The sequence below is a fragment of the Passer montanus genome, unplaced genomic scaffold (genome assembly GCF_014805655.1).
Source record: "Passer montanus isolate IOZ18808 unplaced genomic scaffold, ASM1480565v1 scaffold22, whole genome shotgun sequence".
NCBI classification, from domain to species: Eukaryota; Metazoa; Chordata; class Aves; order Passeriformes; family Passeridae; genus Passer; species Passer montanus.
In genome coordinates, this window is record NW_024366815.1 from 3,922,920 (window position 1) to 3,981,444 (window position 58,525).

The 58,525-nt window shown below is 41.9% G+C and overlaps 1 protein-coding gene across 2 annotated transcripts; it reads right to left on the minus strand.

Annotated features, from left to right (window-relative positions):
- Positions 1-7,655: 7,655 nt before the first annotated feature.
- C6 (complement C6) lies at positions 7,656-32,541 on the minus strand. 2 transcript variants are annotated; one of them, XM_039709882.1, is made up of 20 exons: positions 32,372-32,541; positions 32,079-32,168; positions 30,957-31,001; positions 30,715-30,872; positions 29,748-29,904; positions 27,346-27,490; positions 26,593-26,734; positions 25,598-25,736; positions 23,458-23,658; positions 21,251-21,491; positions 20,439-20,561; positions 19,261-19,427; positions 16,883-17,108; positions 15,549-15,720; positions 14,521-14,632; positions 13,931-14,063; positions 12,751-12,942; positions 12,131-12,221; positions 10,433-10,674; positions 7,656-8,516 (listed from the first exon to the last, which is right to left on the minus strand). In XM_039709882.1, the coding sequence occupies exons 4-20, from the start codon at positions 30,870-30,872 to the stop codon at positions 8,335-8,337; spliced, it is 2,823 nt and encodes a 940-aa protein (XP_039565816.1). In that variant the 5' UTR covers positions 30,957-31,001; positions 32,079-32,168; positions 32,372-32,541; the 3' UTR covers positions 7,656-8,334. The 2 variants fall into 2 exon arrangements, with proteins under 2 accessions (XP_039565816.1, XP_039565815.1); XM_039709881.1 differs by lacking the exon at positions 30,957-31,001.
- Positions 32,542-58,525: the final 25,984 nt, after the last annotated feature.

Below are 58,525 nucleotides of genomic sequence, written 5' to 3' on the forward strand. Positions count from 1 at the left end.
AACAAAACCAAGGATATGAGGTGATTATAATGTAATGCCATCAGGTATTGTAGCATGCAGATTTTACTTAAAAGAGCTTGAAGACACATAGGGAATATTACTTGAGGATTTGGTCAGTACTGAGAAGACATCTTGGTTTTAGATGTCTCAGATGACTGAAACACTATGTCATGTTTCATTTTTACTCCAAAAACTGGAACATTTCTCTGGCCCTGAGCTCTGACCTTTTGGACTGTTGTTTGTCCCTAATGGACTGTTGTCCATCCTTAATGCATGCTAGGGAGTTTCATAACAGATATGGGCATGTGGATAAAGTAAATCAAGTCTAGGAATTCCTGGGAAAGAGCAAATAACAGTGATTGTAACAGTAAATAAATCTGGACAGGCCTCATTTTGCAGTCCCAGAGGCAAAGGGATGTAGGTCAGTTCACATCCAGCCAGCAAACCCCACAAAAACAGTTGTCTTGCTGGAAACAGTCCTGGCCCATGTGAGTGGTTTAGTAGGCCTCAAGTGCTCTTTTGGGAAAGAACCAGCTAGTACAGACCAAAATCATATTAAATAATTCAACAGGAAGGATAATCACGTGCACTTTATGGACCCCATGCCCTGGTCCTCTTTCACTTTAGCAGCACAGATACTACCAGGCTGCTTGACAGAGGAGAGAAATGGCTGCAATGTTATGGTGACCCTTCTCTGTGGCTTCTGGGAACACATCACAAAAACCACTTCTCTTTAAAAGTATCCTGAACTTAAACAAGCAATAAAGTCTTAAATGCTACTGCTCTATAAAGTAACTGTTTTGAAATACTTCCAGGAAATTAGGCCATTGCTGAAGTCCAGCTCTGAAGTGCTATTTATTTTCTAAATACTTTTTTTTAGCTCGCAAAATGATTTCATGAGAGGTTCTTATTTGTCAGGCTCATTTCTACCTTTCAAACCTTTGCAAATGAAATCAGCAGGTCGTTACATGCAGTACAAAGTTTTGTAACTAGAAATCATAGAACTTTTGTTAATCCAAGGACTGGCCATCAAATTTAGCATTGAAAATGTGGACCTAAATCAAGGCATTTGATAGTTACACAGAATCTATTTCCCAGTGGTAGGCGGTCTCAGTCCAATCCTCACTAAGACTTTCTCTTTTCAATAGTCTATTCACGCCAATGTCACAATTACAGGGACCAAGATGGAGAAAGAGAGATTGTGGGTCATTGAGACATTTTCAATCAAGTACTGGGCACGTGGCTTCATTATCTTCTATTCTACAGCTCTGACAAGGACACAAGTGTCTCTAGAGCTCTGTACCCCCACAAACCTGAGAGAAGACCAGTTTACTTTCACCTTCTAAAATCTGAAGAATGCCTGTTGAATACAGCAACCTGGCTGGTGTGTGTCATGGTTCTTTGTCCCTGTAGTCCTTGGACAAGATGTGTTTTTCTAATATATATTTTTCCTGGTAAACCAAGATCACCACCTTTCTGTAATCTTATCTAGCTGTGCTGGGGGAAACATTGATGGGCTTCAATGAGGTCAGAGCCTTCCTCAGTCCTGCACCCCCCAGGGTGGCTGATGGTGTGTTCAGTGACTCATTTCTGGAAAGAGGCTTTGACAGTGACACATATGCCACCTCCTTAATATAACCTGGATCTTCCTGATTTGATGTGCCTCATAAACAGCAACTGTGGAAATTGAGAAAAACAAAAAATTAAGTGCTTTCAACTAGTCATGGTTGATTCTGCTATAAGTTTCAATTGCCTCTAGCTGAGCTGATTTCCAGGAACAGATCTCATTTCTGCTTTACTGTTTATTGCAGCTCTCTCTTGGGACTGGTAATATGAAGCTACAGATCGGCTGCTTTACAGTACTGTGTCAGAAAGCCTTGCTGAGATACACATAAACAGCCAGTGAACTGAAGAAACTGCAGATAATCAGCTTTATTTTCTCCCTGAGTGGGTTTTAACACACGGGTCACATTGACTTTAACACATGGGTCTGAAATTCACACTTGGTGCCCAGTTACACACAATCACTTGTGTGATGATTTTTTGTAGTTGATGTGCCTGAGAAGTAAGGTATCACGTAAAAGCTAAGGCTCTTCTATCAGCTGCACAATTACACTATACTTACAGAAGAATCTAATAAAAGAGGAAGATTGATTCTATTATTTAGCAAGGTCTCAGCAGTAGAGAACATGAGAGGGAGAAAGTCCCTGGTTACCAGGTTATGTGCCCAGTAAAGAAAATATCATTGTAAGTTTGCACTTGCTGACATGTTTTTGATGTACAGATAAATGTGCACTTCTTCATCTTGCTGCGTGCCATAGGGGCCGTGTCTCCCTAGGGACCCCCAGGGCAGCAAGCAATATCTGGTAGCTCAAACCAATCATGAAATCATAAAATGCTCGTGGTTGAAAGGCCCTTTAAAGATCTTTTAATCCAATCCCCATTCCATAGGCAAGGATATCTTTCATTAGACCAGGCTGCTCAAAGTCCTATCCAGCCTGAGGCATCCACAATTTCTCCAGGCAACCTGTTCCATTGCCCCACCACATTCACAGTAAAGAATGTCTTCCTAACATCTAATCTAAATCTGCCCTCTTTCAACCTGAAGTCATTTCCCCTTGTCCTATCACTATATGCTCTTGTAAAAAGTCCCTCTCCAGTTCTCCTGTGGGCCCCATTTAGATACTGGAAGGTGCTATAAAGTCTCCCAGGAGTCTTCTCCTTGCTGAACAGCCCCAACTCTGTCAGTGTTTCCTCACAGGAAAGATGTTCCAGGACCTGATCATCTTTGTGGACTCCTCTGGGTTCCTTCCAACAGGTCCAGTCCCCACCCCACACCCAGACTGCCAGGCAGCCCCAGCCCTGGGCACCTTCCTGAGGATAGGGACAAGCCAAGACCAGCCTGGTTTATTGGTCCATGGGCAGGGATCCCAACCAGTAAAGTCAATGACCAGGAGGAGCAGGGCCTGATGGCCTTGAGAGGTTGAAACAGTTTCCTGGGCCATGGATAGATGGGGAATTCCCATGAGAAGCTGGTCTGGACCATAAGTGTGCCTGCACCCCTCATGCCCTAATGCTTCAGATACCATATGTGCTCTGGGTAAATTATTTCCCCAGATAAGGATGAAAGGGTCTGCTACCCCACACATTATGGAAGTAACAGCTCCAAAGATAAAATGGGAATTTTAGCAACAAGGCTTAACTAAAAAAATGAACAGAGGTTGAGTTGATACCAAGTTCTGTCTGCTCTGGGTTTGGTTATTGCAGGTTCAGGAACAACTGGGCTCTGCATAATGAACTGGGCAGGATGCACAGCAGCCACTCGTCCCCCATCCCTGTTCTGCTCATGGCTGGCTGTGTCTCATACCGACACCTTCATCTCTTCTACCCATGTGCAAATAACTCTGGCTGGTTTCTGGCTGACAGAACATGCAATGGGAAAGGATGCATAGGCACCTCGTTTGGTGCTCAGCAAACGAGCCTTAAGGTATCACAGTGCTGAACCCCACAACAGCTTTGGTCTTTTGTGGATGGAGTCAGTTATTCCTGAAAAGAAGTGATAATACAAATAGTGCTGATCTGGAAGACAAATAATTTGGTGCTGGAAATTAAGTATAAATTAAATATCTTAAACGTATTCTCTTTCAGAAACAGAAGTAGGAAAGTTTTATCCAGTTTTGGAAATCTATAGTATAAATATTTGTATTTGTCCTAGTCAACCCCTATCTTCCTTCAAAGTCAGCACAGGAAGACAGGCACCTTTAGGACATGACTCACCCAGCCTGAGATGTCTAAGACAGAAATTCTGTCTTCTAAGAGTCTGTTTCCCTCCTCTACTGACTATAAGGACAGCCAAAGATGATTAACTTGGGTGCAGCTATACACCTTTGGGGGCATCTCATTTGTGACAATCAAGGAATGAAGATCAGCTTGTTCAGTCCTATCTGTGTTGGAAATCTTCACATCAACCCACATATGAACACACAGCTGTTCGAAGACCCCTCCTTGTAGTAAGATTGACATCTATGAGCGCAAGTTTCATTAATTTAGTCAAGTTTTGCTTTTAAAAAACATGTTATTTGTCACATCTTTATTCCATAACCCTTCAACAATGAAAATGAATTTTTACTGTTACAGATACAGTTGAAGCTTTACTGAAAAAAATAGTCAAAGCCCACTGCTCAAGGACATCGGGGTGAGGAGAAATGTGATAGGCTTTTGCTCCCCCTGAATATACAACTGAAAATGTTGAGCTGGAGCTATCATGAATGCCACAATTTATATTGCTGCTGGAGTTGCATCCCTACCCTTTCTGGAGTACAGACTTGAGAGTGCAGTGGACAGTAATGGGCTCTGCCAGAACTTACTGGCAAAACACTGGCTGACATGGTCTCTGTTTTATCATTCACTGGGAAAGTGTTACTAGCAAAACCACCTATTTTCTACTGTGTTTACACCGTCTAGCAATTTTGCATTCAATTGTCTTATTTTGCACCAAAATCTTAAGAAATAATTACCACTCTCACAGCATCTGAAATATAAAGACACCAGGATTCAAACATTTAATAACAGATGTTTTCATATTTGCAACAAGCAACAATAGTTGCTATAACTAAGCTGTGGCTTCTCAGCAAAAGTTTGGCAGTTGATATTTAAACCTATACATTTGATTTACCTTCAAACCTTTGAAGAAAACTCCAACCCTTTCTGAGGTTGCATAAGGACAAACATTATAACAGGTACTATTCAGTTCTCTTCTATATTTTCTCAAATTTTGCATTCTACATTACAGTAAGTAATTATACAGAAGCCGTGGTGAGACAAACAGCAGTGCTAATTGTCCAGCCATTGAATCATGCCTCAGCTGTCTCAGTCCGTGGTAAGTGTATTCTATATACATTACACATATTCTTGTGCTAGTGAAAAATTAGATATGTTGGAATTTGTACAGAAATTTGTGTGGAAAGGCTCATTGCATTTATTTTGGATCATGCTTCCTCTCTAATATTAAGACCAAATAGATGGGGTTTTTTTCTGTGCAGTAGAGAAGCTGCATTACCAAGAAAGATGTTCTTTGAGAATCGGTAAGGTCTCTGTGACCTAGGTTACCCTGACAGATTAACTTCAGGTTTGCTGTATCTTCTCCAATTATAAGTTATGGCCCAAGGCAATGATCCATCAAGCCAGGTATGTTACTTGGGGCTTACAACGGCAAAGGAGGGATGGCATTTCCTGCCCACAGTGAACAAGAAAACTGTCATTACCTAATATCAGTCATGACATCTAAGAAAAAGACAGATGTTGCAGGAAATATTAAAGAACTTCAGTCCTTGGTCTAAGGGTTGGGGACCGCTGTGACAGAGCACAGGAGCAAACCCAAAGTCCTTGTGAAGTGCAATCTGGACCCTACTGGAGCCAACAGTAAAAATCCCACTTATTTCAGCTTGCTGAGTCCTCTGAATTCAGTGTATGGCACAATCATCCCCTTATTAATGAGTGGCAGGTGATGTCTCCATTCTGTGCTGTGATGCTCAACTGCAAAACAGAGGAATTATCCCCATCAGCAAGAGAGAACAAAGCAAGTCTTACTGTGAGCGCTTGCGCAGCACACAACCACTCTGAGACCAGAGGTGATGGAGAAGTGGGGGCAGTCAGAGAGCACCTGGCTGCCTTCTGTTTACCAGGAAATGACTTCATCTGACAGTTTATCATGGTGAAAAGTATCAGGGATTAAAAATTCCCTTTATCAGAAACTTTGCTAGACTGGAATTGGAGGCCTGTAATGAAAAGCTAGTATTAAAGTTAGATGATCAGGAGCAAGAAATCTTCATTGTTTGTTGGTGGTGCAGAGAGCATACACAACAACTCTGAGTGATTCTTTCTCCACAGAATGCAACCAGCAGGAAGAAACAAGGGCACTAAAATCCAATCTAAACATAATCGAATTTGCAACTCACTCCTAGGTCACCACTAGCGTATTACTATAGATTTTCAGCTGGAGGAAAGCACTGTAGAACTACAAAGAAAAGCCTATCTCAGGCTTTTATAATTCTTACTCTAAATTTTAAACAAGAAAGCATACATTTATTGTATTTAGCAGCAGGATTAATTTATTATTTTTCTTGTGCTCCATCAAGTTGAGACTAGCTGCTGCTAGGAGCAGCTCTAAGGAGCTTGACATCATCCCAGATATGTTTCTTTGTAGGGAAAGATAATCACTTCCCATCCAGCCCACTCCCAGATCCCAGGTGACTTTGCCCAGCCTCTGGCAAGGTGTGACACTTACACATAGGGCAGGTTGTTCAGAAATGGATACTTCTCAGGCATCATGTAGTGGGTGAGCAACTGGCTGATGTGTCAGATGTAAAGGATTGTAGTGAATAGAGTCACATCAGAGCGGCAACTGGTCACATATGGAGTTCTTCAGGGCTCCATCATGGGCCCTGTGCATCTTCAAAAGCAACTTTGGATGCAGGACTGGAAGGGATATGAATTTGGGAAGAGAAATCCTTGATGCAAGGGCTGGTCAATCACCAACTTTATGAAGTTCAACGAGAAAAAATGTTTGATTCTGAACCTGAGACAGGTCACTCTTGGATGTATGGACAGACTGGGAAATGAGAAGCTGGAAAGCAGTGCCATAGAAAGAGACCTGGGGGTCCTGGTTGATGGCAATATGAAGGGGAGCCAGCAGTGCCCTGGCAGCCAGGAGCGCCAACCCTGTCCAGAGGACATCAGGCACAGCATCAACAGCCAAGCAAGGGAGGGGATTGTCCCACTCTGCTCTGCACTGGGGTGGCCTCAGCTCCAGTGCTGGGGGCAGTTTTGGGTGCCACAATGTAAGAAAGACATTTAACTATTAGAGGGTCTCCAAAGCAGGACACGAGGATGGTGAAGGGCCTGGAGGGGAGGCTGTACATGGAGTAGCTGAGGGCACTTGGTCTGTTCAGCCTGGAGGAGGCTGAGAGGAGACCTCACTGCAGCTACAACTCCCTCACGAGAGGAAGAGGAGGGGCAGGCACTGATCTCTTCTCTGTGCTGACCAGTGACAGGACCAGAGGGAAGGGCCTGGAGTTGTGTCAGGAGTGTTTAGGTTGCTATTAGAAGAAGGTTCTTCACCCAGAGGGTGGTTGGTCACTGGAAGAGCCTCCCCAGGGCAGTGGTCACAGGATCTGTCTGAGTCCAAGAAGCATTTTGACAATGCTCTCAGGCGTATGGTGTGATCCTTGGGTGTCCTGTGCAGGGCCAGCTGGACTTTGATGATCCATATGAGTCCTTTCCAGCTCAGCAAATTCAATGATTCTTTTCTATGAATCTGTGGGGCTTTTTTCCTGATTGTCATTGTTCTGATGTTTGTTGGTAAAGGAAGAAGTGGAGTTCTGTTTTACCCTTCTTAGAAGGCAGATTTATACTCAGATTTGTGAAATTCTGAGTGCTGAAGAGAAAATTATAGTTGCAACTGCTCAGAACTAATGATTTGTGACCAAGGAATGCTGGGGGCTTGGACCATGGCTGGGCTGAGGTGCCCCATACAACTGCTCTCAGGTTTGATGCTGATGCAGTATATGCAAGGAATCTGATTGTGATGTATTTCTGCAGACTCCAAATACAAACACTCCAAGTCGAATCACATATTAAAGTAGGACTCTGCCCAGTGCATTGTTCATTAATGTTTATTTTATATTTGAAGTACAAACATTCTTAATTCACGTTGAGAGGTACCATAGAAATTCTGCTAGCCTTATGCTTCAGGCTTTCTGCCTGAATCTGAAACCCAGTGAACAAACACAGAAAGCAAACACTTTTTCCCTTCAGCTACTCCAATTAAAATCACATCATTTTGGTATTGCTCCTTCCATTTGTTCTGCAGGAAGCTTCTTGCTACCCCTTCCCCATTTGATGTCAGAAGTGGTACTGAAGTGCTTGTTCTGTTTGCCTGTGTGATACAGCAGGTACTCAGCCAGTGAGACAAGAGTGAACAGCAGTCACAAGCACAAGGACAAAGCAACAAATGGCTGAGGAAAGGAAAAGTCTCATCCAGATCTAGGGGAGACCAAAGGCAATATTTTTTTTTCCATTTGTTCCCCTCCCTTCCTCTGCACATCCCCAGAGGTGTCAGCAATGACAAGTTGCCCTTTATACCCCCGAGCCCAGGTAATTTTCAGACAGAAAAAAGTCACTGCCACTCGTCTCCCAGAAAGCTGTTTAACAAGCTGGATTTTTTTTCTCATCCTTTTGTTTTGATACATTTATCATTTCATAACCAAGCTTTTCCGTGGGTGGCTCAGTTTGCATTTGATGCAGTGATCATGGTGTGTGCAGAGAGCAAACGGGTTATGGTAGGCAGCTCCCCTGCTCCAGCACCTGCAGTTTGATGCCAGCACACTTCATGGCTGCCAGCATGCAATGACTGACTGTCCTCCTCCTCCCCGTCGTCTCCATTTGGATGCAGTGAGGGCGGATCTCTCCTTTGGGGCACTGGTAAGGCATCAGGCAGGAGCACTGGGTCTGCGACTCTGGGAATGAATGTGTGGAAATATAGCAGCAAATGTGATGACTAAAACGAGATTTTATACTCTGATGACATTTCAAAGTCCAACAGGGAAAAACACTAGAGGATGTTTGTGATATATTAGTTACAAAAAGCCTGTAGTGCATTCGCTAGATGGCTGGATATTAGGAATAGAGGCATAATCAGCTTTAAATAAGAGGTTTTTTCAGCAATGGCCCATACAAAAGCAGAATTGATCTAACTACTTTTATCCACTGGCTTTCCCTGACTTTTCTTCTAAACAAAGATACATTAAGTTGACTTTCTTTTCCCAATTATCCTTGAACACAATCTTGCTATGAAATGGAGTCTTAAGGTCCATATTGTGTCAGCTCCTATTTCATTAAAGCTCTCTTTATGAATACTAAGCTACCTACTGCTGGCCTGTGGTAAAGCTCAGTCCTGCTGGTTATTTCATTACCCATTTCTGATCTAATCAGGTTCTGACTCTTTATATTCTTTCCCAGAAATTCCCTAGGCAGAGTTTCTGCCTTCAGTTTTTTAAAACATGAAAAATGCATGTTTTCCTGCATTTAGCTTCTTTCATGGTACTGCAGTATCTTCTCTGCAGTATGTTCTGTCCCTGTGTTGACATCAACTACTCACTTTCAGGAAAAACAAAACATTAATTTCCTAAATGTTTGTGCACACTCAGGAAAAGTGGACTTCTGTGGAGATGGTAAAGAGTCCAGCTCTAATATCTTGAGAACCACACTGACAACTAATCTTATTTAATATATTTTTCTCCCCTTTCTCTTATTTTTCTGAACAGAGCTCCTCTGTAGGCTTTTGAGAGAAAAACACTGAAGTGCTGGCACAAGATCCAGCTTGAAGACACTTGCACAGTAGAAGCAGAACTAGGCTTCTTAGAGGCTCTGGAATAAGCAATTAAAAAAAATTACCACCTTTCCTCAGGAGCACATGGTACCTAGAGGTTCCACCAGAGCATGTCCATTGATGGACACACCTGGTCATGCCCTCTGCTTGAGCCCACAAGGGACAACAGGTCATGCAATGATTTTACAGCCATATTTACTTCAAATTCTCTGCTGCAGAAATCTTGCATCTTCAAAACAGAGGCTTAGGATTGCTGCACACTGCTGTTGCTTTATTTATCATTAAGTAGACCAGATGTGATAAGAATCATATTTGTCTCTGCCAGCAAGGAACAGAGTGAGTGTGTCTGTCACTCAGCCTTTACCTGGCAAACACTTGATATGAGCAGAGCAGTCCGCACCTCAGACATTTACAGAAAAACCTACTGCTCTTATCACCTGGTTACACAGTAAATAGCCAAGCTGCACAATATTGTTTAGAAAATAATCCTCTTAGGGTTTTTTACCAGCTTAGCGAGTTCATTAAAACTCTTGATAGACACAATTTTCACATATGTGTATTTGCAAATTTTACCATTAACATCCCATTAAGGCTGATGGCCCCAGTCTTGCTTTTGAAGTAGTATCATGATTTAATTTCACAATTTAATTATATGTTATGGAGGGTGTGGCCCAAATTAATTCCTGAAGTACAAACTACGAGCTAGTAGCCTTACAAGGAATGGGTGAAAATATTACCAACTACATTTTTGTGATTAAAGATTCAAATGTTATCTCTCCTGAAAAAGTTCTCTCAATTTCAAAGTTCCTCTTGTGCCTTTCTAATGGCAAGTAACCACACTACACTAGTTGTGAGTAAAGGGAAAAGGCACATAACTAAGTGTAACCCTAGGTAGCAGGGACACATGGCTGACAACGCTTTCACACTCTGTGTGCCCAGAGGGACCACGATGTCTGTAAATCCTGTTCTTGGAGCAGTGAAAGTCAGTGCATTTTACTTTTAGATCCAAAGGAATGGCTGAATCTCACCATTCAGAAGTCATACCTTGGCAATCCTCCCAGTCGTAGCAGGTGTCATAGCCACAGGGCACTTTCTTCAAGCTATTTGTAGAGAGCTTTGCCCTCTCAATAGCCCAGTCCAGGTTGGAATTACCATGGCAAGGACCAGCATGCAAGAAATGAAATGACTGCACTCCAAGGCACATTTCAGCTGAGTACTGACAGCTGGGCTTGGTCACATTCTGTTCAGAAACAGCATGTAGCACACAGATGTCTTCTGAGTAGTGGCTGCCCAAAGAAAGAAAAGAAAAATTATTTTAGCAGGCTATGGAACAAGTCCATACTTTTAAACAGTACATCAGCATCAAATGAAACACAGCAAAGCCATGGCCAGCTGGAGATTCACCTAAAGACCTAAGGCTGCCCTAGCTATTGCAGTACCTGGACCTGATAAAACAAGTGCTGTGAGATGGGGAAGCTTTGGTCCTGTCCAATCATTGGGAGGTGAAGGACATGTGTCTGTACAGGAAAAAGGAGAGGCTGTTACCTCCACAAGGATGTGAAATTTCCACTGGGCCTGGGTGGCTTTTCTGAGTTAATGCATCCCTGCAGCTGTGTGTGCAACTCTATCTCTGACACACAGGTGTCTTGGGACCAGGCAAAAACAGTCATGTGGCTTGTAGTTTCCTTTTTTCTGTATTGCTCTCGGTTACTGAGTGAATTCATTCCTAGAAGGTGCATGCATTTCCAAGCAGTACCATTTTGTGGAGCTTAGTCATCTTCCAAAAAGAGGGTCATAAAATCATAGAATGGCTTGGATTGGAAGGAACCTTAGAGATCACAGGTCTTGCATACTCCTTGTGCACGGTGATGACATTGGAGAAATAAAGAGAAGAAAAGATTTTCCAGGAGTCTCTGCTTCCAGACTTTCCAGGGGTCTCCAGGAGCAGAGAGCAGTGTAGATTAAAAGGATGTGCTGTGGTGTCTCTTTACAGTAATGTAATTGGGTTCATTAGAGAAAGATTATGGGAGGTGACCCTGCATATCAATTCAGCCATGTGAGGGACATGTGGAGAGCTGTGTCCGGTTCTGGGCTCCTCAGCACAACAGAGGCATGGAACACCTGGAGTGGATCTAGTGGAGGGTTACAAAGATGATCAAGGGACTGGAGTATATCTATTATGAGAAAAAAAACTGTGGAAGCTGTCCCTGTTCAGCCTTGAGAAGAGACAGCTGAGGGGGACTTCATCAGTGTCTCAGTGTCTGCAGGGAGTGGTCAGAGCAGGGACAGGGCTCTGCTCAGTGCTGCTGAGCAATGGGACAAGAGGCAATGGGCAGTGAGAGGTGCACAGGAAATTCCACCAGAACAGGAGGAAGAAGTGGATTGTTGTGGATGGAACTGTTTGGACAGAGAGGTCATGGAGTCTCCCTCAGTGGAAACACCCAAGAACCACCTGGACACAATCTTGTGCTATGTGGTCTGGGATGGCTCCGCTTGACCAGGGAGGTTGAGCCAGGAGATCACTGAGGATCCCTCCAACCTAACCCATTCTGTTATTCTGTAATTTTTTATTTATAGGCTACAAACAGGACTGTAATTTGAATACAGAGGAAGAGCTAGCTAATATCTGAAGAGAGAGTAGTCTTGATTTGCAGTTGTCTTTTCCTGCTCTTCCTGTTCAATGTCACAATGGCCTCTTGGTCTATCATTAGAGAAACTTTGATTTCTAATTACAGCACTTACCCACAATCTTCTTCTGGAGACATACAAACACACTGAGATCCAACCTGTTTTTGTCCTGGACTGCAAATACCTCTAATTTTGGTTAACACATCTGAAACAACAAGTGAGAACTACCGTAACTAGTAAGGAGAGAACAGAAATATCTTATACTCCCACCATAAAAGCTAAAATGGATTTATTTCCCTTTGTCCTAAGTTTTTCAAAAGCTCCCTCGTTGGCATGCCAGAAGTATTTTCATCAGTCTTTGTAAAAATCACTGGAAAATAACAGGAGCAGCTAAAGTTTCAATAGAATGCATTTTCCTACATTGCTTTCACAAAGCCTCGTTAATGCAGTTGGGGTTTAGTTTGATTTGGTTTTGATTTTAAGCAAACAGTTGCAGTGTCTCAATTTCATTATTAAAGTTTACAGTACATTTCATCCAAAAATTCTGAACTTAATGCAGAAGTTTAGAGTTGAAATTCTGTCACCATGGGAGAGACAAAGAAAAACTAAAATTAATGAACAGCTGCTATATGTCTTAAACCCAGTCATCGGCCTTCTAGTTCTAGCTAGCTGAAATAGACAGTACTGTTAATACCAGCAATATGGAAACAGTAACTATCTGCAGGCATACTAACCTTTTTCACATGTAATAGACCTCAAAATAGGAGGTATCCAGGACAGGTCTTTCCCACAGGTATACTTTGTGTGACCAGTGATTATAAACCCAGCTTGGCAGCTCAGCTTCATTGTTTCACCAATGTTGTACTGTTGCTTAAATGGGGAAATTGTGACACTGTCAGATATTGGTGGCCTGAGGCATACTGAGGCTGTAACAAACAATAAAAAAAAGCATAATTCTTGTTGGTTTAATGCTCTGTGGATATTTACAGAAAGTGATAATGCTTTATCTGAAGAACCATATAAAGACACTCAGTAATACTGAACATTTGTCTGACATTCAAAACCAATAAAAAATTAACATAATTAAGTCTAGAAATTTTCAGTGTACTGTCATAGTCTTTAAAATATTTTTCAAGTAATAACTAAATAATGACAAAATGTTTCAAATGTATGCCAATATAAGTAATTTAATTTTGCTATTTAAAAATAGTAAGAATGGCATTTAACAGCATTTTTTTAATTTTGCCTTTTGTAAGTGGAAGAAAGTCAATGGCAATAGAAAGCTTATAAATATATTCAGATTCTTCTTTTTGTTAAAATGAAGACTAAGTCAATTAAAATACACCAAGTTTTAGAAAACTATTGAAATCTCTCTTGTTAGCAAACACAGACTGATTCTATTCCTTAATTCTTAACTGACCTATAAATCCTTCAAGGCACTGATTTATAGCAGAGATTTTCAAGGCAGCCCGGGAGGTCATGGTTAGAAACACATCATCCATTTAATATAAAAGATAGTAGACAAATTTCTGTAGGAATGATTTTTTCTTCATAACTGTATCAACCTAAAGATACCTATGTAAGTCTGAAAACAAAAGGTGAGTCCTTTTGTTAAAGCTATTTAAAACTAGAAAAGAGACGGGTCTCACAGCATCCATCTGAGGATTTTCTAATGCACTGCATATTACAATTTCCTTACAAAGCACATAATAGCAACACTTCTGAATTGAAAGGGGAGTGATGTAGTGACTCACGATGTTTTTGCCATGTCTACATGAAATACCTTCTTAAAATGCTATCTTTTCAGATATGTTAGAGATTCATTTCTAAAAGAACTTTATTAGAATCTTTTTGGTATGTTTTCTTCCCCTTCTATTTTGTTGCTGTGCATTTTGTTCATTTTGTCTTTCTTACGTTGGCACTCAATATGTTGCTGTGTCCAGGTTTGATCTGGCAGACACCGAAGGTATTGATAGCCAATGAGGCTATGCCCACTCACACAAGCAATTTCAACTTCCTCCCCAACAGCATACTGGTTCTTTTCATTCTTAAACAAAAAAAAAAAGTAAAAAATTAATTATAATTTCTAAAAAATTAAGAAATCCACATCAAAAAGCTCTGCAAGGATCTATGGTAACGAGACTGGGCATTGTCAAAGGAAACAATAGCGAAATCTTGATAAGATGTAATGAATGCATGCATTTCCTACTCTGAAATATGAGTCATCCACTCACCAATGTAATGATAACTTTTTCCAGTTGCAGTAACTGGTGTCATGGTTACCAAACAAGGATTCAAGGACCACTTGAAATGAATTTTACCTTGACTTTGCTTCAGCTGCTGGTGTAGTGTGGTGGGCTAGAGCCCTGCAGCATTCTTTGAACACAGCACTTCCACTAGCACGGTAGCTAGATTGGATATCAGGCACATACAGCAGAGAAGCTGCAAAATTTCCAACCTCTGCCACTACTACACTTTGCTTCTGTATAATTTTTCATGCTCACCCTGATAAAGCCGTGTTCTGGTGGTTCTGGCCTAGAACATCCAGACTCAGGTTCACCAATCAAGACATTCTCTTCTCTTGTGGCTTCATCATCATTTATACAAGGAGCACCTCTGAAAAGTGATAATTTGCTGTAAGGCTGTATCTTAAGCATTCATGTCACCAAGTAACAATGGCAGAATGTCAGGAGAGTTGCAAGTGTGTCCTGTCATCCTCCCCCTATAATTTTATTCTGTTAAATAAAAGATGGTGGACAAAACTGCAGGTTGATAGGAGGGAGAGCATGAGAGCAGTAAAAAGCACTAAATGCATCTATCAACATAATTAATTAAATATTTTTGTACAGCAAGTAAAAGAGTCATCAAAGAACAACCTATTAGGAAGTCTCTAAATCATCCATGTAATTCTGTTGCCTCCAGGCAGTGGTTAAAGGTGGCTGGTCTCTCATGGTGTCTAACTGAGTAACAAAGAACTGTGGAGTCCACTGCTTGTAATCCTCTCCTATTCATTCTGGCAAGGAAAAAAACCTGAAGCCTTGGGCTTGAAGATATAAAAAAATGGAGCCAGTTTGAGGTTAGGATTTGAAGTTGAAACCATGCTAAAAAGGTACATCAGGCGTACTTGAAGTGGAAATATGAGAAACTTGGTAGCTTCATCCAAACTCTCTCTGTGACTGAGTTCAGATCTACATCTCTAAGAAAAGAGAGGATAGGGAAAAAAATAGAAAACTTCCAATAAAGAGGAGGAAAAGATTTTTCCTTGGCTTTGGAAAAGAAGCCACGCAAGGCAGCATACAAGATCTACAGGCATACTTTAGTATTCAACTAATCAGAAATTTTCTAGGAATAAAACATTAATAAATGCAAATGCGAAGCAAATTGCAGAGATTTTCAGAGTTTGCCTTTTCTATGCTCCACCAACGAAATTCAAAGGGCAAAGCTGTCTGCTATTTCTCCTTGGTAGTCACAGAGCCACTCTGGAGCGCTCCTTAACCATCCCATGACTAAGGAGATCTTTTGATCTTCTTACCTGTCTGTGAACATGGAGACATAACAGTCCTCCTCTTCTTCCCGCTCCCCTTCACATGGCTTCCCACCATTCATTGGGGAGGGGTTATTGCATTCCCGGGTCCTTCTTTTTTTGAAGGAAGCATCACATGGACTCCATTCAGACCAGCAACCCCATTGGCCATCAACAGCGACTGCAAGGAATAAAAGAGACACCATATTTTATTGGCAGACCAATACAATATATTTCTTTTAAGGCCAAACATGAGAGGGATGATGGTAAATTCATAATAGCCATTTTCAGAAAAATTAATGCTGTTAAGATTAAGGGAATAGATTGCATCTAGAGAGTCAAGTTTTCCAAATGCTGTCCAGTTAAATTCCAGCTGCTTCATAAAACCAAAAAATACATTTACCTTCCTATTTTTGGCTGCAAGTAACATTAAAATTCAGAAGCAGCATATTTTACACTTTTACTGCACTCACAGATTTTCATGGTACTGACAAGTTTCTTAGATAGGTCATTATTTAATGAGTTTTCAACTAAATCTGAGTTCTAACACCATGTCTAAACCCCAAATCTACATCTTATGCCAGTTACATTAAAACTATTACTGTTTTCTCTTAACCTCTGGCATCTATTACCTGTATCACCATGAAACATGCATAATTTTTTTCCTTACACACCCTTTCTTTTCTGCATGCAATAGACTTTCTGTATCCATCTCTGTCTTCAGTTGTTTTTTCCTTCCAAAATATTGCTCCATCAGGGTCAGATAATGAGAACTGAGTGACTTTAACTTATGTTCCCTTTTGACTGGGGAATATAAACATATATCATGTCTCCTTTGTTTCCCTTAGGTATGGCACTAGTTCAAATTTATTCAAAAATGTTTTTGCATCAAATCGCTCTTTAAATCTTCCAGAATGATGATTATGTTCTCTCTCCTTATGACAGCTGAGTTTTCCTTCTAAACTGTAATCCACAATTTTTCTGTTCATTAGCCATTTAGTCTTAAGCATAATGGGCTATAGGGAAAGCTAAGCAATGGGTTTCTCAATTTTTCACATCAGTTATCTTTGATCTCAGCTTCACCCTTATTGCTGAATAGCTCGTTTCAAATTACCGTAATTATGTAGGTGAGGAATATTTTACCACGTCTTACACTCTCCTTGGAATCATGGCTCTTCAGTTTGATTTTTTTTATTTGCAATCTCTACATTTATCCTTATGTGTTTTGGGCATCACTATAAGAATGTGACAGAAAGTGTAAGAAGCGCTGCGGCTTTAGCAAGGGCAAGTTAAGGCAGATGAACCCGGGCAAAGCGACAGCGGAAAGCCGCGGCCGGACGTACCTGCAGCGGGTCCCGGGGCCCGCGCGGCGCAGTCGGGGCCGGAGGCGCCGGGCGGGCACAGGCAGAGGCAGCGGGTGCCCGAGAGCACGGCGCGGCCGCCGCCGGGGCACGGCGCGCAGCGGCACGCCGCCCGCCCGCCCGCCTGCTCCCGCAGCGCCCGCCGCAGGTGGCGGCGCTTGGTCACCGCGCACGGCACGTTCCGCACCAGATCCACGATGGGGGACACCTGGCAGAGAGCTGGCTTTCAGCAGCGTGAAAAGTGCACATTATATGGCTCTACGCAGATGATTACTATACGCATTAATTTACTATACACATGCTATATACACTTGTACTGAGTAGTAGTGTATTAACATTTTGATACTATGGTAAATGTGGTTTCATAGCAAAAAGGTAGCTTTTGTAGTTAAAATAGGACCTATGTATGTGGAATGTTCTCTTTTAGAAAGGAATGAGGGACCCTCACCGGTTGGATGTAATGAGGACATTTAGGATGTCCTCACAGGACACCTAAATCTTTCAGAAAAAGGAAATCTATTGCTCCCTTATCAGCAGAAAACTAACTTCTTCCCACCTCACTCAGACAGGAAGATGGCATGAGGATTAAGAGGAAGAAGTTGACAGTGACCAGACAGAATACTGTGGTTGAATGGAATTTATGCATCATGGATGAGATGTATGAATATGCAACAGGCGATTGTTTTTACGGGTTAATCCTCTGTTAATGGGGGTCCTTTTTCGGGCTTGTGTTGCCCAGAAAAAGGTACCCGGGCGTCCGATCTCTTTGTCTTTATTGTCTCATATTGTCTTAATCTCAAATGTTCAAATTTTATTATTCTAATTATATTACTATTTTTCTAACCATTTTACTACTATTAAATTTTAAAATTTCAAAAAACAAGTGATTGGCGTTTTTCACAGCAGGAACCGCAACGCAGCAGGGCCCTCACTGGGGCAGCCAGAGCTTCCTAAAGGAGCTAGAGGCTACATACTGTAGCTGTATCACACAGGAATTAGGGATGTTTTAGAGGAGCACAGCAGTGCTGTACATTTATGTTATCCTGATTTCAGTGCTGTATCAGAGCCAGACAATGAAACGCTGGCTGCTCTGACAGTGCATCTGTAGTTCAACAAAGCTGAGAGGTCACCTGGGGCAGCTGAGGGAAGTGGTATCTCTCAGGGTAAGTAACAGGACAGGGGCCCTGTCCTTTTGTCTCCCCACTTTAGGACTCTATGAGCCAGGGAAGAATCAACCAAGTGGGATACTAGATCCTAAAATTCAGGACACTCTCTACCACACATCGCATCACTGTGTGATGTAGTATGGTTGTGTTTGAGGGCCCCAGGATGAGGGAAGAGATGAGAATCTTGACTCCATGTTTCAGAAGGCTGATATATTATATTATATTATATTATATTATATTATATTATATTATATTATATTATATTATATTATACTATATTATATTATATTATATTAATGCTGTACTAAAACTATGCTAAAAAGAATAGAGAGAAAGGATCTATCAGAAGAAAGGAAAGGAAAGGAAAGGAAAGGGAAAAGGAAAAGGAAAGGAATCTTGTGATTGCTCACAGTCCTGACACAGGTGGCTGCATTGGTCAAGTAAAAACAATTTCACATGCTAGGTAAACAGTTCTTCAAATCCCCTTCCAAAGCATCAAATCATCATGAAGCTGAAACTTCCCAGCTTCTCAGGAGAAAAGATCCTGGTAAAAGGATTTTTCATAAAATATGTCTGTGACAAGGTAGGGTTTGCTTGCACCCAGTCCCTGTCATGTCAGACATCCATCCCTATGCTTCCTTCAGGAGTTCAGCAGCTGCAGCAGGACAGACCTCCGTGGATGCTGCATGCAGGCAGGTTTTGCTGTTTGCCTCAAGTGCTGCTGAGCAGCTGCTGCACCAGCTGAGGAGGGAGACAGCTCGGTGCACTCACAGCAGCACTGGCACGCTGCACTGAAGGAGCACGACAGAGATAGAGGATCTTGCTGTTTTATTTCAGTTTAGCTATGTGACACACTTTGCAGCATAGGCCTGACAAGGGAATGATACCATGCACTGTTTTTCTGCACAGCAACTAACCCCTGCCTATGCCTGAGCTCCTGCTGGTGCCAGCGCAAGTAATTCATATCCCTCACTCTTAGTCCCACTCTCCATGGACAATGCAAAACAAGTGTGCCTTATAAACCAACTTGCATAAGAAGTTGTCCTAATAAAAGTTCTGTATGTTTATGTTATGCCCGTGTTTATCTACACTGATATCACACACATCGTCATTCCTGTTTACAGGGAAAAAATATCTGCACAGGCCTATGAAGAACAGTTAGTCTTTGTTATCTCAGTGTTCTTCTTCTCTTACCTCAAAGTCAATCACCACAGGATTGTCCTTTGTTGATTCCAGCCAGTCTCTGAAGACTGTGTGTCCTGGAAAAGCCCCCTTTTTCTCCCAGGCCAGAGCTGCTGCATACTCTGACCTGCCACCTTTCACCAGGGAAATTGATCGTTCAGCTGACTCCAAAATGGAACCTGAAAGATGATTTCATCACAGTATTTTCAGACAAAGGCTTCCAAAAACAGCATATGTGACAACACAACTATAAGAAAAAATATAAGAGGATATTAAAGAATATACTAAGATTAGTTTTTTGAAACTATCCTTGGAAAAATGAACTCAAAGCTCAGAAGAACAATCCCTGCCTGCTATGACAGAAGCCTGTGATAAGATTTCAAATGGAAGTGTTTGAGACCTGAGCCATGGGGATATCCAGAGTGTAAGACAGTAGTGGAAAATGCAGAGGATGCAGTAGCATCCTCTAGAGCACACAGCATGGTAGGAGAATACCTTTAGAACGCACAGCATGGCAGGTTTAGTCCTGGCTGTAAACATCCAAGTAATATTAATATTACTCATATTAATCAACTACCGGGGACAAAAACATGGTAGAAGTAATCCTTAGTGATTTCCATGGTGGAAATTCCGACCCTTAGTGGTGCAGAATAGGACTCCTGCCATTCTCATGGAAAATGCACCAGCTTACTGCAGTTTCTGAGACACACTTCTGGCACCCTGGTACCTAAATATCTGCTTGGCATGAGGAAGGGGGGAAGGGAGAGTCAGGGAGTGTGTTATTGCAGCCCAACTCCCTCAATGAGCTCTGAGCAACCCTTAAAGAAGATCAGGGACTGAGTCATAGACAAAATTTCTAGCTTTGCTCATTTTTCAGTTCAGCATTCCTGGCCATGCACCCAGGGTGAGGGGTAATGTTTGGCAGATCTGTGACCAACCAGAGAGCTAGTGACACCAGATCCCCAGTGATGGCACTCCAGAGCAGAGAAATAGCGCACCTACATCATAATTTCTTTTGCAAATGAGAGTCAGATTTCAATGCTTGTATCAGAGCCAGACAATGAAACGCTGGCTGCTCTGACAGTGCATCTGTAGTTCAACAAAGCTGAGAGGTCACCTGGGGCAGCTGAGGGAAGTGGTATCTCTCAGGGTAAGTAACAGGACATGGGCCCATTCCTCATCATGCTCACCTTCATGTTTCACAGTCATCCTGTTTGTGGTGCATCTGGTACTGACTTTCTTTTTCTTCCTGAAGAACACACGCTTGGTTGTTTCTGTTCGGACACACTCTGTTGCTTCCTCAATAGACAGGCCTAGAAATACCACAGAGCAGCATCTTTATCAGCACAACCATGATACATGGTGGGCACCATGCCCTAGGCTCCCACACTGAGGTGAGCCAGCAGCTTCCCATGCTCCTCACCAGCCACTGGAGATGTCACTACAGCAGGAACCTGCTGCCCCACACACAGTGTTGGACAGAGGCATGATTCAGCTACCCTCCCATGCCATGCAAGTTACAGCAGTGGCATTGAAGTCACAGCTTTTAACTTTAGACTTTCATTTTTGTGGTGTTGTATTTTCATTTTCAGAGTCTAGCCGTCATGGGAAAATTTTAAAGTAATTTCTAATCCAAACCATGAACTTTATTGTCTGCATTCCAAAAGTACCCCTTATACCTCTCAGACCTCAGTCCCATGCTATAGAAACAACTGGAACAACTTTTCCTGGTGGCACCTGGTCTTGGTCTGAAGTTCTTAAGTGGTTTCACTGAACACAGTGACATTTACCAAACAAGAAATCTCCTGAACTTTTCAAATACAGTGTAGAGCAAAAATTTCTTCCTTCTCTATATGAAAGCAATGTGAGTAATTAATGAGTCTGTGAAAGTCTAAAGGATTTTTTGCTGTTGGAGAACTTACTCTGTCGTGTAAGACCTAAAAACAGGGATAAGAAAAGCTGTTAAACAAATAATGATATTTTCTTATTAAAGATTACATACCTGAGTTCCGCAGTTCCTCAGAGCTATATTGGTAAAGAAGATCATAGGAGCCACCCATCTTCCCAGAGGTGTAGTAATGAGTGCCAAATTCATCAAATATTCTGCTGTATAAAGCATAGTTGTACTCCAGGGGCAGCTGGTTAAGTGCTTTTAGAAAGACGTCTGATAGCTGCAGATCTGACTCTTTCATTGTGAAGTTTGCAACAGAAATTACTTTATGGACTCTAATAAAGTTGGAATTCTAGAAATAAGAACAGGGGAGTCTTAGCACCTTCAGAGGGAAGTAAGTGCAGAAACTAGAGGAGCCAAGAATATTAATATCTTATTTATACATATTTTAACATATAGGTCTGAATGAGACATCCCAAAGTGCAGGAAAGTTCCTCTCTCCTTTTAAGTGATCAATATAGTCTTCTTTTTTCACTATATAAGGAAGTGTTGCAAATTTACTTGTAGGTCTCTCAAACATTCACAAGTACACATCTGCCTACAAACACTAATACAATATAAGGAGACAGAGATAAAAAGAGAGGCTTCCTGTCTGATACAGTAGATAACACAAGGAAGACCCAAGGTAATAGTCCTGCTGTTCATTGAGAAAGGATTTTAAACTGTGTCATCTTTAGCCAACACCAGACTAAGTTTTTGGTGGGTATCTGTGATTTCACAGAGTCATGTAATTGTTTGGGTTGGAAGGGACCTTAAAGACCGTCTAGGTTTAACACCACTGCTGTGGGCAGAAACAACTTCCACTGGACCAGATTGCTCAAAATCCCATCAATCCCAGCCTTGAACTCTCCCCGGGATGGGGCATCCACAGCTTATCTGGGCAACCTGTTCCTGTGCCTCACCACCTTCCATGACAACAATGCTGAAAACCAACGTATACGCAAAATAAATTTTCTGTTGGAAGTTTAACCAAAATTAAAATTTTCATAATTAGCTCTGGTCTAGGCTTAAAACAATAAGAAGCCACTGTTCCCCCAAAATAAACTTGGCAATTGTACAAGAGAGCTGCCTGCTCTGTGTGCATGGGTATAAAAGTGAGCAGGTTTCCAGCAGCTGGAACTTCAGGATACTCCCCGGGATGGGGTATCCACAGCTTATCTGGGCAACCTGTTCCTGTGCCTCGCCACCTTCCATGACAACAATGCTGAAAACCAACGTATACGCAAAATAAATTTTCTGTTGGAAGTTTAACCAAAATTAAAATTTTCATAATTAGCTCTGGTCTAGGCTTAAAACAATAAGAAGCCACTGTTCCCCCAAAATAAACTTGGCAATTGTACAAGAGAGCTGCCTGCTCTGTGTGCATGGGTATAAAAGTGAGCAGGTTTCCAGCAGCTGGAACTTCAGGATAGTTGCATTCAAACTAGAAGCAATGAACTGTTCAAGCAATCAAGTTGCTCAATCACCATTAGGACAAGTGAGCAAGGCCTGCAGCAAATTTCCACCGTAGAAAATCTTAATGTTAAGACTAATATTTTTGCCAAGCTTCACTGCAATTGCACTGTAATTTGAACTCCTGGGTTTCAACAGGCCTTAGCTTCATGCATTCCTATGGCTTTTCCTATGCAGAAGTGCAAACAATAGCCCATCATTTACTGCCATTAAGGTATAAAAATACATAATCTTTTACCCTACCAGTATTAATTTGCTTTAAAGGCACAGAATCTTATGGGAAAAAATTTATCTCTTTTGTTAAACTTTTCTGTGGGTGTGTTATTTCTGAGATTATCTTTATGCATCTTGGTGTTTGAGACTCCAACATGAGACTCCAATATGCAAGTTAGTTACCAAATAAAAAAAAAATGTAGATTAATACCCAGTGCATGCATATGTATAACATTCTTGAGTGCACTTCCTTTATTTTTTTGAGTTGTTTGCTTCTGTTAGGTATTATGCCCTCTTAATCTATAATTAGGATAGGGTAAGAAAGTGGCTTACTGAATATGTCATATGCCAAATCGATGCTTTTTAAAAGCAGAATAAGCCTATGTTTTCTGTACTAAACTCAGAAAACCATGATGCATTACAAAGTTATGTTACAACCAGGAGCATGGTGTAGTATCAGAAGAGGGTTTTTTCAATGCCTAACTCTAGTAGGCCAATGTCTTGATAAGGAAAGTAGCCTTTGTCGGCTCAGTTCTGGAATAAGCAGACACAAATCAACTGAAAGAAAGAAACTGAAGGCAACATTCAATTACCTTTTCATAGGAGGCTTCAATAGCTTTCTTGAAGGATGAAGTCGATGTAACCTGGACCCGTGTCTTTCTTGAGAATAAAAATGGGATACCAGAAGAATGTTTACCACTATGAGTGGATGAACTACTGCTAGAAACACTTTCACTCAGGGGAGTTAAATCTTCGTAGAAATCTGATGTGACATCATCCTCTTCATCTGTTACCTGGCAATTCAGTAAAGCAAAATGCATTTGCATAATTGATAATATGAAACAGAAAACTATTAAGCAAAGAATTCTTGATTTTTTAATGTTTTTAAATGGAAAAAGTATGCCTGATTATTTGAGATGTGAAAGTAAGCTACGAAAAGATGAGACTGAGAAAGGCTAAGAGGCAAAATGAATACAAACTAAGAACCAGACTTACTAATACTTGTTTATACAACAACAGAAAAAAAAAGCATGCAGCACTTTCTTCTAAATCTTCTCACCGCTGGGCCCTAAACCTTAGGAATATTTTTCAACAAATTCCAGCATACTTTTAAAAGAATTCCAGACATACATGTTGTGTCCACATCATGGCTACTTCCCAACCCCATGGCTTCTATATCGTACAAGACAGAGTTTGGTGCTTCCTGACCTTTCTTCTCAATTTCCAGCTAGAATAATGAACAGAATTCCACAAGAGTGTCTTAGAGTATGCTTGGACTGTTAGCACCTATATTGCATGATGGATTAAAGGCACATGAAGAGGAATTGTGAGCAAACCTGCTGATCAAGTTGGTAAACCTCCAGTGGTGGTGTTGAGCAGAGCACCAAGACAACCTCAGCATCAGATCAGAAATTACTTATTTCCCAAAATCTGGGAAAATCCATGTGTGTTTTTGAATAATGAGATTTTTTTCCCTCCTCTAGAACTGTTTGCTTAATAGGGCTGGTAAGGATTTTGGGAAATGAGGTGGCCCATTCTTCCCCTTCTGCCTCCCTTCCATTTTTCAAGAAGATTTACGCTTTTGCAGAAAAACAGATGGAGTTCCAAGAAGCCTAATCCTGTGACCCTTCTATATGGGAAGCTGCTCTAAATATTAAAAGATAAAGATTCACTCCTAAAGGTGAGTTTCACAAGCCCTTAACAGTTCTGCAAATGGACATGAGTAACTTAATGAGCTTTACTGGCTATAAAGAGACCTGGGCAAACCAGAGGTTGGTTTTTGCCTCTGAATATTTCTGCAGACAATAATTTTTCACCATTGTTGACAAATCCTGCATGACATGGCCAATTCAATTGCAGTTTCTGTGGAATGTAGCAGGTTGTCATTTTTTCAGTTGCCTCTGTTAAAGTAATCCAAAAATCACAACACCTGTGGCAAAAATCATCAGTTTTCATCCATTAGTTGAGCTTTTTTCACATCCTCCATTCTTTTTTTCCCAATGCAGCATGTACTGGCTTCTAACGGGTCCTGCTCGTAGGTACACAGCCAGATGTTGTACCCCAACCACAGCATTCAAAGCATTTTCTGAATGCTAGTGCCCATAAAAGAGGTATTAGTGGTTCCTAGATTTTTTATAAGATACACTCCAGGTTAATTTTGGTCATTCCCCAGCCTGTCCTGTAAGCCTCCTCTCCAGGCTGTGTGTATTTTGTCCTCTTGCTTTCCAGGCTTAGTGCCTGCCTCCTTTCCTTGCTGCACTGTGGAGGGACTGGGCTGGGAACAGGCAGGACTGAGGGGTTGCAATGGCTCAGGGAGGTGACAGGAGGGAAGCTGGAGTCAGTAGCTACAGCCATTGGTTCTTCAAGTGCACAGAAGTGATGCTGGAATAACGTTTGGAGTTGAACAAACCTCTGCCTAGATGAGTCTGGCTAAGAGAAGGCCCTTGGTACCAAGTTGGAAGAAAATAAGGCTGCAACCACTGGAAGCAGGAAAAGTTCAAACCGATTATATTGACTCTGATATATGGAGCATTGAGTTCACGCAGATCTGAAAAGCATGAGTGGAGCATGAACTCTTAGCCCCTTTCCACACATCAACTGAAGCATGTTCAAGCATCACCAGGTTGAGAAATTTTGTTCTAAAACATACAGTACTACCTAATGCTTAAGCACATATTTTGGATGGTGATTACAGTGAGGGTTTTATGACTAGGAGCTGCTGCCAGAAAGTACCTGAAAGCTGACAGCCTCCAGATTTGCAGGGACACGATACAATTTCCTTGTCTCATTGTGCTTCACTGTTGTGCACCGTCCTCCGTTGAATGAGTTGCCAAGAACTTCCCCTCGGCTCTCGCCTGACAGAATGTGAAATCTAACAAAAGATTTTATTTCCAGAGATTAAACAACTCCAGAATGATGTATGGACTTGAAACATTTCTTGGTATACAGCTGCACCGAGGTATTGTAGATTGGATTGAGAGCATTTGTAGATTGGATTGAGAGCATCTGGTTACTGCTTTGAAAGGAATTACAAGAATTTCTCATTCACACTGAATTCACCTGAAAAATGTAGTAGCATCAATCCAGTTTCTTATTTTCCATCAGTGCCTAACCTTACTGATAACCCCAAATCAGCATAAGGCAGTCAGTCTTAAGTGGAGAACCTAGAAATGTTCTAGGAAAATGAACTACTTGTTCTCTATTTCTACCATAAGTGATGTTACTGGACCACAATTAGTTAAAAATTCAGTTTAAAAATGCAAGTCTGCTAGGGATAAGCATCCCATCTTTAGGCTTTATATTGCTTTAATTAATAGTGTGGAAGTAGTTGGTATCTTGTGAAATATCACACAGACAAACAACATCTGTAGAGAAGCATCCTCAAATTTTTGAAGCACTTGGCATGATGTACAGGTAGGTAATTCCATGAGCTGGAAGTTGCCCATACATGCTCTGGTTGCTGTGGAACAGAACAAGTGACTTGGAGCCAGTGTTCCTCAACACCTCTTCAGCTGGTCTACCAGCAGTGCAGAGCAGGACTGGAAGATGCAGCAGGCCAGTTCTAGTCTAATTTTTTTGTTGTATTTTTATCATTTCTTGCCAGTTTTAATTTGAGAGATTATATGCTTTAATGAATCCTCACACATGCTTACTGGGAATTATTTTGCTTATGTAAATTAGCGAGGTAACAACGAAAGCTTACAAAAAGATTAGCAGAATTGGCTTACCCACTGCCTATTAATTGCACACCTGGGATGCTCTCATACTTTCGGTTACACACAGTCTTTTTCCTTCTGCAGTTTCTTTCATCAGAGTTGTCCCCACAGTCATTTTCTCCATTACATTCCAGTGTTTTTGAAATACAGCGACCTGCACCAGAGAAACAGCAGCACCAAAGGTTCATCATGTCTAAATGCAGAAAAGGGCAGTCTTGTCTTTTTCCCTTGAGCTTGCCATAGATATTAACACAGAATTAGTATAAAGCCAAGATTATCCCAATTAAGAAATTATTATTTCAGTCCTGTGAGTTTTACCTCATTTCAAAGCTGCAAAGGCTTAATTTTAAGTTTGGCAAAAGGATATGTGGATAAAATTATTTTGTTTAATCAGATATATTTAATTGAAGCAAACAAAAAATAGCCACAAGCCTAATAAAAATAGTGAGACTTCATGTTCAGACAAACTCTACAGTTATGTTTGTATATGAAAAATTTGTGCAAAGAAATATAATTGGAACAGTTCTACTGTCCAGCTATCATGATCATAGTGATGCCTCTGGCTACAGACTGCATTTTAATTACTTATAGAAGAAACTTAAAAGATAAGCTCTTACTAACACATACAAAATCCTCACATAACTTTACTCCCTGGTCCATTTTCCGTGGAATTTATGCATGGAATGTATGGATGTCTTTTGCCTTAGTATCTAAAATTTTACTAAATGATAATGCTGCAGTTACAACAATGGGGATTATCATTACCACTCTCACACCGAAATTTATTCTTGCAGTCAACTTCCACTATGTTGCACAGCTTAGCTGGGAAACATGGACGGGAATCCACCAGTGGCTCGGTGCAGGCCTGGCCCCCAAACTGGGATGGTCGCAGGAGTGGCCGGGTACGGAACTGAAAGGCAGAAGAAACAAACCCAGGGTTGTTTTTGGGAGCTGTTTGTAGCTAAGTCCCACCCCAGGCAGAGCCACACACATCAGTGCTGCTGAAGCTTTATCAGAACCACAGCCCTGAAGGAAATAATCAGTGATTCTTGTCCTTCCATTCTACCATGCCATCATCCCAGGTGAGGCAGGCAGGGAACCAAGAGCCTCATTAGTCCTGATGGAGCATAAATGATTAAACTGCAGACTGCCTGGTCTACATCACCAAGGGAATCAGAAATTCTATCCCTGTATCTTCAGTATATGCAGTAGAAAACTATGTGAGAACAGGCTTACAGAGATTTTTCCTGTTCTTTACCATCTCTGTTGAATTAGAAATACCCTGACAGTGACAACCCAGCTGGCTTGACTCCCACATGTGGGACCACTTGTCTGAGGAGAACTGGATTACTTGAGAGGACAGAAAAGCTTTTCCTGAAAGTTTTTGGGAGCTCATTGAGTTTTCTTTCCCTGAGACAGCACCCTCCACACAGAACAGTATAGTTGAATGGTAATAGATAAACACTTCAGATATATTTTCCACTCCACTTCACAGAACTTCTGGTGAGACCTGTCTGCATGTGCCTGAAGAGATTCTCCTCTAAGAATTTTTCCCACTGGAAAAGTATGGTTCCTTGCAGACTTCCCTCCCTAGACAGACCCAGACTTCCCTCCCTAGACAGACCCTAGAGACAAACAGGGCAGGAAGATTCTAGTGAAAATCAGTAACCAAGTGACTCTGAAGGGAGAGTGCAAACAGCAACACCAGAAACTTTTCTACCTCATGAGACCCATTCTTTACACTCCATTTCAGTTTCATAACACTCACTATATTATTTGTCAGAGCTTCCACTTCTTTATCCCTTCCCATCAATGGGAACTTGCTTACACTAGTCTTCATTCTTACACTGTAAGCCAGTTCCTCCATTCTGTTGTTTATTCCTATTTATAAATGACACAAGCAATGGTCTTTACAGTTTGTAGGAGAAAATGGACCACAGTCCACAAAAGCACCTTTTTGTTTTAAGCATATATGTCGTATCAAGACTTAAAATTAGTAAAAATTAATACACTTATATAGTAATATAAGGTAAGAAACTCAGACTTTTAAGAGGATATTGAAATCAGTCCAGTTGAGAGGAACACTCCCTTTCACTTCTTGAAGCTTTCTGTCTCCCAGTCTCTCACTGATTCTCCTCATTCTGCTCTCATATTGCCCATCCCAATTGCAACCCCACAGGCTGGTTCACCTCTCACACGTAGGACAGCTGTTGTATCAGAATGTTACCTATATATATGTAAAGATATACTTATGATGACAGGTTTTTCAGGGTTGCTTTTTGCTTTCAGGCATGGATTTCTGAAACCAAGGGGTACATGCAGAGGGACATGGGCTGTGTCTGTACAGAACCTCAGAGTTGCTCTCATGGCCAGCTTCAAAGCTCATACCCACCAGCCATGCAATTACCCCACACAATCTGCTGTCACTTCCCTCTATCCTCTACAACCTCACATTTGACAGGCTTTGGTTTGTTTTAGTCAAATTCACTTTAACCTGATTTTTCATTTCTTTCCTCTCTACTGTCTCACCTCTAAGTGTACCATTGTCAACAGATAAAAGCCCAAGGGGAAAAAACACCATCCTGGATGTTTGTCCTATAGATATTAGCACATCTACTAGTGGAGGTGGGGGGATTTGTGCATGCTATGAAGGTTCAGGGAATGGTGCTCTGTATTTCTTAAGAGCAATCTGAAACTGATCCTGACTATCAGGTAAGATACAGCCTGAGAATTTCTAGCCAACAGCAATTAGGATTTGTTGACTCTTTTCAAGAGATGATTTGATCATATTTTTCTTGTCTTTAGAACATACAGAATGTTGTGGATAAGCAAAGATTCTGTGACTTTCTCCTGCTTAAGCCAACATTAACACTTTACAGTTTAGTTGATTCTTTTTGCAAAAAATTCACCTTTAACTATGGCAGTGGAAACTTTGAAGCAAGTTTATGATAAGCATCACAAGCAGTCTGATAAATGGATTTACTCTATTAAAACCCCTTTCTGGTTTGATCTGCTTATTGTAACTTGTTCTCTACAGCTCCTACTGTATAATTCATAACCAATTTCCCTTGTTAACTTAAACTGTCATTTTCCAGATTAATTGCTGTAAAGAGATCTCCTTAGGATAATTTCTTGCATTTAGCCCATATAATGTGTTTTCTACCTACTTGTTTTTTAACACATGGGTCACATTCTGACCAAGGGCCAAAGTCTCCAAGCTGACAGTTGATAGGACATGTTTGCTGGTTACATGGACGAGATTCTTGCTTTGTGCACAGCTGGTCACAGAAGTTTTGGCTGTAATATTCATCCATTCTTATTTGCCTAAAATAAAGTTTAAAAAATTATGCTAGGAAAGAATAGACAGACCGTAGGTGTTCTCTACTTGTGGGTGAAGGCTGACAAAATTATTTGAACTAAGAAACCCTGAGAGATAATACACATTTGGCAGAACGTTGATTACAAGAAAAATCCAAATATGCCTTAAGTTTAAAAAGCAATTCTTTTTGATTCATGTCACTTCAGATGTCCCAGAGGATAGCTACAGACAGAGCTAGGAGGAAAAGAGGGGATTTCTCATAAGTTTAGATTATACCACAGTGCTGCATCAAATTTGATGCTGCTGAATCTTTATTTGACATCATCTGTTCTCACAAAACTAGTGGTGCAGGGAGGAAATTTGGAGCTCGCTCTTCCTGTGGCATTGTGCCAGTGCAGGGCCCCCAGAGCCTCATGTGTGCACAGGGGCTGAACACCCAAAGCACGCCGACAGCAAGGCCACTGCAGGACCTGGCTGTCCTCCCCTCATTACATCTATCAGCAGATACTGGTTTGTTTGGAGGCACTGGCTCCTAGGATTAGAATGGTCTGAGTTGGAAGGGATCTCAAGGATCATTTAATTCCAGCCCTTCCCTTCCCTCCCTGCCTCACAGGCAGTAATGTTCTAGATACTAAATTTTGTAATTTTAAAGCATTGCAATTAAAAGATGATCTGTTTATCTGATAAACACTTAATAATGAAAATTTTTCTCAATATATTGTGGAATGTGGAGCTTTGGACATGGGTGCCACTCTTCAGAAGTGTTAATTTTCACAGAAAAGGAACACGGAAGCAGTGAGATGGCTTGGCCCTACCTGTGCCTGGTCTGTGTGCCGAAATTGCAGGTCTGGGAGCAGGCAGACCACGACCCCCATGGGTAATGTTCACAGTAGCACCCCTGGCTGCTCCCAATCACCAGGCTCAGCAGGACCAGGAGCACTGGCACAGTCATGCCCGTGGCAAAGGTGTCCATCTACAGAGATGAGCAACAAAAGCTCAAGAAACCATCAGTTAGTTATGCCAGGGTTCTTACAGAGATGTCTCTTTTGAAACTCACAGTCTATAAATCTGCTTCAAAATACAGAGGTGCCAAGCAGAGCATCTAGAAAGGGAGAATCATGCATGACAGACATATAATAATAGACATAATACAGTAATTCAGTCAATACTTTAGGGACTGGAAGTCACAATGGGTTTTTTGGTCACTTATTTATCAGGAGTACTAACACAATTGTGCATTATTTTTGTTTCAGATGTTGCTTATAAATTATTTTGAATGTGACAAATAAAGATCTGTTATTGTTCTTCATTGCTCAGAAGTATCCTCAAAAATATTTTCTAGAAATAGGAATAAAAATATGAGAGTTCTTCCTATACAGTATGTAAAACAACAAACAAGACCTTAAGACTAGGCAGCCCCATCTATTAGCCTGTTACCAATTAATTTTACATGCCTATAAAAACTCTTTGCATAAGCATTTTATTGCAGTGAATTCTCCCTTCTCAAAGTTTTGACTAGCTTGTTGAAACTGCAAACCATCACTATTCAAAGCTAATCTGAATTTTCCACCAGCAGTAGAATGAGAGCATCTAGCCTGTTTCCCATGCTAGTGGTCAATCATACTTTATTTGCTAAGACAGAAGGTTATTGGCAGCATTTAAGAAGTAATAATACTTGGTAAACAAAAAAACAAACAAACAACAAAAAAATCCAGAAAAAATGTATTCATTAAAAAATGCAAACTTCATCATGAGGTTGAATCAACACTAAATCTGATAGGCTGTTACTGTAGAGCATTATAAATTTGGTTTACCTCAAAAATTCCCCCCCAAATTCAGTAGGACATTTAAAAACCAAAGTATTTTTTTCAAAACAATACTCCAAAATACTTTGTTTCAAAAAAGTTTGAAATTAATTGTGCAGTTGTTTTTTTTATTTAAGGCTTTTAGCCACATATGCTATTATGATTTTTATACTTTCAAATCCAGTCATTGCTCCCTCCCTTAGCAAAGAAAGGCAGTAGGTCTTCACACTGTTGGGCAATGAGAACTTGCAGCACTTTTTACATGGAAAGCTTATGAATGAGCAAGCCTTTCAGAGAGATTTAAGTATAATCAAATAAAAAATATTACAAGACAGTGCCAGTGAGAAGGGAACAGATATTTTCTTTTTCCTTACCTGACTTGCTGGCTTCTTGCACCAACAATGCCGGCTTGGAAAAGAGATGAAGTCCTACGCAACAATTACTTGCTTTATTCCATCACTGTGCTGTAGGTAGAGAAACACTCTTTATTCTCATCAGTGAGCAAAACACCAACCCAATATAAATATTAGCCCATGAGACAGTAATTCAACATTTTAAAGAAACAGAACAAATTCTACAGAACACCTTTCCATAGGTCTGGTAACTTGTGCACATGAGGCAACCAAAAATAAAAGTCCTCCTTTCTAACTTACTGTAAGTTTGTTACCTGAAAAGTCAGTGTGTGTTGCAGACTCATGCTGCCCTGTGTGGTTCACTGCAGCCTTTGAAATGAAAGGCCAGAGGCTTTGTTTGATTTGGTTATGTTTTAATGAAGGCAAATTGATCTGGTGGCAGGAGTGCTCACGAAATGGCCTCTGCACCTGCAGCCCCAGGGAGATGTGTTCTACAGAAGTGTGGAGATCACCTCTTTGTACAAATGCAGCTGTCCAGGATGAGCCAAGAGGAATCAAAGTACACTTGCATTAGGCCACGATGGCTCAATGCACTGCAGGTCTCCTTGTGCTGACCCAGAGAGCTGCACACCCTCTCTGACTTCAGTCTGACAGCAAGACAGAATTTGGTAAGAAGGCTCATGCTTGTAACTCATTACTGCTTTCACAAGGAAACAGGAGACAGGCTCAGACAAAATACCTGTCTGCTGCTACACCATCTCCACCAAAGGGGATGCAGAGAAAGCAGAAGTCCAAATACATTTGATGTTATTTACAGCTGTTTGCCTTTTGCCCTCGATGGCAAGATGTGTTCTCTGACCCTGGGCAAGTACAACCAGCAGACAAGGACCATGAGCCTCTGTCCTGCAGCATGGGCACCTCCTCATGACTGAGGTGCCAAGGCAGGCAATGAAATGGTAAAAGAGAGAATACAGAATACACATGCAGAACAGAAACAGCAAGGGCAAGTACAAAACAAGGAAGCAGTTTGCCCTAAAAAAAAAAATTACAGTTTTAAATAGAATCCCTCACCTCCCAAATACACATCAAGGATTCAATGCAGAGGGCAATCTTGCATTGGGTGCCCTTGACGCCATTGGACTGGCAGAAATATGCCAAGATGTCAGAGTTCTTAAAACATGTTTCCCAGTTTGTTGGGATCCCAGTTCATCTATATCCTTGGAAAAAACTCAGAGCTGCCTGCATAGCTTCATTTTCCAGTTGCCTTTGCAGATTTTTTTTTTAAATTCTGAGCTTGCCAAGAATTGTTGTTACACAACTTGAGCACAAAATTAGCAAAGTGATGTTCTGCCAGATCCTTATTACATTGTGTAAACTTGTCATAGGAAATCAAAATAGTCATCACTGGCTCTATCGTTGCTGCTGGGTGGGATTTTTAAAGTTATGTGAAAAATATTATGTTCTACCCACCAGAGAGCATCTAATAAACCTCAGCACTCACAGCTCACTGAGGGCAGCCCCTACAGCCCCAGGAGAGGCCTGGTTTCTTCCAGACTTGCAGAAACAAACCACAGCTGCGAGCTTCAAGTCAGTGTTCACAGTACATAATGCAGATGGCTAAAATCTTCTAGTTGAGAAACTTTTTTTTTTTTCACTTCTTTGTATCAGGATAAAAAGGAGTTACTAAAGATTTGTTAAATTTTAAAATATTTCAAAGGAAAGATACTTATAGTGTAAAGCCAGTCTTTTATAAAAGCAGTCTTATAAAAAAAAAGCCATTTGCAATTAGAGAACAAGCTCACAGACAAGCACCACGCTTAGCATTAACAGAAATGTTAGGTGGAGATGGGCACAGGTAGACCTCACTCCAAAGCCAGGGCTTGAGAACAGCACAACTGCGTCTATATTGAATATTAGATGGGATGTCATGTAAATCAGTTGCTTGAAACTTAGAGGCCACGGCAGCAGAGTGCTGCATGGGCTAACTCACTTCTTGACAAAGCTGGGTACAGCTGCTGGTGTGCCCCAGCAGGCTGTCAGCTCTTCTGCAAGCTGGCAAGGTGACGACCAGTGAAGGATCTGGACCAGAACAACAAAGTAGGCACTCATGTTGTCACCAAGGTGACCAAAGAAAGGAGTTTTTCATAAGTGTGGCAGCTCACTGCCTGTCACTGAAGGACTACTCTCCATTTTATACCTGTTTCTCAAAGGTTTTGTCTACAGGATATCCTCAAAACTATCTCACTCTCTGCCCTGGATGGAGGTTAGCACTTGCATATGTGCATCTTTCCCTTAAACTATAGGATGTTCAAGGGCATCTTTAACAGTGGACAGTGTTTGTGTTCATCTTCTCTCCTGACAGTCAGCTAGAGATAGAAGCACTTAGAAATTCAGTCAGCAATATGGCAAGTGATGGCTTGTACAAACCTGGTTACCTTCTAGAACTGATTTTCACAGAGAAAAGCATCAACATGGAAAGATATTCCCATATCTGCTGTGCCTTACTGAGTCTCTGGTCTCAAGTTCTGGTGCAGTATTCCCTAAAGAATAGCACCAATACTGGAATGAAACTGGGAGCAGCCCAAAGAGGGGAGGGTGGAGGTGCTATTTTATTGCCCCCAGACTTTGGAAATGTCTATGTACATATCCATATCCTCAGTTTCATTATTTCTACAAGAAGTATTTATCCAGGAAAACAAACAGAACATCTCTTCTTATCTGCTGCAATGAATAAAAGATCATTTTTCAAAGAATGTGGAAATATTACCTCAAAGAAATTCAGTGAGTATTCTGCCTGACACTGTAGCATTTCTAGCAGGGTTTCACAAGGTCAGGTCTCATCTATTTCATCCTGTATCTAATTTCTCGTAGTCAGAAAACTGTGTTATTCTCCCAAGTCAGCCTCTAACTCTCCTCTTAGAGAAGCCCATGTTCTCACTGAAAGCCTCTGCTGAAGGGAGAAAGTCTAGAACTGCAAAGGGGAAAGAACAGAAGGGAACAGAAGGGAAGGGGGCAAACACCACAAAATTTTTTGAGAGGTAAGCAAAACAAATCAAACAGGTCTTCAACTTAAGTGACATCCCCTGGTGTTTTCCATACTCTCTAGTACAGAGATGGGAAAAGCTGCTCATCCTGTCCCGTAAAATTTGTATCTGTAGACTGTTACCACCAACCTTCTGTTCTTCAGATAATGAATAGAAAGAGGTTAGTGCACTACATCTCACACTGATCTTACAGACATAGATTCAGCTGTCTGTTTTTCCCCTCAAAATCTTCCTGAAAACAAAGCACAAGAGAAATCTTTCACCCCTACATAGCAAATGAAAATTTACTATCAGGATAGAGTGGGAGGAAAATACACCTTGCACTAAATTTAATCATTCAGAGAGTTGTTTTTCCTCCATATATGCTCCCCTTGAGAAGGGATATTAAAAAAAAAATTAAAAAAAATAATGAGACACCTTTAAGAACAAAAGTTATCTGAATGGCTTCAATGCTGAACTGTTCTGACACATCCTGTGGCAATAAGAAAAGTGAACCATAGAATATCCTATACAGTCTGTCCCTCACTGGGCTGTCTGAGGAGAGGGGTGGCAGTGCCACTGGCAAGGCACAGTGGTGGCAGGCAGCCCTGCATGCAGCCAGGCATCTGTCACTTGTGCTCTGCCTCACCAGGGATTCCATGCCTCTGCCTCCTCCCTGGGTGCCACTGCAGAGCTAGGAGGTGTGAGATTGAAGAGCAGAGTCAAGACTTGGAGAAGAGGGATTGAATCAGCATGGAGGATTCCATGGAACATTCCCTGGGTGCCACTGCAGAGTTAAAGGAGGTGTGGGATTGAAGAGCAGAGTCGAGACTTGGAGAAGAGGGATTGAATCAGCATGGAGGATTCCATGGAACAGCAGCACCTGTTAAATAAAACTATTTATGTCCAGGGATTGGACGAGCAGATTCAGGTTTTATGAGGCAGTTTGGAATCAGCTTCCCTCTTCAGCTGCTTTGTTGAATGAACAAAGTCAGGCATTCTTTCTGTTATGCAGAATTTTCTGCTTCCTTGAGTTTAATTAATAATCCAGAAGTATTTGTAGCATCTTCAGTAGGACTAAGGACCTCATCATGTTGGGATTGTGGGTGTGGGTGTGAGTCTGATCAAGGCAATTTCAGGACAGTAGGAAGCAGAACTAGCTGCCACTTCTGAAAATATGTTCAGGATGTTTTGCTCTGGATTAGGCCCATTTCAGGGCACTCAGCTCTGAAAAGCACATTCCCTGCTTGCACCACCAGGAGGTGATGCAAGCACAAACACTTTTTGCTGAGTTTCTGCCCTCTTGTTTGTACCGAATAATAATGATTGGCCTGGAGCTAAGGATGGAAACCCCAGCTCAGTACTTTCCTTTTTTTCCAGAACATTGTCTCATCACTTCTTTAGCCCACAGGATACCTGGAAATTAACTTAAAGCTTCTCACTTTTAGAAGCCACAATGGATTTTATTCCTATTGAATGCCCAGCAATGGCTCAGGCAGACTACAGGCCCACCCCAGCACAATTACAGCATAAACACATTCCCCTGAACCAAAAAACCACCCCTTCTTCCAGACCTGAAATGCCTTAAAAGTGGTTTCAATCTATCACACAGTGAAGGACCAAAATTATGGAGAAACTAAATCCCAGGTTCCATGCTTGTAAGACACCTTAGCAGCAGAAGAAGGGACTGGAACCAACAGAAATGCTGCAGACAGGCATTCATCACTCAGTACTGGGCCCCCTCCCTTGATCAGGAAAGGTGGGTGGAAAGGCAGCCACCCTTTGCATAGTACCCTGCTCTCCAAACCAGCTTCCAAGGGAGAAGGCGGCACCAGCTGAATAAGAGTCTGAGTCTGTCCCAGGAGAGTCACTCATAATACTGGCTGTAATAGAGAGCACCTCCTGCACCATAGTGAGGAACCTGCAGCAGCCACCACTGCAAGGCCACAGAGGGATGAAAGCAGGGGAGGGATGGCAGCATTCTGGCCACATGTGCTTGTTCTGCTTCATCAACCTGGCCCACAGTTCATGGCTGGACCATGAGCATCACTGCACATGAGCTGGCACCACCACTTTATCCTAAAGTGTCTGTCACATTGCAAGGGGAGACCACAGTCTTCCATTTGCTGCCTAAATTACTTCTGTCACTGTTGAAGTCATTCAGCAAATTACCTCTCTTTTGGTACACATAGGCACTGGAGCACTGGAGTGAGAGAGGGATGCTGAAGTCTGAGGCAGTGAACAAGACCAGATTTAGAATCCCCAAAACATCACCCAGCAAGACGTTGGATACTGCATTTATGCTTAGTTTTTCTGTGAGAAATGACATTTCTGGAGTGCTGTCAAACAGGAGGGACAACAGAGCTGTGAGGCATTTGTCCCCCATAGCATAACAGATATTCTATATAAAACACAGGATAAAATACCTGTCATTTTACATGACTAACTCAGCTGGATTCAGATGGTTGTATCATGAGTATCTGCCAGAATAACTAGAGTGCAGGAGGCAGCAGGCTGTGCCATAGCTGATTTCCCCAATGTTATCTGTCAGCAGCAAGGAAGCTGCATACTGCCTGCCTACAGGCTTTGGATGCTCCCTGGGAACCACCTTTCAGAAGCTGACCCAAGCCGTAGAAAGTGGGGAAAGGCTCTGTTCCAGGCCACTGGAAATACACCTTGCAACTGCAGGGGTCACCTGCTGTGCTGGGCTTCCTTGCATGGGGACAGAAGGTCTACTAAGGTGTGCAACTACTAGAAACTGAAATTTTCCTTTAGAGGTTCCACAGACTTATTTCAATTTACTTCCAGACAGTTTGCTGGTAGATCTCAGCTTCCTGAAAGAGGTAATGTTGCTGAAAACATGGAAGATTAGAAGATAAGATCCTGCCTGACAGAAAAACAAAGGGACAGAAAAACTTCAAAAAGAACAGTGCAAAGCAATAAGGATCCCTGATAAACAATGATAACTACCATCAAACAACTCTGATAATTATCAATCAAAGTAAGTTACTTTGATTAAAACAGCATCTGACAGCCACCTCACTAGGGAAAGCTGAAGGGAACTGGGTGCACCCCTAACCTGGACTCCTTCCCTAGTGTACCCACTCCTAGCTCAGACTCTGTGCTGAAAGTCGTGATTCTCTGGCTCTGCTGTTTTCTCCAGAGCCTGTCCTGGGGCAAACTTCCTTTCTCTGCAGAATCTGAACCAGTCAGCCTTGCCCAGGATTACCAGCAGTTCTGTGAGGCAGAGCTGTGGTTCGTGGCTCTGTACAGCTGTTTCACAGGCAAGAGTTGACATGTGCTGTGGGGTCTCCTCTTGATGTTTCTCAAATTCATGAAGTTCAGCCCATGAGTGAGGCCAGTTTGGCTTTTACCAAAGTCCTTTCCACAAGTGCTTTGTCCCCAACCTGGCACACTTAAAGGAAAGCAGTCAGGCACACTGCATTGGTGCCTGGCTTTCTGTTTGACACAGAGTGAGAAAAAGAATTCTATCTCATCTTATTTAGGACAGCAGTACATTAACACTAAGGACAGGAATGAGCAAAGCCTAGGAGGGAAAAAGGATTTTCTTTGCTGCAATGTACATTTTTCACATCATAGAGACCCTGTGCCACATGAAAGCTGAATCCTGCACATCTGCAATGTGTGAATGACCTTACACCTCCAAAAAGGCTTTTTGGGTGACTTGAATCAATTAAGATATGGAATTGCGCAATAACTAGTGAAATTCTTCCAGCAATAGTGAAGGCAAACTTCACCACTAGGGAGCACCAATAGACAAAGTTTTTTAGAGCTTTTGTGTTGAAATCAAACTACAACTATAAACTACAAAATGCATTTAACAATGTTACAATAAATATTTTAAACTGCAATTTTTTATAACTACCCACTGAGAAACTAGATGAATCAGAATTAATGGGGTAAGAGATTTTAGTTTATTTGATCACTAGGCAAGTCCTGTAAATGGACACCTACTAAGAGCTCTGCTGATTCATCTCTGCAATTCATGGATAATGTTTTTGAAGTTTCAGTATGATTGGTAACTTTATCACCATAAAAAACCCACAAATACCAGGCAATGAAGGAATCTTTCTCTACCAGAGATGAACTTGCTAGGTCAAATCCAAAGTACATTGCAGAACCAAGAGAACAAACAGCTTGTTTTTTTCTGTGGCAAATCAAGATCAGAGGTGCCTGTCAGTGTTTGGCAGTGACTCAGAGGCAGATAAAGAAAATTCAGAGCTGTAGCTCAAATCCCAGTTCACACATCAGAACTGCCTGACCAGAGATATTTGCTAACAGCTCACCCTATGCACTTTCAGTTCCTCTTCCTCTCCCTGGAACCACAAGCCCTCCTTATCCTCTCTTTCTCTCCGAGTTGGACACAAAACATCAGCATTGCTGTAAACACCTGTGTAGGGTGGGGTGACATTAAGGACGTGTCAGACTGTGCTCTGGCTGTTCTGGCTTTATCTGTATGCTCCATCAGCCAGGCCTGCACCAGGGTATTCAGGAGCCTCACAGCAATGAAATGAAGACAAAGGCTCAAGTCAACAGAACTTTGACTACTAAATGGCTTTGTGGATAGAGATCAAAGCATAAGATAAACCAATCATTAAGGTAATATTTGAAATCTTCTGTTTCTGACACTAGAAAATGGGATTAGGCTTGATAATTCAGGGACTCAGGAATCACTCCAATCTTCCTAGTCTTCATTTTCCCCAACAACCAGGATGTGCACCATTTGAAACACAGCCTTGGCACACCTCAGACCAATTCCTACAAAACAGAGAAGGTTCAAATGGAGGCTATTCTATAGCCAAAGGGGATCTCCTCTGTGTTTGAAGGCATAGCTGCAAGGACATTCTCCAAATAAACATGCTTGTGCTGTAGCAGTCAAAAGATGGGTGAGGCAAAGATCTACAGGCCTGATGCAGTGGATGATGGCACTCTGAGCATTCTTGTGAAAGATGTAGTGGTTATTTTCATGGAAACTAACCTGCATTCATCAATCTTGCCAGGATAGCCCATTTTGAGTTGGATTAAGGCTTTCACCTTCATCAGTGTCATCTTACCTTGTCCTTCCCAACAGTCACATCATTGTAGTGAATGTGCTCTAAATATCACAGGAAGGTGTAATTGAATTCAGTAGAAAAGCTCCTGCTCACTTGTATATTGCAATGACACTTAAGGTGACATTCATGATCACATATAGAGGGACAGCTTTTGTGCTGTGGTGCTGCTGGGCTGGCCAGGGGTGCCAATCTCCAGCTGAGGATGCCTCAGTCCACCCCAGCACTGTGGGTTTGAAGTAAATGGGACTGGAAGAAGAAGTGGGGCAGATGAGGGGAAATTAAACTGAGAACAATAGTTGCATACTTGATTTATGCTTGATACACTCTCCAAAGTTGGATAGGAGAAACCATACAGAGGGTGAAAGTCTTGAGGGTTTCTGGGCATTTTATGGACTACAGAAAGCAGAAAAGAATCAATGCCCTATGTTGGTAGACAATACTTCCCTTTTAATACAAGAACTACTAATTCCTGTTTTAGGAACCTGATTTCTGACCTGCCTTTATAGCCATAGCACCCATGTGAGGATCTGCTCTCCAAAGTGCTTGTGACCCATACTCTCAGTGGAGCAAACACTCAAAGTCTGGTGTCAGGCAGGAGTGCATGAAAAGAGCCCTGAGCTGTGAGGGGTCCCAAGGTCTCTGTTGCAACTCTGCTGTGATTTGACCAGTGGTATGTCTGAGCAGCCCTAAAAATCAAACCATGGCTCTTGTCAGCTGAGGGGCAAATGCTTATCAGGGCTCATGAGCGCTCTTCTGGGAAGATGTTCCCCTGGCTGGTACACGTGTGACCCAGCCTATACATTGCAGGGCATTGCTAGCTACTAAAGAGCTGAAGATCAGCCTCAGCTTTGCACAGAGCCTGTGTGTGACAGGACTGCCCCGCAAGGTCCCAGAGCCAGCAAACACAGCTTCAGCAAGCGGGGCTTAACTGCCAGGTGCCCATGCAGGCTGCTCACCTCTGCTCATTTGCACTCATGTCCTGAAATACCCCTGCAGTGACTCTGACCATCAGCTACAGCATCTGCTCACAGTTAGCCTTCTTCAAACAAAGCATTATATGGATCCTACTGCATTTTTCCAAGGATACAGACTCCCCTGTACTGCAACCACCCCCGCGGGAAGAAGGGAAATGGACTAAGCCGTCTGCCAAAGCTTCCAGCTCTCCGGGACAGCTCCAAGCCCCTGTCCCAGCAGCAGCAGCAGCAGGAGCTGGTCCTGCAGACAGGCTGTGTTCTAGACATCAGCTGCTGCAGGACACTGCTGCTTGCCCAGGCTCCAGCCCTGCTGAGCCTGCATTTTGAGAAAGGTGAACAGGAGGCAGCCCTGACCTGGTGCTAATGAACCCAGTCACAACTGCATCGCTGTAAAACTGATTCAACACCATTCAGCTCAGATGAGATATTTTTGTTTCATGCTGGTGCAAGTGGGAAATGTTGAACTCTAATGTGCTTGCAGTGATTGACAGGCTCACAAGGGGATCCAAAGATATCTCACTATCTGTCTGAGACAGCTTTTAAAATCGAGCTTACAGTAGTCAATCCTTCTTTAGAGACTTAATGAGTTTAACAATCATCCCAATAAACCAACACTCACTTTACAAAAATAAACCCAGAGGGCAGGGAGTGAATTCAGGTAGGTATCAGCCCCCTAAGCAAGCCCCACTGAAGATGAAAGATGGTTTATGGTGTACCTGTTCTACAGATAAGCAGAAGACTTGAGATAATTCTATAATTACATGTGTGCCCTTCTCTGGAAGCACTGGCTATTTTCATACCTTAGCCCAATAAAGGAAATGTGAGAGGCATCTGTGCTGTGTTTATAGCTCCATTAGCCTTTCTTGAACTGTAAATTACTTGGCAGTGGCTGAGACAAAAGGGAAAGGCAGAGCTGGATTGCAAAGGAAAAGTTTGAAGTTCACAGCTAATTAAAGTCTTTCAGATTTTACTGCCTAAAATTATAGTTCCTTTGAAAATTTACTCCATAATTATAAAGTTTATTAGAAGAAATCAGCACATTTAGTATATGTTTAGTTGTAGAACCGACTACTGTAAAACACACTTTTTCATATATTTTCTTTATAACCTTTCAACTATGATCATTTTCCAGGGGAATCTTCACTCTCTTACTTTTCATCAGTCAGTGAATAAATTAATGAGTTCAGGCTCTGCCTAGCACAGTTGAAATTTTCAGAGAGAGGGGAGTTAGGAGCAATAAATTGTACTCCCATTTTCAGCCCCCTGGTTTAACCACAATGACAACACTAGGAGAGCATAAAGGCACAGCCTGTGAGGACCAGTAGCAGGAGGCACAGTGCTGCAATGGCATCTGGAGCATTATCAGTAGCACAGTTGTGAGTAATTGCATTAATTGCCTTTAATTACACTCTGCGACCTGAAGCGGGCTGCTTCCAAGAAACATGACACAATACTAATCACGATGGGTTTAGAAAGTAACTTGAATAAGTATGTGGTTAGATCTTTGTAATGAAAGCTGCAGCTGGAGCGACAGGCAGGTGCATGCTCTATTCGTGTGCCTGTTTTACAGGTCACCCATAGCAGAAGTAGAGGACAAAGCAGAAGATTTTTCTACTTGGAGTGAGACCTATACAAAGGGCAAATCTGGAAATGGTCTTTGCTTCCCTCTTCATAAATGTGACCTCTTTCTTCTGCCATTAGTGTTCCTATCCCTATGGAAAATATTTAGAGGTGATGGATTTTGCCGCAGCTCCTGCTGGATAGTAACATTTCTGCCATGGGCACAATGCAAGTGGTAAATGACCACAGCTTTTCCACAAATCCTGAAAGGATTCTTTTTCTCAAAGTCAGCTGTGTCCCCTTTTCAGTTGCATTTCTGCAAAGATGAATAAATGTTTGCATGTATGAATTTTTGCACTGAGGCATATCTGTTCAATGCTGGACAGAACTTCCTGATGAAAGACAAATGTCAGTGGAGGAATTGCATTAGAAAGGCATTCTCTAAGCTCTCCAGCCAAGTCTTGGGATGGACTTAAACTCCCAGTCTGACACCCCAGCAGAGCTGAGATGTTTGCAGGTGCACATGTGCCTCAGTGCAGGCAGACAGGCTTTTGAGGTGGTCTGCTGGTGGAGCCAGCATTGCTGTTTCTCTGTCACTCTCGTGTTCTACAGCAGGATGAAGCTGCTGGTGTTGCCATGCCACCTTGACATCACTCACCTGCAATTATGGGAGCTGCACTCTTCTCCATGACTCAGAATGTTTTATTCATGATCCATTTATGGTAAGACAAAGCACAGGGAACTCTGATGATACTGGAACTCCTTGCATGCTAATGGCAAGGGTTTCAGCTGTGAGTCCCTAATTCTATGCTTTACACTGGCGTTGCATGTTTGAAGGAGAATTGTATTCTGAACCTGCTGCATGTGCATTTATCTGCTCGTGACCTGCATGCAGAGAGCAGCTGGCAGTGTAAATTTGGTGTGCACGCCTCAGTATGCAAGACTGCATGCATGACTGCTTGAACACCTGTATAAAGATGGAGGAAAAAATTATACACTATGTCTTCTGATTCAGGCAGTCACCTTCCCACTCTTCCCATCCAGCTCCTTCAGAGTGGTGAGACCCCCAGGCTGACCCCCAGCTTGGCTACCCCTGAGCTGCACTGTAAAGCCTTTCATACCCAGGAAAATAAAGGGGGGTCTATATTATGCCTGTTCATGCTGCTGTTTCCTCTGCAGCAGACATAGGTGGAAACCCATACCATTAGACTGATGAAGGGGGAAAATCAACTCCTGCCTTGCTCGTCATTGTGAATATTCATTCACAGGCTGTCCTTTCCCTTGCCAAAGGTGTCAGTAGGTCCTCAGTGAGTCCTTTTGAGTTTTTGATATTCACCCTTACCTGTATTGACAAATTTTGAGGTGTTCACAACATAATCCAGTAGATCACACTGTGATTTTGTTTATGTCTACCCATCACATGATTCATAGTTTTACATTTATTTTTAGTTGTCTTAAAAATGCATTGCAGGTGGCATATGTATATATTTATAAAGGAACTCAGTGTTATATGCAAGTGCCAACAAACAACAATCAACTGACAGCTTGACCAGGATCCACATAATTCTTCCTACCTCCTACTTTGGAAGCAGGAGGCAAATAAAGGAACTTCAAATCCCCAAAACCACCATTTACAAGTAACTGAAATCTTGAACTTTCTAATTGGTTTCAAAACCAACAAAATAATTCGAGAAACCAGCAGTGAGTCTCTGACTCCCTCAACTGTCCCTGAAAACCCTATCTAAGGCCTTTATCCTATTGTCATTGAAGTAATTAAATTAATGAAATTCAAGATAGGGCAGCAAGGGAAGCATAGTCCAGACAACCAAACACCAGATAAAGAGATAGAAAGTACAACACCCAGTCCCATACCTCATTTTCTGTGGATTATGGCAAGTCATTCATTTTCTTTCCCTTCATCTATTTTCAGACTCAGAGTTTTATTCACTTACTTAAAAAAAATCTGTTCATCTCTGCGTCCCCTATATGATCTTCAAGTTATTAATTTTCATGGATAAAGACATCACTGACAGCTGAGTCTGCTTCTCATCATGCATTTTGGAGCAGCCTGGACTTCCCTTTTCACTGCCTGCAACTGTATGAACTCACACAAGAGACAAGAGAAGACAGTGCTGTGCAGGAAAGGGGAATATACCATGAAGGCTTTTGTTCTTTGCTTTTGAACCACAGGGACAGAGGATGCAAGAAATCACCTGATGGAGGAAGCTGGTGAAGATTCAAGCCCACAGTGCCCTCTGGGATTTAACCCCATGGGAAGGAGGTCTCATGGCTGACACAGCACGCACAGGCCCCGGGTGCATCATCATTGCTAACTGCAGGCATTTTGAGGCTTGCTTCCCAACACCCATTGAATCCACCTATTCCCAGTGTTTGGGCATGGACAGCCCTGCTCCCAGATTCTTTATATATTCACAGTACATAAGCAGCCCAGCTGTAACACTCATCTTTCCTTGCCCAGATGGTAACGCAGCAATGGCCTGCTGCCACTGTCCTCCATGGAGTCTCCAGCCAGCCAGCTCTCCATGCAGTCACTCAATCCTGTCTGCACAGAGGCTGGGCACCACTCTGGGCTGCCCGGGCTGTGGTTTCTCCTTCACAGGCTGCTCCATCGTGGCACCACACACTTGGCACCACAAACTGCATGTAGGCCTCGTGGTGGTGCCTGGAGAGGCTGCCTAGAACAGAGGCTAGACAGAGACAGACAATAACGTAGGTATTTCTTGAAAGGCCTTCAAATGATACACCTTGGGCAGTGCAGGAGCCTTGTAGATGCTACAAGGACTGCAGTATTGCATTTTATTTAAACGGTTTGCTCTGTCTCACCCCTCCGAAATGTATGGTTATATCCCAAGCCCGTGGTCCTGCCCTGAACCATCATTATCTGTAATCCCATTGGCACAAGTCTGATTCCTAGCCCACTTCAATCGCCCTTTTAAGCTGTGCTAGGAAATCAGTCACTCTCTTAGCCTTTCCCCCTCTCTTAGTCTTCCTCCCCTCTTGGCCCTTCCATCCCCTCTCCCTCTCCCCCTCCTGCCCCCTCCCCATTCCCCCCTTTTCCCTCAGTAACCATGCTGTTCCTGGAGATGGGACCCCAAATAAACACCCATCTAATCAGCACCCTCAGACTCCATGTGGAGTCTCCTTTCCTGCCTGCTGCGGCCAGCGAACTCACAGCCTAAGGGGCCCTCCGGGGACTCCCCTGGTTGCTCCCCCCAAAACGAACCACAACAAAGGACAACAGTCATCAGTTTTCTCAGACAAATATAAGTTTGGTCTATTTCCATATTGGGGGTTAATTGTCCAATTATAGCTTCAGGTAATTAAATCACATTTCCCCAGTTTGCTCCCTCCAATTCACTTTTGTTTTTACTTTTTGGGCCCGAGACTGAGATGATGACCTTGGTTCCCATTTGAAAAAGGATTGTTTTATCTGACCAAACTGTGAAGAGAACTTACTACATTCAGAGTTATATACTAATGCAGTACAGGATCTGAAAAATATAAAAGCTAAAACTTAAGGCATCGCTGGTGACTATGAAAATCTCTTCCAAAATGGTGGGTTTGGCTATACAGATTCCCATTTCAACATTTGAAGTCAGTCTTGGTGAACAACCTGGAACAAACTGAACACTTACTGCAGCATCAGCATATTGCAATTGCCAGCCACACAGAACATTACATGAACACTTCCTCAACACCACCTTTGCCCCTTAAAGATAGTCATAATGAGAGGGTTTTCAGCACTGCTAATGATGGTGAAGAAAGCTGACTGCATCACTGCAGTAATTTAGCCCAAGGGATCCTGTAGAAACAAATGAGGCAACATAAATCATAGATTTGCCTTCTTTTTTCTGCTATTCACCCTGGCCAACAAGGTCATGCAAAATATCTTTCATTTCATTACAGGCAATTTGAGTCATTAACATCAAGCTGACACTGTAGCATTAATTCTGTTCTGCAGAGGTAAGAAAATGGCCAGTGACCTGAATTTTGCATAAACACAGTGAACTTGCAATGCTGCAGCCAAGGTCAGTTCCATCTCTGAGTATAAATAGGCTGTTCCTTCAGACAAGGATTAGAAAGGTCATGCTGTATTGGGTCTGATTGAAGTAAAGTTCACAGCCTTTACAGTGCTGTGCTTTGCATTGGTAGCTGGATGGGTGTTGACAAGAGATCAGTGTTTTGGCAACTGTCCCTCTGACATCCCTTCCCCCACCCAAGGGGATGGGAGTGGACAAGATCCTGGGAGGGGACACAACTGGGCCAGCTGACCCAAACTAGCCAGAAGGATAGTCCATACCATATGATGTCAGCTCAGATATTTAAGCTAAGGGAGAGAGGAGGAAGGGGACCATTAGTGAGTTTTCAGTGTTTGCCCTCTGTTACGTGTGCTGAAGCCCTGCTTCCCGGGGTCACATATTAAAGCTAAGGGAGAGAGGAGGAAGAGGAGCATTAGTGAGTTTTCAGTGTTTGCCCTCTGGAGGAACTGTTACGCATGCTGAAACCCTGCTTCCCGGGAACATCACTGCTGATGGGATGTAGAGACTGATTTACGTGTGCTGAAGCCCTGCTTCCCGGGAACATCACTGCTGATGGGATGTAGAGACTGATCTTCTTCCTCTTTAGCTCCTGCACATGCATATCTCTGCTTGTTTCTTTCTTTTTGCTGTAATAAAACTTCCTTATCTCACCCTGCTTGTTGTGCTCCATGTAATTCTCTCCCCTGTCACAGTGGGCACCTGGCACCCATCCAGGGTCAACCCGCCACAGAAGGTCATAAACAGACATTGGGAAGAACAGTAAAGGATTCTTCATTTAAAAATTATTTTGGAATTTTGTGGTAGTGTTGCCTGGATTTTTATTATTATTAAGAAAATAAGAGCAAATCAAATGAGAAGCTTCTCTGTTTATGTCAGACAGTCTCAAAGAGTGTAATAAAACACAACTATGAAGAGGAGGGATTAGTAGAGCAAGTAGGAGATGGAAGTTTGGACAAGCTTATGACAGTAAAGAGGAGCACATTCTGTGTGACCAAGCTCATGAAGGAATTTTATTTATTTTTGAACAATTTATGTAAATAAAAAGGTTTTTTATCACCACATTAACTCAGCTTCATTTTTACTTGTGAATGAACCAGCTGACAATCAGGTTTACTGACAGAAATTTGGTTTTACTGTTCTGATGACCATAACACCCTGATGGAAAAATTGATTGAGGAAAGGAAGGAGCCATGGCCTACAAAAAAAAAAAAAAAAAAAAAAAAAAAAAAAAAAAAAAAAAAAAAAAAGTTGAGAAAAGGAAGGAACCATGGCCTACAAAAAAAAAAACAAACCCAAAATATAAGCTATCTATTTAGACTTGGAACAGTTGATGTCTCATAGTAGCTGTGCATAGAGACTTCCCTTTCTAGAACCCTCACAATCTGACTAAAATGAAAGATAATGTAATACAGAAGGAGTTTTAGAACTACTAGATTAAATAAAGCAAGATATCACCAAAACTATATATGGTGCATTTGTAAGACACATTCAGCACAGTGCTGTACAAGAGAGAGCTTGTGCTGAATATTCTCCCAAGAGGAATCACAACTTACTTGATACAAATATAGCCTTGAGCATGCGTGCATGTTTATTATAGCCAGGTTTACTGTTTTCTGCCTAACACAAGACAAGAATGCTGAAGATGTGCTACTATGATATTGATTTTGTTTCTTAAATGCCTCTTGAAGTCTCACTGCACTATTCACTTAAGAATTTATAAATATGAGCAATAACCAATCTTTTTCAAGTTGTTGTGGATAGCCATGAAAGACAGATCTGTTAGAAGTCACAGCAGAACCTTGTTGTCTGCACACAGGAGTGTGATTTGCAGACCCACCACCACTCCCTGATTCCCTAAGGGGAAGCAAACATGCTATTTAATGGCTTAGTATTCAGTGCCAAATCCAGGGCTAACATATGGTCAGATTGTATGGATCAGTGTAAGAATTATTGTGTTTTGTAGCACATGGCAATATCACTTTTAGGTCACAACACTGCTGAATCAAGCAGCAGCTTACAAAACAAGTCATGCCACCCTTAACAGAGGAAATAATGCAGTGAGCACTTGCAGAGCAAGTTATGGACTTCAGGACAAGACAAGCATGTCTTGAGTTTGGTTCCTTGATGGAGGATTTTTAGTGTTGTTGACTGCTGTAAAGAGAAACTCATCTTGATTTAAGTCTTCATTTGTTCAAAATACCACACAAACAGATTTCAATGCCTGGCTGGTGGCACTAAGGTAAATTGTGCCCGCAGCCTCACCGCTGCTCATATCACACATACCTTGTTTGTCAAAAGCCCTTTTTCAGCTGATTTGATCCTTGAGCAACCCTGTGAAAGGAATTATCACAGACTGATGCAACTGAGATCCTCTAAATGCTATCAGAATTCAGTGCATTTTGGTTTCACAAGCACAGTTTTGGGTAGGGAGAGGACAGAGAAGTAGGGGATACTGTCCTGAAAGTAAATGTTTTCTTGTCCCTTCCCATGAAGAAAAAAGTCCATGCTAGTCTTTAGCAAAATAGAAGAAAATAGAAAATAGAAGAATCGAGTAGAGATGTCTGGGAATGGCTCAGTTCCCAATTAGCTAGTGCAAAATTCCTGTAAAACTATCAATACCAGTGAAACAATATTTTCGTGGGAAATGCAGGTCAGTCTGACATGGAGTGTTTTGAATCACTGATGATTCCCAAGGGGATGGATTCAGTTTGATTAAACATAAGTGAGACATAAACACAGATGAGACCCAGGCAATAAGCTAATACATGTGCGCATGTGCTGCTTCAGTAACAGCAACAGGACTTCATGGATTTTACAATTACTATGAAGTGGGTCCTTAAAGGATGAGATTTGCACAAGCCCCAGCTCAGTCTGGAGAATGAGCTCATTACAGAGTCAGACGTGTCTCCCGAATTTCCTGACAATTCTTTCAGCGAAACACAAATATGCTCAGAGTTGCACACTTCATCACCTTCAGAGCAACAGGATCAGCTTGTCTCCAAACTGGAGACAGTGTTTCAAAGGAAGTAGTCTTTCTGCCATCTGAACACACAGAAGCAACACGGGGGCATCTGGGCTTGCTGTGGAGCCATGCTGATATCCTGGCGTGACTGGGAACTACCAGGAAGGTGTCACCCAGACAGGAGAGCCAGTTCCCCCTTTGAAGACAAGCTTTGAGGTATGGTGGAGAAATACAAGAGCCATCTCCATCAAATATAAGCAATTAACAGGATCTCAAATGACACAGCTTAGATACAACAGTGAGTCAAGGAAAATGCTGCTTTTAAAAACAGCTCGAAGGCATAGAAACCGACAGTCATATTGTACTTTAAAACAATATGACTTTGCAAAATGATGCAAAGCCTCCCCCAGCAAATGGGAAGGCTTCTTTTTACCCTTGGTTAAAAGGTCCCTCACCCCGGGCATGTGAGGGACCACAAGCCTCCACCACTGCTGTCCCCAGCTGTTTGAAAAATCCACAGAGAAGCTCCCATCCCCAAGGCTTTCTGCTTTTTCCAAAGTGAATACAAAGTATTTGCAAATTAAAGCACCCATATTATCAATTCACTTTAGAGAGGAATAAATGCCTATGAGGCAAGCTCCAAGACAAAAGGGTATAACCAGGGCACAATCCTACACCAGAAATGCCAGAAGAGGAAAGCACAAGGCAAATATCCATTAAAATATTGCACATGACCCCCCAGACAGGGTATGAAAATACATATCAGAATCAGCATCTGCTTGCAGAGGGTTTCCTGTTTGGAAGGTCAGTGTGCTCTGAGCCATCTGCCCCAGAGGTTTTGTACAGCAATTCAAGGAAAGATATATGAGAAAAAAACAGTAGACCAACATGCTTTGTCTTCTCTTCTCCTTTACTCATCTGAAGCTACCCATCCCCTTTGTAATCACAAAATAACTACATGAAGGTCCCAAACCATTTTGTTCCCTTCCAACTTGTCAATTTTTTAGGAGTATGGACTAGAATCAAGATATTCTATTTTCCACATGTATCAGTATTTAAGTGTTCCACACAACATAAAAGAGCCCCAGGAGGAGAGAATGGAAGAGCTTCAGACCAGTTGGCACATAGATCTGTTCATGGGGAGTTGCCTGGGGCTAAAGCCCAGTGATCTTGCATCACAAAAATATTTCTCTAACATAAGACATGTTAGCAACTTTGTGTTGAAAAAGCATGTGCTTTTTCAATAATTTTCAAAACAAACAAAACAAAAAAAAACCAAAACAAAAACAAACCCAACCCCAAATTAATACATAATCTTGTAAATTATACAAACACAGGACAATTCCTCTTTGAAGTAGGTCTTCTCTCTCTTTTAAGTGCATGAAAGTGCTCACACTTATGCATGCATGATACTTATGGGGCAGAATCACTGAATCTTTTTTTTTTCTGAGACAATAAAATATATAAAAAAATAAAAATACATAAATTTACTGATAAATCTTTGTAAATACAGTTTGGTTCAGCTCCTTTACATGGCTTTTAAAAAAATGGACAAAGTCCTTGCAACTCATTAGGATAAATTCCAAATGTATCAAAATGGCACTCAGATCATTAATGCTACAGTATTTACCACTTGTCTTTAGGTAAGAGACAACTTCTAGAAACCTGTGAATAAATCCTATTTATATTTATTAATAAAAAATCTGAACATGCACTGGGTCCCACCAGATAAAACAGTGCAAAAGTTAATGCTGATATTTTGCCCTCATGGAATTCCACTGAAACACTTCCTTCCAGTCACCTGATCTAAGCAATGCTAAAATGCCATAATTGGAGTTGCCAGACATTGCCATGACACGCCACTGGTTAACAGCATTAAGGTTTTTGTCCATTAGGCCCAAGAAAGAGAAATGTGCCTTGCAGCAGTAGCAGGTACATGCATTTTTGTTTGATATGAAAAGCAAGACATTCCAGTCCAATTCTCTTTTATTTTACTCAGAGCTATGAAACTAAAAGTTATTACAAAAATTGTGAGCATTATTCTCCAAGGTATTTATTTTATTTTTCTTGAAGGTCAAGACATATCTCTTGAATGTCTGTGAAAAGGACCAATTAAAAAAATAGCAGGAGGTTCACTGAATAATTTAGTAATGTGTATGCAAGTTCTCAATATCAGTAACTTAGTTTTTCAAATTAAGCTTCTTTTTTTTTTTACTCTAAGAGTTGTATTTATTTAATCCAAAGTCTTATCTTCATTGCACAAAGAGAACATCTGAGGAAAAGCTCCTCAGAGCTCTCCTTTGATAAACATTATGATTACAGGCAAATTAAAGCACTTTACAGATACATATTTGTTAACTGCAGCCTTTGCACATCTGATGCTTTCAACATACAGAAAAAACAGCCCTGAAAGCTGAAAAGCTGCTTCATCACAAATTGTTGATTTACATTTCTCTTTGTCAAGTCCTTTTAGCCCTAATTGAAGACTCAAGGTTTAATTAAAACAAAAGCAGAGGGAAAATATTTGAGAGCAGCAGCAGCAGCAGCAGCCATGTTTCCCCCCTCACAACCAAACAGCCCAGAAAGGATGCATTTTCATTTGCTTTATCTGCTTCTATTTCTGGTTTAAAATCACCAATTCCTCCTAATCAGGCTTAAACTGCAGCCAAATTTTATGAAGTCAGAACCATTTAGCTGAACCCTTAGAAATTTGAGATCCTACCTGATATATGTTCCACTGGACAGAGTGGATGGGTAGCCCAGGGCACCAGCTGTTAGTAAATTATTGCAAATAAAAGCCAAAAGCCCAAATTTCTTGTATCTTAAGTACTCTGTAATGGCTGGCTGGGTTTTTCATGCTCCTCTTCTGCGGTGAATGTAACTAGCCTTAGTCCTTGCTGAAACATCAAGTGTACTTCAGCACTTGCCAGCAACATGTGGTATAACAGCCCCCATTAGCTTTCAGTAGCCTTGACGTACACAGGCTTGGCCTTTCTGCTTGCCAAAGAGGGGCAGCTAATGGCCCTACCCCGTACCTCCCGCTCAGCTTTGAGCTTGCAGGCTCAAAATCACAATGTTCAGAATTACAGTGTTCAAAATCGCAGTGTTCAGGCTATGTGCTATGTGTGAGACTGAACTGTGTTCAGTTCTTACAGTGGTACTGTGAGAGTTTGCAAGAAGATTTTTGAAAAGCTTCTTCCTGCCTTCCCCACTACACACAGACCAATTATGCAGATGTACAAAAAGTTTCAGCCAGGTTTAGCTTGCTCATTTAACTGTTGCAGTAAGGAGAATAAAGATTATGTGATTTTCTTGTAGACAGTGTTGTCTGCACAAACAGATGTACAGAGTAATAATCCTCATATTACAAACAAAGCACCTGATCCGACCATATTAGAGCTTTAGTGATGTTGTAATTCAAGTAGGCGCCAAACTCATCTCCAAAATATTTGATTAATTTCAGCACTGCTATTTTGCACAAGTCCATGAATTGTGATTTACCTGTTTGTATGACTATGTAGTTAATCACCCCAAAGCATTCTTTGTGGAAGCTTGCTTTTGATCTGGAAAAGGCTATCATAGTCCTTGTTTCCTTGAACATGGAGCAGGAAGACACAATAGCTTGTTAGACTGTGGGACAAGGCATGTGGATGGGTTTGATACCAGGCCCTGTGACAAGCTGTGACTCCAGCTAATGAAGTACTCCTGGCTCTGCACTCTGCTCTACATTATATGCACAAATATTTATCCCACAAAACTACTGTCACCCAAATGTGGACTGTGTAAATATCCAGGCAGTCTTATGAAAATCAGTATGCCAAATAGATGAAAGAAGACACAACAAAATATCTTCCTCCCAGGAAGTGTTTTCAGCACCTGATAATCCCATCTAGCCAAGGGTATTAGGAAGGATTAAATATGGAAATTAATGAAGCTGAAGTATTCTGTGACCCTATGATAACAAATCAGAAGGCTGCTTAAGGGGGCCCTATCCGAGCAGAGCTTATCTTCACATGCAAATAATATGAATTAATTTTTTTCTTATTCATCACTAGGCAAGTGCTATCAGATTTTGATTTGTGTGAAAGATTACCTTATTTAGTATCAAAAGTAGTATTTGTTTCTTTCTGTTAGGAAAAAACCTGCTTCTAAGCACTCCTCTAGCACCAAACTATTCAGAGCATAGGAATTTTGTGAGATGAATCCACTGTCTCTGTATTAGCAACCTTCAACAAATTTATTGTTCATGAATCTGCCTAATCTTCCTTTAGGCTGATGAAAGCATTCAACACCCATCCCAGCATCACATGGTAAGAAATATTGTGGTGTAACTACCCAGCAGGTGAAATCTTCTCCTTATATCTCTCTGGATGTGCCTCTGGAAAATTCAGGTGATGTCTCATCCTATAGTTTGTGGGACACAACTTGCAGCCGTGCCACACATGGTTTGATTGCCAGCTCTGATACCTCCTCCTACCAGCCTCATCTCCAGTCCGAGGAGTCCTGACTTCATCTTTCCTGAGCTGGAAGTTTGTTGTGACTTTGCTCATCCTTGTTGCCCTGACTGAGTCTTTTTAGGCCTGCCACATGCTCCTTAATACTGGCTAACCAAACTGCACTAGTACTGGTGATGCACTAGTATTGGTGATGCCACACATAATGATGTGCTCTACTTTGTTCCTATCTCTTTCCCTATGGTCCCTACTGTGATTTGTTTTTTTGACTGCCAAAGCAAATGAATTTTATTTCTTCATTATTTAAAGTTTGTTTCAGTGCTGATGGTAATGGTCAATAGAGGACTGAAAGGTAGACAGAGAGATGACAAACCCACATTTCTCAATACCCTGGAAAATAGACTGGAGACATTTGCTGTTCGTATTCACTGTTAATTGCATATTTCAATTCAGTCAAAATATAAAACCACACTCTTGAAGCAATCCCAATGGGATTATTAAAATGTATTGGCCACTTTGGAGCATGCAGTGACTCTATATGACCAACAAAGTCTAAAGAAGGTAAAAGTACACCCAGAATGTTTTCTCTCCAACAGCTTTCACGCTTTCTATTTCTCATGTTTGAATTGGAGGAAAAGCAGAGATGTATTTTACAGGGTTGCAGATAAATGACACAGTGGAAAAGTTTGTTCAGATTTTGGGTCAAGTGTTTAATGAACATGAACAAATCTTCCCATTACTGCAGAAAAATAATGTGGTTATTTTTTATTAAGAAATCTACCCTCTAAAACCTTTTACAAGATCTCTGATGACTTGTGTCAGATGATTGCCAGGTTGATGAGTAGAGCACTAGAGAAAGGTGAAAGTGGCAAACCCTGATTGCTGGCAGTGTTCTTGGCCATAGTCTGTTACATCTGCACTGGGCAGGCAGGGCTTGGAAAGTTGGGAACAAGGAATTCATTCAGGTATCACCCAGTAACTCCCTCTCCTCCTGGATGTGAATGCAAACTGAGAGACAGGTTCCATGTTTCTGAGTTTCTAGAAAAGCAAAGCCAGAGGACTTAGACTGCAGGCTTTTTTTTTTTTTTTTTTTTTTAATTCCTGAGTAGGATCTATCCTGGCTGTTTCACCGGTGTGGTACCTGACATATCCAAAACACACCCCAGCTCATGCCCTCAAATTCTTCCTTGAAAGCTTTAAAAGCTTCAGAAATGTGATGACTACTCAGGGAACAGAAGCAGTTTGTTCAGACAATAGTTTTGCTAATGAGGCTGGTGTTTGCAGCCCTGGAAACTGTACAGGAACAAGGAAACAAAATGTATCTGCATAGATGGCACGACATTAGTGAGAAAGGAGCATGTGTATCCTGTAAATCAAGCAGGAGTTTTTTAAAACTCTCTTCCCTTTTAATCAGAATGCTGTGAGGGAGAAATGGCTAGCAAGAAATACTGCAAACTCCTATCTGCCTGCAGATTATTGTTCAGTCTTTGAGTTTCTTTATTTCCTTGGCTTCATCTGGCTCAAATATTTTTGTTTGAAGATGAAGGTGCTCAGGTAGGTCTTACAGGCCATTCTTTCAGCTTGGGCTGAATCTTTGTGATTGTGATAGAGACAAAAGAAGGTCAGGTCTTCAAGTGCACCCTCCCCCTCTCCAGTAAACCCCCTCTCCCTTTCCAAGGTCTCTGATGTTCAGTGTATTTTGTCTAAGATGGGAACACCAGGGTGGGTATTGCAGGAGAAATTTTCTGTGTGACTGCACAAGGAAAATATTCCAGAGATGGGGGAGCTGAGATGCTTGCACTGACTTTGGTGCACATTGGCCTGCTAAAGGGTGATACCTATATAACTTAGATCAGAGTTACAAGGTGCTTATATAGCTTGATATCAATATAACCTGATATATCTATATAACCTGATACATATATAACCTTAATCACAGCTTTTTATACCAATATAACTTGAATCATAACTTTTATACTTATCTAACCTGATATAAATAACTTTTTATACAATGTAATGGCTAGTATAAAGTATACTAGATGCTTAATGCCTGAATAGGCAAAAAAGAAGAAAAAACTCACCAGGTGAATAGCTTTAGAGATAGATAAGTGTGGTATTCACATGTCTTCTGAACAGAGAAGTTGTGAGAGAAGCAGAGAAGAAGGAAAACATATCTCTCTTGCTGTGCCAGAGCGGAATGTAATATGGAGATTATTTACCTGAAGTGAGGATGTTTTGTTCCCTTGGCCTATCAGAGTCAAGAAGTGTGTGTGTGTTGGACTGTCATGAGACAGTCGCGAGAGAATCAGAGATGAGTGCAGTTCTGTGCAGCTGTGAACAAGGGTGCATGCAAGGCAGATTAATTTTAGATTCAATGTGTATAGTATAGAATAATAAAGTAATTCTTTAGCCTTCTGATAAGACAGAGTCCTCCTCATCATCATTCTCTCTCTCCCTCACACATGCCGAGGAGTCCCCTTTGATTTACAATAGATAAGTATAATACTAATGAGAAATTGGCAAGTGCAAAGCTAATTAGCCACAAAACAAAGAATTTGGTTAGGACCAGACAGACCAAGGAACACCATAACTGCACATGCTCTGAAGGCAAAGTTGGAAAGTTCAGATATGAAGATGACCTTGGAAGCCTTCATCAAAGACCCCTGACAGCCCCTGGAGTGGGGAGATGCAAGTGCAGTGCAAAAGAGCTATTTATAACCATGAGATCATACTATGTATATTAGTTCTGGCATGTATGTGATGATGTTGTAGTGACATAGTGACACTTAGCAGTACTTAATGTATACATAAACCACAGCACTTGACAAAGGTGGGTGAGTTAGGAGGAGAAATCCCCCTCACCACCAGCCCTGCAATAAACAAATACCTGCTCTACAGACATCGGTCTATGGGGGTTTATTTCCATCCTTTCAGGCATCAAGGGTATGAAATGTTGCTGGAGACTGGAACAACTGGGTCTTCCAAGATTGCAGGCAGCTTTTGTGGGCATATTCCTCTGCCAACCCCACCCCCACATCCCCCTGCCCCTTGCCAGCACAGGTGCCCGTAGAGTTCATCCCGACTGAATGCTTTCTATTGGATGTGTGAGTGAAAGCGTAAGAGCCATCATGCTAAACTCAACCCCGTGTTGGATGTCCCTTCCAGCTCCCCCTGCAATTTGTGCCACGCCCCACATGCTCTAGTCCGGTAGCACTACACTGCCAAGAGCTGCAGATTTTTACTCCTCTGTCTACATTTTCGCTAGCTTTTAATAACCATATGAAAATTTGCTATCATTTCCGACATTTTAAAGATGAGCTAGAAGCTTTGTTGATTGATACTGATCCAAAGTAAAGGCTACATTTACTGTTTACTAACCACTTTAGCAATGGTGACAAGTTATACTGTGTGCTGACCAATTAACATGCTCCTGTTGGTAAGACAGTACCTGTGGGGTAGGAAGAAGTAGGAAGACATTTAAAGCAGCAGGCAAATTGAATTCATGGGTTTCTGCAGGGAGACACTGAGAGACTTGCTCATCTTTTATTGCCTCTTCTACTGCAAACCTGCAGCCTTCACCTGGGCCAAGTAAGAGGTCACAAAGAGTAGGAGGGCACTGTACTTGGGCTGGGTTTGCCTGTGACACAGTAGGAGAACTAAGCAACAGAAGTCTGTCCTGGAAAACAAAATTTCTGTCCTTGTTAGGAAGAAAAAGTAACCCAAACCTTAAATTTCAAGCTTGTGCCATGCAGAAAGGCTTTAAGCTTTTAACATGCCACATCCAACTTTGGCTGGAAGCTGAGTTGCTGGCCCTGCTCCTGTGTACAGAGCACTCTTGCTGGAAAGTCACCTGTGCCCAGTTCTGAGGGGTGTCCCTGCACTCCACAGGAAACACCAGGGAGGAGTTGGAGGGACTCCCCTCCTCACTGGTGTATCCTGGAGCCAGACTTGGTGCAGCAGCCAGTCTGTTCCACTGCACCTGCAGGCAAGCGGGGTTTGGTTTTCCTCCATGTGGGCTGTGCTGAGCGCAGGCAGCACTGTGGGATGGCCCAGGGAACAATGAGACAGCCTGGCACTTCACAAGGCCAGTCCCCTGCGTTCCACACACCACCAGCGGCATGAGCCAGCAGGCTGCACTGCCAGCTCTTGGGCTTTGCTGCCTGAGGCAGACTGGGGCTGGAGAGCCCCACTGGGGAAAAGAGGTAACCAAGAGCCTGCTGTGTCCCTGGCAGCATGGACACTGACAGCATGGACAGAGCATGGACACACCATGGACATCAGGGACACATCACAGCATGGACGCACCATGGACATCAGGGACACACCATGGGCAGCAGGGACACATCACAGCATGGACAC

Bases quoted from the DNA above. Each gene is read 5' to 3' on its own strand.
- C6 (XM_039709881.1), bottom strand. From the start codon at position 30,872: ATGGACACCTTTGCCACGGGCATGACTGTGCCAGTGCTCCTGGTCCTG. The intron at 29,905-30,714 runs GTAGGGCCAAGC...ACTTTATTTTAG, and splicing joins GGCACACAGACCAGGCACAG to GCAAATAAGAATGGATGAAT. The intron at 8,517-10,432 runs GTATGACTTCTG...ATTCATTCCCAG, and splicing joins CGACTGGGAGGATTGCCAAG to AGTCGCAGACCCAGTGCTCC.